Here is a 72089-nt window from a genome sequence, read left to right as displayed (position 1 = left end):
TTTGAAACATACTCTTGTATGTTTGCTTTCATGGCAAGCCAATAGAAATATGTTTTTATCCCTTTTAGGGTAGACTGAATCCCTCTATGCCCCGTATAAGGAGGAGCATGAGATTCATACATTAATTTCTCATGTGGTGAGTTAGTAACACATAGTCTATTGCCATAGAGAAGATAACCATCTTGTAGGGTAAATGGTTCTTCTTTCTTCCCTAGTGCAAAGGCTGAGATCACATCTCTAAAAGTGGGATCAATAGCGTACTCATCTATCATAGAAGATAGATCCTTGTGAGTTGCTATGGAAACCGCATTCACTCTCGGTCGTCTTGAGAGTGCATCGGCTACTTGATTATGCTTGGCAGTAATGTGAGCAATATGACAATGAAATTGCAAAAGGAAATTTGCCCACCTCATTTGTTTGTCGGAGAGCTTGGTCTGCGTCATGAAGTCCTTAAGGCTTTGGTGATCTGTCCGCAAAATGAAAGGAGTCCATAATAAATAGTGCTATCATATCATGTAGAAGTGCTAAGAGTTCCTTCTCATATATGCCTAGATCTTGTTCAACAGGGTCGAGCCATCGTTTTTTGTAGGCTATGGCATGCCCTTCTTGGAGCAAAACATCTTCAAAGTAATCACCGCATAGGCGTCGCATTGGACCTCAAATGGCTTTGAGAGATCGGACAGTGTAAGCAAAGGGTGAGAGATAAGCTTCCCTTTAAGCTTTTCAAAAGCATTGTTCTCCTTGGTGGACCATATATACCTAATGTTTTTCTTTGTTAGGTCATGTAATGGTCCCTCGATTTGTGAGAACTTTTTTATGAAGTGTCTATAGTATGCACACATACTTGTAAAGCTTCTTAGTTCATGTAGATTCCTTGGATTAGGCCATCCTTTTATTACCTCTAGCTTTGATGGATCCATTAGGATGCCATCTTGAGAGATAATGTGACCTAAATATTGAATCTCTTGTAAGAAAAATTCACTTTTCTTTTGATTAATATAAAGTTTATTCTCTCCTAGAACTTGAAATATTACATGGAGGTGTTGCTTGTGTTCGTCTAGTGAGTTAGAGTAGATGATTATATCATCAAAGAACACTCCAGTAAAGGTTCGGTGAGGCCTGAATAGCTTCTCCATCAAGCGGTTAAATGTGGCTGGTGCATTGGTCAAGCCAAAAGGCACGACAATGTACTCGTAAAGACCAAAGGTAGTGTGAAATGCGGTCTTTACAATGTCTTGATCAACTATCCTTGTTTGATGATAACCATTTTTTAGGTCAATCCTACTAAAGTAGGTCGACCCTTGTAGCTTATCAAGTAGGTCTTCTAACCATGGAACGGGAAACCTATTTTTGATAGTGATCCTATTTAGTGCTCTATAGTCAACATACATACGATATGTGCCGTCTTTCTTCTGCACTAATAACATTGGTGAACAAAATGGAGATGAGCTAGGCCTAACCATACCCTTCTCAACTAACTCATGCACTTGCCGCATAATCTCCTCTTGTGAGCTTGAGAAACTCTATAAGGAGGTTTATTAGGCGGTGAACTTCCTGGAAGAAGTTCAATTGCATGGTCATCATTGCCTCATTTAGGCGGTAGTTTACAAGGGATGTCGTCAATAAAAACATCTTGAATCCCTTGAGAAAATTAGATAACTCTAATTCCTTTTGATTGTTTATATTTTATTTTTCTAAAGCATTAATTTCATTTTGAAAATCTTTAACAAAAATCATGTAGACGGAAATAGAGCTCTTTATTGACTTATTGAAAGCTTGCTTATGTACAATGGGTATTGTGTTACCCAACTCCTTAGCATCTATGTATATATCTTTTTCCTTGAATCTAAAGTAGATTTGCCTTTCAGGGAATTAACATTGGCAGCTATGCGATCAGACTATGGTGCCCCTAGGATTACATCCTCATGCTTGAGAGGAGAGATAAAGAAGTCCTCCTTGTCCACATAGCTTTGGACATGGAGCCTCAATTTCCCAATTAAGGGAGTGATTGAGGCTTCTTGCCCCTTGAAAGCACCATCAGCAGGTAGGACATCTCCCACCTCATAGGCTTGGATGCCTAGCTTGGTGGCCAACTCTGTGGATATGAAATTATGAAAAGAATCAGGGTCAAAGAGAATGAAAGCATCATGTTCTCTTACCTTTCCCCAAGCATGGCATAGAGGAGATCCTTTGTGGTGAGCATCCTCTTCGTGGATTTTGACCAAGGTAGCTCTAGGAGGCTCATTTTGTGTATTCTTGTGGGGACAAGCACGATAGGCATGCCCTTGCTCCTCCACTTGAAATAGCGGTTATCTTTATGATAACGCTCTACCTCTTCAGGAGAGAGTTTAATTTTGCCTTTATAAACTCCCTTCTCCTTAGATTTGTTGTTGTTGGTGTTGCCTTTCGGAGACTTTTGGACATTGTCCTTCCCTTTAGGCTCGTTATGGTCCTTGTTTTTCGAGGGCTTAGGATTTCTCTTAGCCCCTTGCTGGAAATTGATTCGTGAAGCCACCATTGTATGGTGTATGACCGCAAATATGGTGCATGGCCTTTGGGAGTTGACATACTCCGCCATATCTTCAGTTAAACCCACACAAAATTATTGTTTTTTCTCTCCAAAATCCATTTGGGTTTGAGATGTAAATCCCAAAACTTGTCTACATATTTGTGAATAGATTTGTAGGGAGAGAGCTTCAAACTTCGCCATTCGGTGAGTACTTTGTCTTTGGCATCGGTAGCCAAAAATTGCTTCATGATGGAAGCTCTTAAAGCTTTCCATGTTTGTGGAGTTTCACCGTTTACCAGCATTGCCTGACAGACTTTTGAAAATGCATAGCTACATGATGTAGCTTCGAGGACTCCGTGAAGTCCTCATCTCCAAACATTGCATCGAATTGTTGGATGAAGGCCAAGAATTTGTCTGTAGCATCAAAGGTGCCATCGTAGGTAAGTAAAGAGATGTTCTTTCCTCCCTCTTTGAACTTTTTGAGCTTGGACAACCTCTTCCACGTGGCATAAGATTTCCTATGGCCTCTTCTTTTAGGTGGTTCAAGAGCTGCACCATCACTTTCTTCAGAAGAGGAAGAATATGAGGAGGATGGAGAAGAGGGTGACCTCTTTCTCGCCTTTTTCTTCCCTTGTTCCTCCTTATCTGTACCATCACTTTCTTCAGAAGAGGAAGAGGATGAAGAAGATGGAGAACAGGGTGACCTCTATCTTGCCTTTTTCTTCTCTTGTTTTCTCTCGTCTCTCTTTGAATTATGGTGTGGAGAAGTATGTGACGGTATTCTATGTTTAGGGGGTGTTGGAGAGCGTTTTGCCCGTCGTCTTCGTGGAGCCATCTCCATCGAGGTGGCAGGAGGCTCACTTCTTTCGCTTTCTTTTGATGGGAGCTCTACCGTTGAAACTCGAGTTCTACTTTGGGAAGGAGATGCATCGTCAAGTAGTAGATTTTTGAGCCCTTCGTATGGATCCTCTTCTTCTTCCCTTATCGAAGAGACACCTCTTTTGGAAGTCTCATGAGGAGGCTTCCTAGGTACTCTCTCTTCTTGGTGGGGAGTTTGGAGAATCCCATGAGTATGTAGCTGTCATTGCACTGCACCTTGGAGGGATGGATTACCCATGGCTTGTTGAATCCTAGAAACAAGGTAATTAACAAGCATAGGGACATCATCAGTAGCCTGTTCATTAGGAAAATCAAAGCTATCAACATTAATTTCACTCTCTTTACTATTATCAGCCATTCTAACAAATTTTAGGTGTAAAATTTTAAAGTGTACTTTGGCACTTCAAGCCCTAGTTGCTACTCCTCTTAACCCTTTAGAAAAGCACTCAAGCGCCTCTACCCGTGGCTCGAATATCATTAATTGCAAGGAATAGAAGAGAGGGTCTTTCACCACCAAAACAACACCGACTCCCGTCAAGCTTCTAATAGCTCAATAGTGGTTAAGCCGTAGGCAAGCCCCATAGGACTCCACTATTAAGACTATAGCTCTTGACGGTGATGCCCCGTTATTGGCACGAAGCAGGCGAACTGCAAGGCTTGAAAATCCCTATTCTACTTACTCAATTGCAATTAATAATACCAACCATTTATAGTCAGCTTGAGGACCTCTCTTCTTGAGAAAGAAAAGAGAAACCTTGTGCTCTGATACCAATGTAACATTTAATGGTCTAGTAACTTGTGTGTAGCGGAAAATAACATAGACACAGTGAGCATTTCATTAAGAATAGATTCCTAATGAGCATAGCAAGAGTGCTTGGATGGAGAGAGCAACAAAAGCATAAGACCTAGTTAGATAGGCATGATAATACTTCAAAAAGAAAGAGAAATTAAGCTATTGACAACAGTTGAGGATCGGATTTACATGGAGCCAGTCCCTCCTCCAAAAGGCTTTGTATTATAGGTTTCCTCCATCAAGGGAGACATTTTCTACAATACAATACTTTGTGTTTCTTCAATAACTTGCTAGTGCAATGAAGATGGAAGCTTCAAGCACCAAGCTTACACTTGAAAAACACAACATCAATTCCCTCATGGTCTCAGACCCAAGACCTCACACACCTTCGAATATGGTGAGAGCTAGCGAGGTATGAGAGTAGACCTAGAGGAAGAAGGAGTATTCTTATGAGAAAGAAGTATTTCTCCTCACATAATCACTCTCAATAGCTTAGCATAGCTTAGTAATTAGCATAGTGGAGGAGATGAGCATGCATTGGATCTTGGCTCTTGGTTGGATTTGCATCACAAAGCCAAGAGTTGTTGGTGTAGGCATCCCTTCTCACAAGCTTGGAGTGCTTTCCGTTAAAGCTTGAGAAGAAGATAGTCTTCTTTACTTCACACATGAGTTTGTGTGAGTGTGTGTGCAATAATGCCTTGCAAAAATCAGCCCCCTCTCTCTCTTGGTCGACCCCTCTTGGTATTTCCTCTTGCTGGCTCCTCATTGGCTCATGCCAAGCTTAGCCAATAGGAAATAAGAGGTTAAATGGAGATCCTTGTGACAAGTGTCCCTCTTTCCCCTTTAGTGAGAACTTAAGGTAATTAAGTACTTCAATTAAACTCTCATTGGACCTCTTAGTCTTCTGGCCAATAAGAATTAGGCAAGCCATTGGGCTGTTGAATGCTCATCGGACCCCTTGGTAGACCGTCCAATAGTCTTTTAGGGAGCTTAACTTTCATTGGTTCTTTTATCAAGTGTTTTTAAATTAATTAGACTAAATTTACTCTAGCCTAATTCTCATTGGTCCACCTTTATGGCCATCCAATAGGATTTGAATGCACTCTGGTGCAACTAGGCTAGGAACCGGACATGTGTCCATTATGCCCTTTGTGTAAAGGAAGCTTGGAAGAGTGAATGTGTGTGTGTGTGTGTGTGTTTCTCTCTCATCCCCTACAAAAATGGCTTGCCCCCCTCCTTGATAGGGATGTGGGAAGACTTTTGAGTCTTTCCACAAGCATCCAAATTTCCCTAAGGCTTGACCATTGAACATTTCATTCAATTTTGGAACTTAAGCTTTTTGGAAGTCTTAATGGGCTGAACCTTAGGGTCTTTGAAGCCCATTGATGCACATTGCTCTTTTGCAGATGGTCCCTCTTTGGATCCTTATTGAGACTGGTCTGCCAACCTTACCAATATTCTAGCTTTTTCTCCCCTGGTACTTTCCCATATTAAATGATCAGTTTCACATGAGAAAATCATTTAGGAGAATTAAATATTAGTTATTATGACACTGTGTGTGCGCGCGCGCTTGTTCTCCTTTCTTGCTTGTCCTCCTCCCATGGATTGCATACGACAACACTCACCATAGCCTCCAAGTCCCAACAGTTAAGCCCCTTAAGGATTTCTCCTTCTTGCACCTTTGCTTTATCTCTTTTAAGAAGAAGCTATAGATATGATTTGGTTCTATGTAACTGAGTTTCCAATAGTGGTTTGGGAATCCACTTTGTTCTAAGTCCATGTGTGTTTGTATTATGCAAGTGCCTTGTAGTACCATTGACTTGATGGACCTTAGGCTTTGGTATCCATATGTGGGTGTTACTATTGTAAAAACCTTGCTTTTGTAGTAGAGGGCAAGAGATCCACTTGGTGGTTGTGTCACCCTTGGTTGTGGTTGGTTGTCTTTACGTGAAACGTGCTACATGATTGTTCTAAGTGGTTCTAGGTTGAGCTACTACTTTAGATAACCATAATTGAGAGTTACCCTTATAGAATCCTTGTGCTTGAAGTAGCTTCGTTGGAACCATCCGTTGTTGTCTTTGAATAACATTGCACCCATTTTCTATACCCCTAGCTGGGATATTCATTTCCATCAGTAGAAGGACCTTAGGCTTTGGTATCCATATGTGGGTGTTACTATTGTAAAAACCTTGCTTTTGTACTAGAGGGCAAGAGATCCACTTGGAGGCTGTGTCACCCTTGGTTGTGGTTGGTTGTCTTTACGTGAAACGTGCTACATGATTGTTCTAAGTGGTTCTGGGTTGAGCTACTACTTTAGATAACCATAATTGAGAGTTACCCTCATAGAATCCTTGTGCTTGAAGTAGCTTCATTGGAAGCTCCTGTTGTTGTCTTTGAATAACATTGCGCCCATTTGCTATACCCCTAGCTGGACTATTCATTTCCATCTTGTTGTTACCACCTCAAACTTTGGAACCCAAATATGCTTACCCTTGTGTTGTTCGTGATGGTGCAGAGCAACATTCTTCTTGGACTTCACATTTGCTTTTGTTTCCTCCTTTTGGTTGTTACTTTCAAAATCCTACAAGATGATAGGGTGTATCCCTTTGTTGATTTTAAGAAAACCTATATGCTTGCATTTCTCTGGAAGTATCCTAGTGCTTGCAATGATTGCCTTGACACATCTATCCTGTCGGTCTATCTTCATTATGTGGTTGACTTGATGGTATCCAAACTAGATCTGCAGCTTGAATATCAACCAAGGGAATTTGAATGATGGATACTTTCGTTGATAGACCGGCCTTTTGCTTTGAACCTATGGACTTATCATAGATTGCATTACATTGGTTGTGGATATGTGTTTAGAAGATTTTGGCAATGTGCTTGTCTCCGTAGGGATGTTTAATAGTGTTGAAACTACAAGTGAAGGTGTCGAATCAACTTTTTCCCTTGGTGGAAAGAATCCTTCATAAATGTTTTCTGGGTCATCAATAGCTACTTCTTTCCACTTTCCAAGTCTTTATCAAAGGTAACTTGTACCCGAGTAGAGGTTCTGAGCGAGCTTTGGAGTGAGGTTTTTTGGATAGTGCTTTACTAACCAAATCTAACAAAAAAGATCTCTTTGAAAGCTTACTCCAAATAAGTATGGAGAGAGCTTAAGCTTGCTCCATACTCTTCTCTCCCTCTTTCTCTCTCTATGTCTTTCTATCCCTCTCTCTCTCTCTCTCTCTCTCTCTCTCTCTCTCTCTCTCTCTCTCTCTCTCTCTCTCTCTCTCTCTCTCTCTCTCTCTCTCTCTCTCTCTCTCTCTCTCTGCACCTAAATCCCTTCTCCCTTCTCACATTGTATCATAGCATAAGCGCCAGACATGTGAACACCCCAAATTCAATAACTACTAGAATTGCTCATTCAGACAATCATATAACTCCCATAACTTCTCATTCAGACAATTGTATTCGACACATACCCTCAATAGTGAGTTGTTGAACATTAAACACAACATACTTACAACGTCTCTCATACTGACTCAGAAACAGACTCGCTCATAATCCAACACACATAAAAAACAAAGAATACACAACATTGCGGAATAAGACACTTCCCGTCATTATCAGGGAATCAATTACTACATCGATTTAGGGCTTCGGGGATTTTATATAAAACTTTGATTTGAACACCTTTTCACATCTCATCACTTCCTAAGGTTCCTTTAGGCTTGCTTTATCTCCTGCTTACAGATGGCACAGCCCGATGGTTGATTTGCCAAAATAAGATTTGAATCCCATAATCCCTGATCAAACTTCACAATGTGTCAAATGCCTTTTTAAAAACTTTTTCTTTAAAAAAAAAAAAAGACAAGTTCAGGTAATTCTACTTATACACACTGAAGTGCCTGGAACTTAATCCAAGTTTCAGAGCTATATAAGCATAATCACCTTTCCCTTCTCCCACATGGTTCTCGTTTACCCATTCCAACCTGTGAGGAAAGGTGATCTTTGCAAGTGGTGCAAGTACATCCTACCTTCCCCCCCCCCCCCCCCCCCCCCCCCCCCCTCTCTCTCTCTCTCTCTCTCTCTCTCTCTCTCTCTCTCTCTCTCTCTCTCTCTCTCTCTCTCTCTCTCTCTGAACAAGCTTTCTTAGCGAGTTATTTTGGTGAAGCCATAGAAAAAATCTCACTCCATGGAAGAAAAAAAAACTCACTCAATAAGCTCAGTAAGCGAGCTATTTTTGTTAAGCCATAGAAAAATCTCGGTCCATGAACAAAAAGGTAACTAAAAAAGCTTGCTATGTACCCATCCCCCAACCTTGAGATTATATGATGCATAGAAATGTAGAGTCCTTCAACTACATCAATGAGGTGAACATTAATATTTACTTAAGTGTTAAGACAATTGTATAATTGGTAACCACTCAAAAAGGTCTATACAGCTTTGGAGCTAATCCAACTTCTCAACTAGTGTTTTTAGTCATGCTCATGTAGGGAAATAAACTAACAATTTGCAGTTGTTATAAGACATGATATCGAGATAGAACTTTGGCCAATAGAATAATGATATAAATGTAGATCAACAAGGAATCATATTGTGTGTGTGTGTGTGTGTGTGTGTGTGTGTGAGAGAGAGAGAGAGAGAGAGAGAGAGAGAGAGAGAGAGAGAGAGAGAGAGAGAGAGAGAGCCAAAGATGAAAATAGGGCTACTCACCATGTTGCTTGCTTGTGAGCCTTTATAGAAGTGTGTGCTTGCTTATGCACACTCTCACAAGTGTGTGTGTGTGTGTGTTAGTGAGCTTTTTGTAAAAAGACAAATAGACATATGGATAGACCCAAAGTGTGGGAATTAGGGTTGGAAGGATGAACACATAGCTTGGAGAAGATGAAGAAGGTCAAGGCACACAAGAGAGAGTATAGTGCTTAGTGCATAAATAAAAAGATAAGATATCTCTAGAGTGATGGCTGCGTATACAATGCACGGGGAAAAGACCTCCTAGTGAGGGAAAAGGTGCCACGATAGTCCTAAGTGTGTTCACACACATCACTACCACACAAATGGTAACAAATACCCTCTCTAGGAGTGATGCAGTAAGCAAGAGTTGGCACATAGTGTATAGGGAAGTGCCATGCTCTAAGGACATAATCAATCCACAAAGGGGAGCAAGCCCAAAGCTTTGTGTTCAAACTTCTCATGAGGCAATGCCTTTGTGAACAGATATGCAAGGTTGTCATGTGTCGGCACAAAAGACGAGTTGATCTCCTGCTGAGAGTCTTTCTCCGACATAGTGATAATGCACCTCAATGTGCTTTGTGTGACTATGAAAAATGGGCTCCTTGCGATTTCCAATGCACTCCAACTATTAATGTAGATGATGTTGGCAATGTCTAGTCCAACACCCAAATAAGCCACAAGGCATCTCAACCATACACATTCAACCATCACTACGAAAATTGCCATATAGTTAGCCTTCACGACTAGAAGTGGTCAGGTTGCTTCTTGCTCAACCACGATATACATGAGCTATTGAGCACGAAACAAAAACCACTTGTGGACACTCGTGTGTCGTAACCACCAACTCAATCCGCGTTTGGAAAATCATGCAAATACGGGGATAGTTATCCCCCCTTGGGATAAAACAACCCAAGAAATAAAGTGTCACTCAATTATCAAAAGATCCTTTTGATAGCCCTCCGATGCTTAGACCCTGGGCTATGCATAAATCTTGTGACCTATGAACTGCAAACCGATAACTGGTCTAGTATTGCATACATAACCAAGGCATACCCAATAGCAGTATAATAATTAGTGCTCATCTGCAAGATCTCCATAATCATGAAGACTCAATTTCAAACCTTTTTCCATTGAAGTAGCAATAGGTTGTAGCCCTCAAGTCTAAATATGGTAATGCCTCTATGTATCTTGCTTGACACAAAGCAATATCTTCATCAAACTGTGTGTGAGGATAAGTGGTGTAGCCATTCCATATTGTTGGGGTAAAGAGCCACCTCGCTATGGACTAACTCCCTACACACTTACCATTAACTCACTTATCCTTCTCATATGAACAATAAAGGAACCAAGCACACATACAATTCATAGTGTGGTTCCACCCCCAAACCAAACCTCTCCTCTCTCTCTCTTATTCCCTCTCTGTACACACACATTTTGCATTGTTGCACTCCAGAATTGGTATCCAAGAGAGCAATAGCCTCCATCTGCTCAGACCCTCAAGGAGTGGCTAAGACTCAACCTTAGTAGGTCCAAGAGCAGGAAATCAAAGATCTACAATAAATCAAGCGATGGACATGGAAAATATTTGTGCAAAAACAACATTAAAGTGAAGCTTAGACAAGCCAACAAGTAGCACAAAATCTTGCAAGGTAGCATTGGAAGCTCAAGAAATTAACGCAAAGTAAATCTTGGCCAAGTAGTGCAGGAAATAAAAAACGCAAGCAAGGTATTTTCTTGACAATAGCATTAAAAAGAGGGGGCAACCAAAGTTTGCAATAGAAAAAGGAAGCAAGGAAGGAGAGATCGCACACTCATGTGATCTTTAGAAAGGGAAGTAATTCTTAAATTTCTTGGATTTTTCTATGTGTGAACATTGCACCATTGCGAACTGATTAGAAAAATTCATTACCATTGAATAGGAAGCATTTGCAACAACCACTAGACCTTGTTCATAACGATGTCTGTGGTCCTCCCGACTAAGCCTCTAGAAGGAGCTAGCTATTTTGTGACCAGTATAAACGATTCCACTAGGAAGGTATGGGTTTATCCTTTGCATCATGAGGATCAAATTTTCTCTACTTTCCAGGAATTCTTAGCATTTGTAGAGAATCAGTCTAGCATGGAGCTAGAATGCTTGAGGACTGATAATGGTGGAAAGTATGTCTCAAAGGAATTTGAGGATTTCAGTAGCAAGAGAGGTATTAAGAGACAACTTACTGCTCCTTATACGCATAATGAGAATGGAGTTTCAATAAGGATGAATCAAATGATTCAGAAGTGAGTCACAACTATGGTTTCTATGGAAAATTTGACTCAAGTGTTTTGGAGAAAGTCAATACTGAAAACATTACATATCATTAACAAGTCACCTAGTATGCCGTTGAACTACTAGATTCCCCAGGATCATTAACATGTCACCTAGTACGCCATTGCATTACTAGATTCCACAGGATATGTGGTCCGAAAAGAAGCCACACTATGATCATTTGTGTGTCTTTGGATGCAAAGCATATGCACATGTGCCAAAGGAGCCTCAAAAGAAGGTAGACCCGAAGTCATAAAAGTGTATTTTCCTTGGTTATGGTGCAGATAAAGAACTAGGATATCATCTTTGGCACCCAAAATCTTGTAAAGTTATTTGTAGTTCACATGTTATCTTCAATGAGTCAAAGATGCACAAGAAGCCTATCCAAGAGGTTTGAGTATACAAAGGTCACATTTGAGGACATTGTCTTAAATTCAATCAAACTCAAAAGACTAGTGATGCACTTTCCACTAGCACTACTCCAACTGATAGGGTAGAGAGCAATAGTCAGCTGTTGAGACAATCTAGTAGAGCACACCAAGCTGCTTAGATTTCTATAGAAAAAGTATTTTCATCATGGTTTTCCTAAGGTGGTCAATTTTGATAGAGATTCACGTTTTTGTAATCACTTTGGATAGCTTTATTTTTTGATTGAGGAAATAAAATGGAACTATATCTGCCTTCCATTTTGAAAATATTTTCAAATTAAAGCCACAAATTGTATAGTTTTGGACCTCTTAAGGTGTTACAAAATTAACAACCAACAAAATTGGGGTGAGGAATTACCTTTATTGTATTTGCTTAAAACAACACTAGGCACTCTACCACTAGAAAATCCCCCTTTTGACATTGTTTATGGCCAGAAATTTTCCACACCTATTTCAAATCTTGGATATAATTTTTTTGAGATTGATAGAATATCTAGCAATCATAGCCAAATCTGCTTTGGCTCGATTTATTCAAAGACATGAAGCTCAATACATGAGAAGCATTAAAAAGAAGCAAAGACCGATGACTTATGAAAAAATCCAATATGTATGGCTTAGAATAAAAAAAGGAACCTTAAAATAGCCCAAGGTTAAGCTTGTCCTTAGATTCAATGTGCCTTTCAATATCATTCAAAAGGTTAAGGACAATGCTTATAGGGTAAATTGTCTCCTCATTGGCATGTACATGATTGTTTCCATATAAATTTACTATGTCTAGTTAGAGGCAATCTTCTTGTTGCAATGATGTGATGTTGTTCAACCATATCATACATATAGCAATATCATAGGTATGATTATCATTTGTTGTTTAGCAATATCACTGCTAATTGGTAAAGTATTAGACCCCTCTTATTAAGGATTCAAGAATTAGTTCTTGCTCATCATTATCCACCGGTCACCAATCTCTATCACTCATATTGGCAAGGGTAAGGTATGTAGGGGAATTATTACGTAGAGCATTGATCAGCACAACATATATGTGTAGAGCACTTATGCTGATTGAGGCAACAATCAGCGTAACATATATGTGTAGAGCACTTACACTGATTGAGGCAACATATATTTGTAATTTTTGGGCGAGTTCAGTTTTTTGTTGGGAGTTCAGGAGAATGGATGCTTAAATTATTCAACTTCACTCACACACACACCCATCAAACCTCTACCCTCCCACAAATCAAACACCAAAGTAGCAAGCATAACAGAATTGTCTATGTCTGTAAGAATTCCTAGATGACCATAATGTCTATAGGACATCTTGCTTTCTAAACATAAGATTGGAGAAGAGAGTTTCCCAAGTTTCAACTTTACATAAAGATGAAGATTGACCATGTGGCCAAATCTTGGGCAGTTTTTGAAGTGAGACTAGTTAAATAATAATTTGTTACGTAAATTTACCTTAGATATGTTGATGGTGAGAAACATGATCTATAGTGTGATATGTTAATTGATAGATGAGTAGATGAATACTATAAAGACTCCTTCACTTTGGGTGGTCTCTACTTCTACAATAAAGAGAATACTTGAACCAAATCTATGTTAATAGGATACTTGTAAGATGGAGGGTCTCACTTGTACATGGGGGTGGATTGGGTGCAATCTATACATACAGTCTTCTTCATGTGCTCATCTTTATTTTTGCATGCCATCTCTACGATTATCCATTTTGTGTCTTCATATCATCCCATGCAACATGTTGAGATGAGCATTCTTGTTTATAAGCTCTACATGAGGGAGATTGGTTGTGGACTCATGTGTATAATGCTTGTAATTCTCTGAATGAGAAGCTATTCTTGCTTCAGGGGAATACAAATGATAGAAAATCATGTGAGTTAGAAAGGAAAATTTGCAAAAATCTTTAGTTTCAACCTTTATTAATCTAACCTTGTAGATACACGTAGATGAATATAAAACTGTATATTGAAGGCCTTAAAACATTTTCTAAGCCATTGGTAAATTCATTTTGATGACATCATTGATGCAAAAAGCTTTATTTACCATCAACATTGTTCAATCATACTTCTAGGCAAGAGGGGTCCACTATTAAGAACCCCCCTATATTTCCTATGTTCACAAGGTGTTTGAAAAAACCCTCTACTAAATGTTGACATGAATATAATGCCCCTCTTTTTGACGAATTAATGATAATTTTCTCAAAATGGATTAATGTTACAAGGTGAGCACCCTTGTGTTGTATGTGGTTGGAATTACCATTGGGATAGTTGGCGTGTAATGGTTAACTACGATGCTGTCTTTTATTCTTATTGATAGTGAAATGATGATGTGTAGATTGAAACTCTGTGAACTGAGCAGAAGCCACCAATTAATATCTCTCGGCCCAAAAAATGTGAAGATACTTCAAAGTCCAAAGAAGGCAAATGAAAGCTAGCCATGTAAACTTACTGAGCACAAAATCCAAAACTCTCCCCACTTAGCATAAATAAAAAAACAAAACCTAGCACCAAGCAATTTGCTACAAGAAATAATTGATATCCTTTGAACCTGCAACCCGCACTTGAATAGCCCCTAGGATCAAATGGGATAAGAAGGAATTGCCCAAACATTGGAGCAGCATAAAACCCTTCTAGTAGATGCGGATGCAAAAACCCATAATGCATGCGTACTCTGGAGGATTCACGTAACATAACATCATAGCTTGGCCTCAACACCATACAACCATGTTGAATTTGCCTCAAAAAGTTTCTGGATCCACTCGGTTTGAAATTCATATTCAACACATAGCACCTGTATTCTTTGCAAAACATGGAAACATGTCCTAAATTAAGAGAAAACATCCAAACCCTGTCGGTAATTGGGAACAAAATTTTTATTTTGGTATGCACACAAGAGCAACTTCTCCCTTCTATTAGCAAACATAAGATCCCTATCACAACAAGGGGAATATAATAGAAATGCCATATCGCACATATCCTCTGAAAAAGACAGCAAGAATACTTTGGAAAATTTGATTGCTTTGTCACCTCGACCAATGATTCGGCTCACTGACTTCACCCCCTCTAGCTTTAAGATTTTGATGCGTGTGCTGGTATTCCATTCCCACATCACCCACTTCAACACATGGAAGTTCAACATTATTCTTTGCATCTGTAAACTTTGGCACATCGCTCACACATATAGACTTGTCTATGCATAAATTCTCTACCTGATCATCTTCAAAAATAAATGTGCCTATTGGAAACCCATCCTCCCTGTGTAAAACCTGTACCCCCTGTAAATAGGCATTCCCATCATAAGAGGTATCACCACATGTTGGACCATATACATGTAAGTCACGTAGGGAAGAATCAATGATGTCTTCCTCATCCTGTTCAACAACATCACCATATGCATGCACTTCCTTGACAATACACATAGGCTCTTGCTTTTGTTCATATGCGATGATACATCCATGGTATCTTGAACAGTTTCCAGATCATGACAAGCTTCTCCTTTCAAAATCAAAGACCCTTCACATACCTGTATATAATCCAAATGCGTAGTGTCGCTCATTGAACAAGAAACATCTTTATTAATAGCTTCACCTAGGTTGCTAATGGCATAACCATAAACTTTAGATAATTGTAAAAAATCTGCATTGCTTTCAATTTTTCCCTTCAATTTGTGCAACATCTCCCAAAGCATCTTGCTCTACAGCTAATTTTGCACATACTTGTTTCCAGAATTCTTCATAATTTGGTGCTTGCTCCATTTACCTTGCCATATGTTCATTACCAACATGCGAAAGAGCTTCCTTCCTTGCGTCATCCGGTTTGCTAATGGCATAGCCATTAGCTTTGGGTTTCTTTGAAAAAATTTCACTCGCTTCAATTTCTGCTATTGATGGCTCTTCATCTTGCTCAATATCCCAAAGTGGATTATCCTTTAAGAAAAAAATTGAAAGACCTAATTTAGCATAATCTGCTTCAACTACATCTTCATCTTTATCATAAATTAGCTGCTCATCTTCTAGTAGGCATGCATCAAACACAGCTTCTGGTTTGGCACTAACAGATATGAGAACACTCGCAACCTTTGTATAAAGAAGAGACTCCTCTAATTGCAAAGCTAAAAAATGTGCACTTACTTAAAAAATAGCCTCCTCAAAAGTCTGCCAACAATCCAACATGCTTTAAACGGCCCATGCATATACTCACAAGATCTGGACGACGTGGAAAGCGCTGGGCTTCTGGCTGTGAGAGAGTTGATAGATATAGATACACCAAGATTGAAATAGAGAGAAAATTGCAACATAGATTCAACCCAACCTTGATTTCATTCAACTTCCCAATATATGTACAAAGTATGGTCAAAATTGACCCTCAATATTCATCAAAATTGTAAAAGAACACCCTAGGTATTGAAAGATCCCGAGCACTAGCATCAAAACGCACTGAATTCTCGTTGCATGGCCCTCCAACCGATCATAAGGTCGATTCTTGCCCGTTGCATGCTCAAGCCGACACTGGCGACATGCACTCGAGCATGTAATGATCACATGCTAGCCCTCTACCAGGCTTTACAGTCCAACCTTTCTGCCCCAATGCTCACCCACAACCCTACCTTGTTAACTTTGTCAAGTTCTCATCCCAAATTTGAGGAAACAAAGTAGATTTCAACCCTTAATTAACGTCTCTTATTCCTTGTCTTTGATCATTCTGCATCTTTGTACTTGAAATTGTTTTCTTGATCCCCTTCTTATTGCCCATAATACTATCCTTCTTTGTGCGCTCCTTCTTGCTCTCCTTATTGCCGAGAGGCTAAACATCATGGCTTGATTATGGGAGTTTAGGCTTGATAGCTATGGTAGATTAGGGAGAGAGAACTGAGGAGATATGGCTATGAAAGATTCTTCATGATGGCAAGGCGAGAGATAGCTTCTGGCCCACAATGGAGTTCCTCCCCTACTTTGCATGCCACCTCTCTCCCAGATCGAGAGAGATTCTCTGCTTCTTGCTCCCTTAAGTCAAGAGAAAGAGAAAACCTTCTTCCCTTGCTTTGCTTGCTTATTCCCCCGTTTGCTCCTCCCTCCTTTGTGCCTCCTCTCTCCAAAGTAGAGAGAGAGAGAGAGAGATGTCGGGTTAAAGGCCTAAATAACCCCTTTCTATATATTTTTATACTTTATCCAGTTCACATTGAACCTGGACACATTTTTTTAAAGTCACTTATAATAAAAGTGGGAAAACCCAAAACTCAATTATTGAGTTTTTCCCAAAAACGTGAGCTCTCCTACTTCTGGCTCCAATCCTGCACTACATCACGACGTGCACCTACCGGTACCTTCTGCTTCACGCTTTCAACTAGTATCAAAGCCCTAGGGTTTCAAAATAGCCCTGTGCATTCTGTTGGACGGCGAGTTAAATTTTCTCTCCCTCGTTCAATTTCGCTTCCATCGGGAAGTCCCTTGCTTACGGGGTCGAAAAGGTCATCAAAGCTGTCAAAACAGTTCAAAACAGACTGTTTTTAGGTCAAAACAGGTGATTTACAGGTTATTCTGGTCAAAACAGCAATATGTAGGTGTACCAAACTTGTGGGATCACATGTATTGATGTTTGTCGTGACAAATTGAGCTAAAAGCTGTGTACAGGTGCTTGAAATTGTTTCGGCTGAAATTTCAGATTTGGACTCTTTCATGTAAAGAAACTATGACTCTTTGTATGCAAAGTCTTGTGGTTGCAACTATTTGCTGAAATTTTCAGCCTATTGCATCTCCCTTGTATACACACTTGTGGTTGAATTAAGACGGCTTCTTCCTCTTCCGCGTCTGACACTAAAAGTTTGATGGAAATCAAACGGTTCGATGCTCAAGGCTTCGATCTTTTCCAAGAACGCATGCAAGGTATCCTTTTTCTTAAAGGATTGTGAAGATGCATTGGAACAGAATAAGCCACCAAGTTTGTCTGACGAAGAGTGGGCCAGGTTAAATAAGAAGGCTATGGCATACATCAAAATGGCTATCAATGATGACATTCTGACGAACATCAAGCGTTTAGACTCTGCTTATGCAATATGGCAAAAGCTAAAGTTCGATTATAAAAACACCATACTTGTGAACCAGATGCATTTGATGCGTAAGTTGGTGAATATGCAGCTTGATGACTTGAAGTTAACTTCTGAGCATTTGAGTGCTTTTACAGGTGTGTTGAGCCATGCAGGATAGTGGGCTTCAGCAATTTGATGATAAGCTAAAAGCTATTTTCTTGCGTATGACATTGCCAGATACTTGGGAAACTTTGGTTGTCTCCTTGAGCAACAATCCCACCTTCACTTATGACGGTGTGAGAGGGTCTATTCTGAATGAAGAGATTAGACGCAAGTCTAGTGGGGAAGGTGGCAATTCTGCCTACAATGCAAGAGGTAGAAATCAAAAGCGAGATGCAGGCAACATGACTCATAATAGAAGTAAGAGCAATCTACAAAAGATAAGGATGTCACTTGTTATCAACGTGGCAAAAAAGGGCCACAAGAAACCTGATTGTTGCAGGTATTTCAAGAAAGAGCAGGAAAGGAAGAAGGAAACACAAGATAAGAAGAAGAAAGATGAGAAGAAAGGGAAAAAATCAGTAGGTGATTCCTCCAGGGATGCTGAGAATGCAAATGTATCCTCTAGTGTGGTTATTGAGAAGTTGTTAGACGTTGAGGAATTCTAGTTGCGACTTCATGCCCCTCAAATTTGGTGATAACTAATGCAGAAGACATGCTTATCTCAAAAAAAGATGTCATTGATGCATTGCTTAGTGCTAATGATGGCCTATCCCAGTCATGGATAGTGGATTCTGGTGCTTCATTCCATGTGACTCCATCTTTTGGAGTGTTTTGCTACACATGCTGCAGGCAATTATGGCAAGGTGTACCTTGGTGATAATTTTGCTTGCAATGTTGAGGGAATGGGTACTATGCGTTTGGCTCTTAACAATGGTCAAGAGCTTGTGTTGAATGATGTCAGGTTTGTACCAGGCATTAAGAAAAGTATGCTATCCGTTGGCCAATTGGATGCACATGGTTATACGACCATTTCTGTTGGGGGTTCATGGAAGTTGCTCAAGGGCTCTATGCTTGTTGCAAAAGGGTCTAAAAGAGGTACTTTGTACTATCTTTGATGCAAAGCTTTTCCTGGCAGGTTTCTTGTTGTTGTTGAAGTTGCTTCACACACGGAATTGTGGCATGAGAGACTTGGCCATATGAGCCAAAAGGGTATTGAGGTGCTTTCCTCTCTGAAGAGGGTTGATGTAAAAGGCAAAAACTTGGATTTTTGTAATGCTTGTCTGTATGGAAAGCAAAAAAAATCTTCTTATTACTTTGGTGTCTCTTGCAAAGCTAATCCTCTTGATCTTATTCACTCCGATGTATGCACTATGCCTGTTAAGTCTTTTGGTGGTGCATTGTATTTTGTTACATTCATTGACGACTGTACTAGGAAAGGATGGGTGCATTTGTTGAAAAGTAAAAATGAGAATTTTGATGCTTTTAAAAAGTTTTATGCTTTTGTCTCGACGTAAAAGAGTACTAAGCTTAAATATCTCAGATCTGTTAATGGAGGAGAGTATGTATCTGCTGAATTTCAGCGTTTTTGTGATGTAAATGGGATTAAAAGTGAGTTGATAGCCCCTTATAATCCGTCTTCTAATGGTGGGGCTGAGAGGTATAATCGTACTTTATGTGAGAGAGTGCATTGCATGCTGTCCACTGCTAATCTTTCCCAAGAGTTTTGGGGGGAGGCATTGAAAACTACAGTTCATATTTGCAATCGCTCTCCTAATAGTACGCTGAAAAATGATATTCCAGAGGAGGTTTGGTATGGCAAACCTGCCTCTTATGATCATTTGAGAGTTTTTGGCTGCGAGGCTTTTGTTCATGTACGCAATGACTTGAGAACGAAGCTTGCTATGAAGTCCATTAAAGGAGTCTTCCTCACTTATGGGAAAAGAGGTGAAATGGGCTATAGAGTGTGGTTACCTTATTTTAGAAAGGTAATACGCAGTAGAGATGTAGTGTTCAATGAGGCAAAATCGCTTAAGAATGCTACACAATTTGATACTGACAAGAAAATAGTCAGATTTCAGCCTTTTGTGCCACCCATTGATGTTGAAAAAGAGCCTCATGATGCATTATCGCAAGCTGAAATTGATAATTAGCCGGTTAACATTGAGCCAGAAGAGGTAGGACATGATTTTGATGCTCCTAATGAAGATGGACAACCACCTGAATTGGCTGAAAATGATTTTCAGCAGCTGATAGAGCTGAAAATGAGTTGCGTCTTATGATGTAGAACCGTTGCCTGAGAATGGAGATCATTGGGTACGCAGGTCAACTCGTTTGAGAAGGCAACCGCAGAGATTTAATCCCTCTTTGCATCATCTAATGTTGACAGATGAGGGTGAACCTCTTACTTATAAAGAGGCTAAGTCATGTGAGTCAAGCAGTAAGTGGGAGCTTGCAATGCAAGAGGAAATGAAATCCTTGTATGCAAATGATACTTGGGATCGTGTGCCATGCCTAAAGGGAGAAAGGCTCTTCCTAACAAATGGGTATACAAGATTAAGATTGTGGATGAAAAACCCAAGTACAAGGCAAGATTGGCTGCAAAAGGATATGCACAGAAAGAAGGAATTGATTTTCAAGAAATCTTTCCTCCTGTTGTAAAGCTTACAACTTTACGTGTCCTTTTTGCTCTCGTTGCGGTGCTTGATTTGGAATTGAATCAAATGGATGTAAAGACAACGTTTTTGCATGGTGACATTGAAGAGGACATATACATGAAACAACCTGAAGGTTTTGTAGTTCCTACACGTGAGGAACTTGTATGCAAACTGAAAAGGGCTCCGTATGGTTTTAGACAATCATCACGCAGTGGTATAAGAATTTTGACACTTTTATGCTGTCTCAAGGCTTTAAACGTAGCCATGCAGATCATTGTTTGTATACAAAAAGGGATGAAGATGGTAGTCCCATCATTCTTGTTCTCTATGTTGATGACATGTTGCTTGTCAGGAAACATAAGACAAGTCTTGATGCTCTGAAACCTAAGCTAAATTTAACATTTGCTATGAAGGATTTGGGTGATACAGAGCATATTTTGGGCATGCGTATTAAAAGAGATAGGAAGCTGAAATTGCTGTTTTTATCTCAAGAAAGGTACATTGCAAAAGTACTTGACAGGTTTAATATGGTTGATGCTAAGCCTCTTGGAGTACCTTTACCTCCATACACTAAGCTTAACAAGGCAGATTGCCCAAAGGATGAGGTGGCATTGAAAGCAATGAAGGGAATCCTTATGCATTAGCTTGTGGTTTACTTATGTATGCTATGGTTGCCACTCGTCCCGACATTGCTTATGTAGTGGGAGTTGTTAGTCGATATACGTCGAATCTTGTCAAAGCGCACTGGGAAGCTGGCAAATGCATTCTAAGATATTTGAAAGGTACACAATCAAAGTGTATTTGTTATACCAAAAGTGACTTAAAGTTGCAGGGATATTGTGATGCCGACATGGCAGGTGACAAGGATACTAGGAAATCTACTAGTGGATATGTATTCGCTATTGCTGGTGGTGTAGTCTCTTGGTGTTCCAGGTTGCAAAAAATTGTGGCATTGAGTACTACTGAGACATTTTAGCCACAGAAGCTTCAAAGGAAGTGATTTGGTTGAGCAGACTTGCAAAAGAACTTGGCATGCATGCTCATACACCCTGTTGGGTTGTGATAGCTAGAGTGCTATCTATTTAGCCAAAAATGCCATGTTTCATGCGTGTACCAAACACATAGATGTGCGGTACCACTTTATACAACAGGTATTGGAGGATGGTCTAGTCACCTTGACTAATATCCATACACAGGATAATCCTATAGATGTTCTCACCAAGAGTCTTGCTAAGGCTCAACATGAGCATTGCATACAGCTGGTGGGAGTTGGTTAACTTAAAGGCGTCATTTATGCCTTTAAGTGGGAGGTTGTTGGGTTAAAGTCTTAAATAAACCCTTTTTGTACATTTTTATACTTTGTTCAGGTTCACATTAAACCTGGACACATTTTTTTAAAGTCACTTATAATAAAAGTGGAAAAACCCAAAACTCAATTATTGAGTTTTCCCCAAAAACGTGAGCTCTCTCTCTCTCTCTCTCTCTCTCTCTCTCTCTCTGCTTCGATCTCTAGCACTAGCTCTCTGCTGCTCTGTGCCTCCTACTTCTTGCCCCAATCCTGCACTACATCACGACGCGTACCTATTAGTACCTTCTGCTTCGCACTTGAGAGAGAGAGAGAGAGAGAGAGAGAGAGAGAGAGAGAGAGAGAGAGAGAGAGAGAGAGAGAGAGAGAGAGAGAGAGAGAGAGAGAGAGAGAGAGACTCCTCTCCTTTGCCTTTGCAAGCTTGATAGGTTTTCCTCGTCCTCGGAGCGAGCTTGGCCCCTTCCCCTTCCTCCCTTCCCTTCTTTTCCTCGCTTCACAACACACTCCTCGAAGCCCTAACACCCCCCCCCCCCCCCCCCCCCCCCCCCTCTTTTGACTTTTGCCCATCAGTCACGTCGCCGTGACTTATGTGGCATATGATTGGGCTCGATGATGTGGTAGCCATGTCTGATAGGGTGGGCCGTTTCCTGTTGCACTGCTCACTGATGATGCCCTTCTTCAACTCCTATTTATATTTAAAAAAATAACCCTTAGTATCTTGTTCAAATGGGCGGCCATAAAGCCCCTCCCCTTGGGCGGCCCTTTACTTTTTGGGGTGGGTGGCCCTCAAAGGGCACCACATTGGGCACACACATCGACCAAGGCATCACTTGGGCACAACTTCCTAACCACCTTTGCGCTGCCATATTGAGCATTCTCCGGAATCAATGCTCTACAAGAGACGACCTTTTTGAAAGCTCATCAGGAACTCGATGTGCTTTTGTAAGGGCACCACATTTGACTTACATAACGACCAAAGCTTTGCCAACCACATTATTTATTATGTATACAAATTCAGGCATTCTAAAGTACCATATTTGGCTTGCATATCGATTAGGACATTGCCCAACATAAATTTTTGGGTACATATCGGTCAAAGCATTGCCAAAGCACCATATTTGGCATGTATATCGACTCAACGAGTGGCGAGCTCAGGTTTAACTGTATGTTGAACTAACATGGTATATTAAGTAATTATACAGTAGACCCCTGGGCTTCTAGATGAAATTACCATTGACATTAACCGTCAAAACTTGCACTACTTTAGGCTCACCACATTTCTCTCATTTTACAATTATTTTAGCTCAATGTATATTACAAATTTCCATAATCTACAACTCAAAATTAGACTCCATTACCAACTAACTTGCCCATGATTGCTAGAGGGACTAACTTCACCCTTTGGTAAGATCATTCTACATTATACTTGTGCTTCCTCTAGCGACTAACTTGCCCATGATTGCTAGAGGGACTAACTTCACCCTTTGGTAAGATCATTCTACATTATACTTGTGCTTCCTCTAGCGAATAACCCCTCTCCCATCAATCCATATTTAACAAAAACTTATCTTCCAACAATTCCCACTCTAATTGCCTTGATCTTCTAAGGTCACCATCCATAATGTATGTATAACACCCTCCCCAACAGAGTCTTTTGACTTACAACTAAGTGTTTTTGAAAAGACCTTAATATGGACCCATGATGATTAAAGGGGTATTTCTTGTTTTTTTATGTGTTTTTGGAAGGGGAAGCGATAGCTGTAAAGATCTCCACCCTACTCACACATCTGCAAAAGTCTCTCTCTCTCTCTCTCTCTCTCTCTCTCATGAACTAGACTTTGCTCACCTTTGTTGCATACTTTGTGAGGTGGTGATCACAAGCTACAACTCCTCAGGATTGCTCATTGTGTCACAACATAAAAAGGTGCTATGATATACAATTATAAGCTTGAGGTAGTGGTTGGTGATGTTAAAGAATCAGGTAGAAGCTTGTTGTCCAACACCAAGGGCTATCATGAACGTCTAAATGAAGGCTCGTAAATAGTTCACCAAACATGCTCCCTTGTTATATTTTTCACCGATTTTGTCGCTAAGGCCCCTGTCAGACTAGGGCACCCGCCCCTCTCTCTTCATGCTCGTGGGCACGCAAATGCAATCACATGAGGATTTTCAGAAAAAGACCGTGCGCAGAAGGCAGCCAGTCAACGCTAGCCAGGTGGTTGGGTATCCGCTTCCTGCGCTTACTGCCAGAGCTCGAGTCCTGTAGTCTTGCTTCCCGCCTCGCCTTTTTGCAGATGGACACCTATACAAAAAGTTGGCCGAGAGGTGTTGCCCGCCCCTTTGACACAAGGTTCTGGCCATCTTTCACTTTTGCTTAGGCAACTGGTTGTGTGCCACCTCAGATTGGCCAACGATTGCCTGCCCCAGTGTGATAGGATAATTTTTAGGCAAATAGAGAAGGGCACTGCTACTTCCGAATGCACACATTGGTCCTTTGAATTTGGGGTCGATAGAGTAAGCTGCCAAGTGCAAGATATAGCCTATGGCTCTGGGCTACGCAAGCTTGCTCTCATCGCCTCCATTGCGGTTGCCGAAATTGGCTGCCACCAAAGAAGCGCGGCCTCTGATTGAGGCCCTACGAATCAAAGTGTTCGAAGCTTCTTCTGACTCTCACCTCCAGGCTGCATGTAACCTCCGCGTCTGCTCATTCAACAACTTCCCACAAACTTACAGAATTGAGGTAAGTGTGAATCCACAGCTCTCATCTTTTGTTCAAGTACCTGCTGTGAAAAAGTTGTCGCATAAAAACAGAGGAAGCTTACTACAATACGGTTATTGGTTGGCTGTACATAATGTCTGTAATTGATCTTTAATCTCTCCGTCATTGCATAGGGACTCACCGCCTATGGGACACAACATGAGGAGATTCACACTGTGGTTTGGAACTGCAATGGCGATCTATGGACACACCTAGAGTGATTAGAGGAGGTGATGAGGAGTTTTGAGACATTGTCCTACTCAGTGAGACATACGAGAGCCTAGGGAGGGACCTATCGAGGATCCATGGATTCTAGTGGGAGTCCACCCACCTAAAGTGTGCCCGAAGGCATCAAATGGGAAACTATAAAACTACATACAACTAACCACAGGGGTGCAGTGTAAAAACTGAATGCGAAGGTAAAAAACCTCTCCTAAAAAGAGTTAAAAGTGTCCTCGCAAGCTAACTGGAGAGAGTATGATAGTAGCCTATGAAAGATAGGCACTTGCTCCATCAGCAAGTGTAGATCAAAAACCCTGAACCACCAAAAGCCACTAGTGGTAAAGAGGACAGGGAGCAACTATAAGAGCTCGGCATTGGGCTTGGGCATATGCCCGTCAACTGGTAAGATTTGATGGCATTAGGCAATGGATATATAGAAGGGAGAGAGCAGGCAATGAAGAAGATGAGGGAGACGAGGCAATTGCCATCAAAAAGAGACCGCAAGGTGGTGCCACGAGATGAGTAGCAAAGCACTGCACTGGAGCTGACAAGAAGCTATCATCCAGGATAGAAACCAATTTGCTTGCTGAAGGTGGCTCTTGAGGACCAGAGTTAGAGAGGGAACTCCAAGAAGGCCGTGAAGGAGGCTCTGATGAGCTTGTGGAAATCGCATGTAGGTCCTACGAACCTGGTAGAGCAAGTAGAGAAGCAGCAAGCCATCAATAGGCAAGCACAAACAACCCAATACGGTGAAACTAGGGATTGAAGAAAGACAAGGAACATGAGAAAGGAATCAAAAAGCATGGAAATACCTTCACAAATGACGAGGGCTATATATACTTTATATGAGTAGGTGACGGGGGAGAGTACAATACTCGGGAGGCTTATCAAACCCTATTACTAAAACCATCGGTGTGAAGCAAGGATGCCCACTCTCCCCTTACTCTCTTCAAAATATCCATTGATGAGATCTCAGATTACATACTACAAGTTGGTGGCAAGGGTATAGACCTTGAAGGTACCCCAATACATATCATGCTTTATGCTGACGACATTGTTTTTGACCTCTAAATCACAAGAGGGCTTACACCGACACCTCAAGGCTTTTGACAACTTGTCATAGATTGGGCTGATAGTGAACCTATAACAAACTTGGACACCCCAAGTTAAGATTCTACCGCGACACAACAGAGATTCACTTAAAACTTATTCACAGATAACAAGAAAGTCGACACGGCCCGGCGCGACGTAGTTCTGTGCCAAGGGATATTGGCCCCAAAGACTGGTGCCTCTTTCGGTATTTATTTTTATATTAATCTTTGAGCAAAGTACAACTGAGCCTGCGGGTGCCCGCTCTTAGATTGTGCGTCCAGATGCTCTGAGATGTGAGCCCCTAAGGCCACTTATAAACATTACAAAGGGTTGCTAAAAGCAGAGCCCCAAAAGCATCTTAAAATTATAAGCCATAATCTCCAAATGCAATTGGTCAAAAGTTGTAAGCGTAATTTGCGAAAAGTCAGTACACTGTTAGCGCAAAAAGCGGATGTCCGTACAGTGCCACGTCAGCCTGTCCGTACACTGCCATGTCAGCAGTCAGCGCGTATCACGAAAATCAGTACAGCCACGTCAACCTGTCAGCGCAAATGGCAGGATTCCGTAGAGCCGGCCAGCCTGCTGGGTGTATGTGGTTGTGTCTGGGTGGCTTTACCACGTCACCAGTTTGTGACATACCCCCCTCTTGAAAGAATTGTTATCGCCCTGGATTACGTCTGCAAAACAGACAGAGATCATAAACTGGCTTAGTAGACACCGACTGTTAGTACCAACGCACTAGACACAACACATCTAGCACTTGTACAAAATGACAGTCACATCATAGGACATCACTCGACATCACATGACAAATCACAGAAAAAATTCATTCCAAATCACAGACCATGACCATCGGCAACGTATTTAGTAATCGCATCTAGATCCATTCCGGACCTCACTGATGCCAGATTAGCTAATCCATGAGACCGAAATGTTGTAGTCATTTCGTCTTTCAGTTCCTGCACTCAAACAAGTCAAGTACAAATCAATCATATTCTTTTCGGGAATTCCGTGTCATAAAGTCTTACAGCAGAATACTAGTCAGCCCATTAGTATCCCTGAAACCCAAAGGGGACATCAATGACCTTATTCAAAAATCGGGGTAATTTGTTGACAAAGGAGCGGAGTGTAAGGCGCAGCGGACGTGAATGTTGAACTTTGCTCGAGATGAGTGCTCCGAACTATGCTCAAGGTTCCTTCTACTCACGGAAGGGAGAGCCTTCCGTTCCTTTAGTGAGAGAGTGCAAATGATCACAAACAAAGTGGATAAACATTGTGAATGAACGTGCTGAGACTGAGAGATAGAGAGAGAAGAATACGACACCAGAAAAGTTGTCAAACCCTCCTCCGAAGGCCCTTCTCTCTATGCCGAGAGCGGTCTACTATTGATTGCACAAATCTCTACAATACGATGGACTTGCCGATTGTAAGAACATGGGTCCTACGTTCAAGGCCACCAACGGTCGGAGAGTGTGTACGCTAGGGGGAAGCTATAAGATTAGCACGGTTGGGTGGAGACTAGCACACGCATTACCACCGCCCTTTCACTGGTATCCGACCTATTTTTGGAAAAGGGGAAAAGCGGGTTGCATGTGTATGCGACGCGTTGCTTCTCTCCCACTACCTGCAGACAACGACGTCTTTGCTGTGCAGCAAAAAGAAGGCAGACACAATTTTCTGTGCGCAGCCCGCGAAGACAGATAGCGACAGCCGACCGCGGCTCCCCCTCCTACGCCCCCCACGACGCACGACTAAGGCGGGCGACCAAGGTGAACTTGACCGGCAACTCGACGGCACCGAGGCTTCCGTTGGTGCCGTTGGCTGCGCGCGTAGGAAGGCCCGCTTAACCCTTGCATGAAGGAGGGTTGAACCCACCCCATGAGGGTACTAGGCTAACACTTTACTATCAAGCTATTGAGCCTTGTTGTGTATAACAAGAAAAGATAGCACACTTGTGTTGAAATGAAAGCTAGAAGGAAAGGGAAAGCTTCAAACTTCAAGGAAGTAGTTTCACCCTTCCTTTTCACTTCTTGGAGGAAGGTAAGTTTTCCTCCAAAAATTACTTTTTCCTCAAGGAGGTAGCTTCAAAGTGAACAAAACCCTTCACAAAAACTCGTTGTTTTTGTGAAGAATCAACAAAGGTGTTCTTACGACGAACGACATGTGAAGCGCTACAATTTCCGCAAGGCGAGGTTCGCATGCAACCCAAATCGCGGAGCATAAAAAACACAAAGACTGCAAGCTTCACAAGGTACAAGTTGACGTTTTTTTTTTCTCTCTTTACATTAGTGTGTGTTTACCATGGCCAGTGAGGATATCCCACCTACACACACTTTTGATTTTGAGCACGTAGATCAAAATCAGGGTACCATGGGTGCTACTGACACTAATATGCATGACGATGATGATCTAGGAGATCATGGCCTTGTAGATATGGTTGCTTTCAAGACTTTGGAAAATCGCCAAAGCGTACTTGAACGCAACCTCTCTGCACTCAATGCAAATGTTACAAATCTTACAGAACTACCTGTGAAATTTATGAATTCATAGATGGCTCAAGAGGCCACAAGTGGCACGGCTCAAGGAAACCAAGCTCGCACGACTCAAGGAGTCCAAGGGACAAGTGCTTTAGAAGATGTAGAAGGTAGCAATGCATTACTTAAGAATATCACCATTCCTGAGTTTCACGCGGAAGAGCGTGATCGCAACAAGGATGTGGTCAATACGTTCTTACACAAATAGAGTGATATTCATAGATTGAGACACACCCCGGATATAAAGACGGCTGTGGAAACAAGTCTATCTCTTAAAGGCAAGGCCTATAAGTGGTGGATGACATTTCCAATAGATGCTCGCCTCCGTCTTGGGCTGCGTTTCAAGCTTCTTTCTCCAAAGAGTTTTTGGACTCCAATGAAGAAGATAAGAATTGGTTAGCATGGGATGCATGCCACATGTCTGGCCTCTCTTGTCACGTGCACATCTAACCCTATGTGTACGTGGACAAGCTACTTCGTGACATGGTTAAAGTCAGAACCCATCAGGAGCATTTACCAGCACATAAACCTATTTTCTCTATTTTTGACATTTTTCACTTATTATTTTTAAGTGACTTTTGTTGGGAAACTGGGTAGGGAAATTTTGACAAGCATGTATATAAGTAAAGCTAGCGCTAGTGTCACAAAGTGATGATGTGGCGGACAGCAAAAACCCTAATTTCTGCCAGAAACCCTAAAATTCCTGCAAACCCTAATTTTTGCCAAAAACCCTAAATTCCGGAAATCGCGGAGGCGGATTATTAAAAAAAAAAAATAATTTTTTTTTTTGGAAAATGATGAGCGACGCGAATTTTGCTTTTGCTTTTTTTTATTAAAAAAAAAAAAGAGAAAAGACTCTCTAAGAGAGAGAGAGAACTGATGCTTTTGATTTTAAAAGCTTTTGGGGCTCTGCTTTTGGGCATCCCTTGTAACCTTTAAATTAGTGGTGAGGGCCTCACTTCTGAGAGCATCTGGACGCAGAGTCTGAGAGTGAAACCCTAACCGCTCTCTTGTACTTTGATGATTGATTAATACAAAAAGAAATACCGAAAGGGGCGCCAGTCTTTGGGGCCAATATCTCTAGGCACGGAACTCCGCCGGGCCAGTGCAAATCTATTGTGATCTGTGAATTGTTTTGAAGTGGTTATTTGGTGCTGTCGCGGTTGATTCTTGACTTGGAGTGTCCAAGTCGGTTACAGCTAGCACTTTCTAGCAGAAGCGGTAGCAGGAACTTCGCGTTCAACAGACACCTTCTCAGCAAGACCATCTTCTCGCAACAGATCTAGCATTTTCAGCCCATCTGAAAGCCTAGCTTTTTTGCATGACGGATTAGCCCTGGCGTTTGCATTGCAGATCAGCCCCAACGACAACAAGATAGCAGATCAGCCCTAGCGTAGCAGATTCCACAACGACACAGCAGATCAGCCCTAGCGTTAGCAGATTGCTCCATGTAAGGTGCAGCGGAATGAATGTTGAACTTTGCTCAAGATAGTACTCCGAACTGTGCTCAAGGTTCCTTTTACTTAGGGAAGGGAGAGCCTTCCGTGCTTTTATGAGAAAGTGCAATGGACACAAACAAAGTGAATGAATGCTGTGAATGAAGGTGCATGAGTCTGAGAGATAGAGAGAGAAGAGAATACGACAGCGGGAAGTTGTCAAACCCTCCTCCAAGGGCCCCACTCTCGATGGCGAGAGCGGTCTACTTATGATTGCACAAATCTCTACAATGCTTGGACTTGCCGACGATGTCGACGACTACGAGGACGATAACAAGACGGCCTGAAATCTGAAAATGCTAAAGGCTGAAATTTGCAAATCTTTATCTGCTGAATTCTGACTCTATGTCTCGATGACGACGATGCGACGACGACGCGCTGAAAACGCAGATGCTGAAATCTGCGTTTTCTGGGCTGAATTTGCAAACTTCGCGGGATCTGACCGTGCGGCGAGGATCTGTTGCGGAAAGCAGAGTTACCTGGGAACGCCCCCTACCCCCGTTCCGGCGTTCCGGGGGGCAGTTCCCTTCCCGAACGATCCGAAACGTCCCGGTCCCGGAACGTCTGACGTTCTGGGTGGCCAGTGCCAACCGGAATGGCTGTTCCGGAACGCCCCCGGAACGTTCCGGAATGCCCCTGGAAAGGCCAACGGCTACAAACAAATTTGGCAAAAATTGAAAAAATTGAAGGTAATATTTGGGCTTCTTTTTGAAGCGTGCAAGGCCTCAAGGAGTCATAAAATGCACCCCCCTCCCCCTTTCTCTCCACAAGCTAATCCTCAAGGCTCAAGCTCTCCCTCTCGCACTCTCAAGATCTCTCCCTCTCAAGACTCACTCTCTCAAGGCTCAAGGCTTCAAGCCTTCAAGCTCTCTTACTCTCCCTCCCACTCTCTCAAATCTCTCCCTCTCCCTCTCCCTCTCACTCTCTCGAGTCTCTCCCTCTCACTCTCTCTCTCTCTCATCATCTGGTCATAGCAAGGTTGAATGGTCTTCAAAACGAGTTTTTTGTGAGTATTAGAGTCAAAGCACTCTAATACTCCTTGTATTTAAACACAAGGAGCTAAAAAATGCACTATTTGTGTGTTTTTTATACCTCCCGTTCCGCGCCGTTCCCGTTCCGGACCCCTAGCCGTTCCCCCGTTCCGCGGGGATCCCGTCGCCATTCCTGTTCCGCGTTCCGGGTAACTATGGCGGAAAGGTGAGATCTGCGAGGTTCGGGGGTTCTACTACGGAGTCTGACTGCTGAAAACTGAAGACGCTAATGCTAATTGAGGTTTTGTCGCGATGAATCTGCAAAACGTTGAGTTGCTTTGCTGATGAAAAAACGCTAGGGCTGATTTCTGCTGCTAGGAAAAATCTACTAAGGCTAGGACTGATCTGCTGTCGTGAAGTGGTTCTGCTGTGTTTGCTAATGCCGAAGCTGCTCTGCAATGCAAAAACGCCAAGGTTGATCTGTCTTGCAAAAAACGCTAGCTTTGATGTTGTGTTGCAAAAACGCTAGGCCATGCTGGGGGGTCCTGTTGAGAAGGTGCCTGTTGAGCAAGGTGCTCCTGCTGCCTCTTCTGCCAGAAAGTGCTAGCTCTGGTTTGCTTGTATATTATCTTGGCAAAATTGCCCTACCTAGTTTCCAACAAAAGTCACTTATAAATAAGTGAAAAATATCAAAAATAGGGAAAATGCACTGGAAAATTCCCCTGATGGATTCTGATGGGAATGCTGATGATCATGCTGTGTGCAACCGGAGGATATGCATCTACTCTACGTGATTGGTCATGCACGGTCTGCGAACACTCACAAAAGTGCCAGTTCACTTCCTACTCTAGACTGACTTGACTGAACCGAACCCTGGTCATGTTGTAGCTTGTCCACGGACACATAGGGTTGGATGTGTCACGTGACATCCCCTCCTTTTCAAAGTGAGGTATTGGTACCGAACTGTATGGCGTCGAGGGAGATCGCCTCAACAACTAGCAACGCATCTTCTTTTTGCCCTGATCACCAGATGTCAGGTGCAACGGAATTAAAATGGTGAAGATCTAGTTTTACACTTCCACAAAATCCTTTCCTTCTTTCCTTGCGTTAGTGAATACTTTGTACTTCAATGAATGTTCCTTTTATGTTCCCCTGAAGAGAGGGGTTGAGAGAATGCAATAGAGATGTGTAGAGGGAGAGAGAAAGAGAGTGAAGAAGAGAGCGACACCCGATGGGGTCCCGACCAACCCTCTCAAGGGCCCCCCACATCGTTACCGATGTGGTATTTGCTTTAGATTGCATAAATGGAATGTATACACAATGCCATACCTCAATGCAGACTCTACCGACTCGATTAGGGAATGTCGCCGCGGTAACTCCTCAAGATGAGGCACCTCCGGGGCTGATTTGATGCACCTTGGATCCTTCTCGATGTGGGAATTGCGGATGACCACCATGGGCTGATTTGCACTTCCGATGTGAGAAGGATGATGGGTTGAAAACGCAGACCTCGACGAGGCCGATGATGGACAGCAATGGAGCACTTGATTTCGGCGAGGGAATTTGCCGAGAGGAGGGATCAATGGCTGCCGAAGTACCGGACCGCATCCGTCAATGGGAATTGCTACGGATCTCTTGCACACCCGGCGAGGGATGGGCTGAAAACTGAAAAACGCAGGGGCTGATTCGTTGCTTCTGCAGCGCTTGGACTGAAAACCAAAACGCTGGCTGGTAGGGCTGAGAAGTGCCGGCGATGGGGCTGAATTTTGGAAACGCTGGCTGCTGGCTGAACTCTGCCAAAACGCTGGATGTTCCTACTGAGAAAACAAGATGCTGGCTGAACTAGGCGCTTCTTCCTTCTTGCTCCAAGTGTTGGCAGATGGTTCCCTTTATAGGTGGGGAATGGGCCTTAAGTAATTATTAAGGCCTAGGTAGTGCAATTGTCCACCAGGATTTCCAACAAATAAATCATAAAAATGATTTATTAAAAATAAGTCTACGGGGTCCAAAACTGGGTGAAACTGTCGCACATTTGCCCATCTGGAAATCCGATCGCCGCGCGGTCTGGCACGTCGGATTCCTCTAACCTAGAACTACATGCTTGACATGCCAGATGCCCACCGTAGTGTAATAACATCTGTCAAAACGCGTATACAAACCATTTATGCAAGAGGGTTCCAAACTGGAAAACCTAATCTAATGGAATTGTCCGGATATGCAGGTCCTGCGAACAGGCTCACAAAAATTCCGATAATAATCCTCCTAAGATTCTAGACATCCTTATCTAGGAAGAAGGGGAAAACTCGCTCTTGAAGTCAATGAAGTATGTCCACGTCGTACACAGAGCCATGTGCACGTGACACTAGAATTGCCAGATGAAGTGCTGCCAGTAGAAGCATTGGGAACAAAAGTTTTGCCACTCGCAGCAGAACCATAAGAAGTGGCTGCATTGCTGCTACCACCCTTTCTTTGAGAAGCAATAAAAGCGTGTTCAACTGTACACTGCGTCACGGGGATGTGGCAGCTGTTAACTATGTCACGAGGACGTGGCAACTGCTAACTTTAGTTGTTGGTTTCTTTCCAAATTCCAATGGCTTTTGTTTTATTTTTGAGACCCTCTTTTTGAAGTAGCAAACGGTCGGACATTGTATGGCCAATGTGAACGGTAGTTTCACCCGCAGACGGGAAGTGGTCGGCACTGGAATTCGTATAGTAAGAGGATGTCTAGGCTCAGAGCAAGATCATATAGGTCCCCCCGTCGCACTTAGCAAGTTGGTGGATACTAAGAAGTGAACTCAATAAAGGCCTAAAGTCAAGGTGTGACTACCAACAGAAATTATCCAACAGTTGGGCCACATTGCACTTTTGGATGCGGTCCCAATGAGGATAAATGGTCAGATGACTAGTGGGAGCCCAACAGAATCCTTTTCTAAAATTTAGGGAACTGCTATTTTGGGCCGTTAAATTTGTTCGCGTCATTACCTCCGGTATGACTAGGGGAACATTTTACAACTCTGCCGCGAAGTCAATTGAGCACCCAATCAGGAGATTTTTAGGCGGCAAACCCGAAATGGGAAAATGCTTGTAAATGCACCAAGTGGCACATTTCTGTGCACTTGCCTCATACATCAAGAAGTGGCGCCGAATTTTAGTTGGGAGGCTCATTTTTGAGTTTCCTGCCACAGGTTAAGATCTATGGAGTGCTTCCTTTCCCTCTATGTATAGTGTGGTGCCACGAGTGATGCCCTGCACGCTACACACTGCTCTCTCTCTCCCTTACGTGCAGTTAGGTGATGCCCCACAAGACGGCTTTTCATTTGACTGATGTACAGTTGTGTGGGTTCATGCGCGATTGCCGAGGCAAGAGCCTGCACAGGTACTGGGTTAGCTAGTGGCTAATCCCCCGTAGGTACAGGTGAATTCAGAGAGGTTTCACGTGAGAAATCTCGTCCGATTCAAAGGGCAAGTAGCCCTACAGGTGCGGGAGCTCGAGATTTTGCTAAAGATGCGACTGGCACACGAAACGGAGCCTAAAACAGGGAATTACAGCCTGCTGTGTATTTTTGCAGGTTTAGGGTTTCGGGACCTAACCGCCAGGAGGTTCGGGGACGCGAGGGGACCGTTGTAGAGGTGATCTGGCGCATTTTTGGGGCAGAAACCAGAGAAGTCAACGTGCTGCAGATTCTCGCCAGGTTTTGCAAAGTGTCCGTATGTATTGTGAAAGTCATCTATTGCGTGGGGATACTGACTGTGAAGCGTCCTAGTACAGTTATGTTGCCAAATCGGGCCAGAACAGGTGTTTCTCAGCCTGAATTATGCGGGGCAGCTTGTAGGAGATCACAGGTTTTATTCCCTCTGTTAAAGAATAAAGAAGGGGCGCCAATTTTGGGTCCTACAGGTTGTTGGCGTCTGCTCGGAGCATTCTAGCTTCCGAGCCGTGTGTGCGCTTAAGTGTTTATTCCCGTCACAGGTTTCCTTTGCACGTTCTCTTTGTGTGTGTTTAAAGTAAAGAATTTCGGGTAAAAGCCAACGCCTACCGCCCGTAGGGCCGGTTGCATGGTTCCATTGCCGGGATATCAATCACTTTTTCCTCAAAGAGTGAGCCTCGGTTGTTTTGGGTAAAGCACCACAGAGTGCAGGAATGCGGGATTACACTATGGACGACAAAGGGAAGGGCATTATCGAAGAGGGTTCCTCTTCGAAGGACAGACAAAAGATCCCTATGGCTTTTGAGATTGGCGAGAGCTCACGGCCACGTCAGTCTGTACCTCCTGTCAATGTGAATGTCCCTCCAGTAGTAGTACAGGGCTTTATGATTGGGCAACTAGAGGATGATGCGTTCAGGACTCAGTTAGTTGCCGCGGTGAATGTCCTTTCGCAGCTGGTGCAGAATCCAAGGTTTATGGAGTTCTTGCAAGCGCCACCAGTGCAACAACAAAATAGGCAACCTACGCCGCATACGGAGCTTGTTGAGGCTCAAGCCCAGGTTCTTCATGCGGCTCAGGAGGAAAGGGAACACTCGCATGTTACGGAGTCAGGGGCTCCAAAATAGGTTCCTCCCGTGCTAGGTGGCTAGAACGCCTATTCCACAGGTTATGCTAGTTCAGCTCGCCATCTTTCAGAGCCAGCATGCTGTCTTGAATGGACAGGGAACTGGATACCAGGCTATGCACCTAGTTTTTCCACCACCCACGGTATATCGTGGGTATTTCGAGGGTGGATCAGTGTTCCAAAGTATGGCTGGTTATGCGCGTGGAAGTCAGCCATACATGCCAGGAACAGTTTTTGGGGGTATGCAAGGCATCATGCCAAACCCCATGTATAGAAGTATCGGCATGCAACAAGGTTTTCACTGCAACCAGGGCCAGTTTAGGGTGCCACAGGGTCATGTTGGCATGGTTGGTTTTTCTGGACAGCAGCTAGATATCGCACCTCTGATGCAAAATGTGAATGGCCAAGATGTGCCGATTATGCCTACTACAATGCCCATGTTGCAGACCATTCCTTATGACAACTTGGGGGCACTGGAGAAGCCAAAAGCTTACAAAGAAGGTGGTGCAGCGGTAAAGTTCAGTACCTTCAGTAGCTTCGTGGATAAGACAAAGGCTCTCACTTTCCTCCAGCAGTTTGATACAACTTATGCAGGAGGGAATTTCACGGAGGCCTCTAAAGTCAGGAAAGCTGCCACTTTCTTAAAGGACAATGCGTTCACATGGTGGACGACATTGTTAATGCAAGGACAGGCACCCGCCACTTGGGTTTACGTCAAGCAAATGTTTGCATCTGCTTGGCTGTCAAATGAATTTGAAGCCAACTTCATGACAGATTGGCACCAGCTTACTTCAGCTTCATCCAAGAGCTTGCTGGAGTACAATAGGAGGTTTTGTAAAGCGTTACTCTCAGTGACCTCCTACAGATTTGTGCCATTGACAGAGCAGATAGAGAAGTATTGGTGTGGGCTGCCCAAAGGGCTTCGTGATTACTGTACCAAGAATAGAGTGGCTACCCTCACTCAGCTTATGGAAGTTGCGAACACTGGTCTTGCCTTGTTGAAAGGAGAGGACAATGGGTTTCCTAGCAATGATAAAGGAGGGCAGCAAAAGAAAAATTCAGCGAAGAAGCCCTTTGTGAAAACGGCTCCTGATGCGCCACAGGGGTCGGAAAAGGCCACCAAAGACAAGGATTCAGCCGGGACTTCTGGAGCGCAAGCAAAGTAACAAAAAAGGAAGCCTTTTGTGCGCAAGTCGCTCGAGGAAAAGAAGGTCCTAATGGTGAAAACAAATGCTTTATATGCGAGCAGCTGGTCACTTTGCTACCAATTGTCCACAAAGGAAAAGACCAGCTGACTCAGAGGATAAAGAAGACCAGAAAGGCCAGAAGCCTAAACCCACGGCAGGTTTAGAGCCAGACACGGTGGATGACAGTCCCAATACAGATGCCAGTGAGTTATGCAGGGCATGGGGTAAAGTTAGGGATCAAACTACACTCATCTTCTTTGATCCAGGTGCCAAAGCCAACTTTATCTCACCAGAGTTAGCTATGAAGCTGGGCATCAGAGCTGAAGAGATGGGGTACACAACAGAGGCAGGGTTGGCATGTCCTGGCAGCTCAGAGTGTGTTACTCCCATCATTGGAAAGCTGCGTCTACATATTCAGTCGTATGTGGACACAGAAGAGTTCTATATCATGCCGCTGGAAGGATGTGACACCTTGTTGGGAATCTCGTGGATGTTCCGAGTGCATGGAGTCTAAGATGCCTACAACAAAAAGATCAGTGTACAGCATAGGGGCAAAACTCACATCTTGGATGTAAAGCTTAAAGGAGAGTCAGTCCCTATTGTATCTGCTTCTGCTATCATTTCTGTAATAAAGAATCATCTTTTTGTGTACTTGATTTTTGCACGTGATGTCTCAAATAGTGATCAGTCAAATTTATCTGTGTTAGATAAACAAAGGTCAGCATTTTTGCAAAAGTTTAGTGACTGTTTTTCTGATTCATTATCGTCGCAATTGCCGCCAGAGAGACTTGAGGACCATCGAATAGATTTGCTGAACGAATGTGAGGAACAATGGTGCGCTTCACAGACAAGGCAATCAATGCATGAACCTGCGCATCCTTTACATCCCAACGAGATTGTTCTGCCGTAGGCAAAACAACTCTAATAGCAACAATCCTTGCACCAAGATCTGCCACATCCTCAACATCGCCTGCATCCTCAGAACCAGGACGCACATCAATACCTTGCACAATATTTCAGACGTTCTTTGACACAAGAACATGTTGTATCATGTAAGCCCACATAGGGTAATTGTTCCTATCCAATCTGTCCTCATTAGCAAACATCTTGAACACATCTGTGTTGTTGTTAGCCATGGTAAATGTTGCACCTGATGTGAAAACCGCCCGAAAAGAAGAGAAACGAAGCGGGAACAACACGTGCTATATAGCACAAACCATAGAAGACTGTAAGGCACCTGTTATGCAGAAAACGGCAGTGATAGTAATTTTGCAAAAAATGACGAAATTGCTTGTGCAGATGCCTGCAGTGAAAACGGAGGTCGAAATGAGCCCGAATCAAAAATCTGAGCAGATTGACCTATGAACGCTCGCCAAAGCTCATAGAAATCAGAGAAAGTACTTCTATGGGGTGAGTTTCATACCTGACATCCCCTGAAGCGAGGGGACGACCATCAATGACTTCTACAGTTGCTGGATTAGACTTCTCCACAAGTGGTATGCCTTGTTCTTTTGCAAATTCTTTGTCCATGAAGCACGCCATTGTGCCTGAATCTAGTAATGCTTCACAATCCATGTGCCTACCCGGCATATGGATCTTGACTGGTAGCATAAAACTTGAAGTGGAATCAGCGGGAAGAAAGGGACCTTCTTTTGCTTGTCTTTTGTCCAACCGGTCGGTCTCTATTGGGGTTGGACGTCCATGTTTTCCAAATACGTTGAGGCCATTGCACCATGAACCTTCATCCTTCTCTTCCTTGGACACTGTTGAGCTATGTGCCCCTGCTCTCCACACTACATACATAAGCCATTAATGCGTCGCCTTTGCTTCTCCTAGGCTGAGAGAGGTTGAAACCGTGCTGAATCAATTTGCATGGGTTCAATGCTTGATTCATGGCCCTGTTGAGGTGTATAGCCATTATGTGTCACTTCTGTTTGGGGTCGCAATGGTGCCCCAAGACGCCTCTCTTGTCTCCTCTCAAATAGTCGATTATCACATTCTATTGCTTGAGAGATGAACTCGCTTAGTGTGTGACCTTTGGCATAGTCAATAAAAGATCTTTTACGTCATCTTTTAATCCCCACCGGAATTGGCTAATGAAATATTCCTCATGCCAAGTCAGATCACAAGTGAGTTGTTGAAATTCGGATGCATAGACGGATGCAGGTCTTGATCCTTGGCGGAGATTTCTAAGTTTGGTTTCGGCAACCCTTGCTCTATCAGTATCCCCAAAGGTTGCAGAGAACTCCCGCACAAAAGCTTCAAAGTCATGAAGAAGAGGAGATTCTTTTTCCAGTAAGGGAGCAAACGAGGAGAGCCGTACCCGAGAGGAGGGTCCCAATAAGGCCTACTTAAGAGGCATCATCTGGATAACGCTCTCGTTGCATTCGAATGAAGAGACGCACTTGTTGGAGAAAACCTCTAAACTTTGATCTAGCCCCATCAAATTTTTCAGGCATGCTGACCTTCGACTCCTTCTTATGTTGTTGAGAATAGCTAGATCTTGCAGCTTGTGCTTGATGTGTGCTTGTCTCTTGAAGCTCTTGAATTTGACGTTGAAGATTTTGCAACGCCGGTCCCAAGATTAGGGGTTGTCATGCTTGAAGTTGAGCGTTACTCTTGCGAAGTTCTTGTAACTGAGCTTGGATGCTTTGCAATGCGTTGATGACACCTTCCATCGTCGGCTCCACGATGGCTTGAGAAGATTAAGAGATGGTAGTCTTGCCAAACTGTTATGAGCGCGTATAGAGCTAGAAGAGAGCAAGAGGAGGCGCTCACAATGTACAAGAACTTGGATTTGATGATAAGCTTAATATTGATTACAAGACTTAATGCTTTATTAAGAGAGCTAGATACAAGACTTGGATTACATGACTTGAGTACAAGACAAGGCTTGATTGCAAGGACAAGACTTGAACATAAGAACTAGAAGAGGGATTTCCTCATAGGAGGCTCACAACTGGTGTTGGCAAGACTGAGGGGCTTGTGGCCCAAGACCCCTATTTATACTAGTGCTTGAGGAGGTTACTTGAGGAGGTTAGGACTTTCTAGGTTCTTCTTGAGGAGGTTAGAATCTTCTAGAACCTTCTTGATCCTTCTTGTTCTTCTAGAACCTTCTGGATCCTTCTTCAACTTTCTAGACCTTTCCAGAAACTTCTAGATTCTTCTGGAATCTTCTCCATGCTTCTGGAATCTCCTTGATACTTCTAGAATCTTCTAGATCCTTCTCGATTCTTCTACAGCCTTCTAGCGATGATGTAGGCGATGTCATAGGCGATGATGCAGGTAGCGATTGACTCTCAAGCATCCATGACATTGTGTTGGGGAGCGTATGTTAGTATCTAGTTCTACTTCCACTATTGGGCACTGAGGACGTTAGTGGGGATGTCGTGGTATTTAGTCAATTGTCACAAATTGTTGACATGTCAAGCCATTGAAGAATGGAGCCAACCTGCAGATCCCGGCCGAGAAGCCGATACCCTAAGTGAAGAAGCACGACCAACACACACACACACAGATTTGCGTAGCAGCTGATGACGTGGCAGCAGTACGGACGCTACGTAAATTGCGTTGACATGCTGACGTGGCAATATGTACTGATATTTCCACGATTTGCGTTGCTGACGTGGCAGGTGTACGGATTCCCTAAAATTACGCCGGCTGATTTTCAGCATATGCTTTTGGACCAGGTGATTTGAGTTTGAGGCTTTTCATGTAAACTGGTTTTCATAGGCCAAGGGCCTTTAAATATGAGCCAAGGGCTCATTCTCTGGCATGCTCCGCGTGAGGTGCAGAGAATGGAGTATCGGCGATGTATTGAGTTCAAGCAATATAAAGAAATACCGAAAGGGGCGCCAAGGTTTGGGGCCAGTGCTCTCTGGGGTGAAATTTGGCCACTCCCCGTCTTGTGTGTCGACTATCTCTTTCACTTCAGGTTTTGTTGAAGTGCTAAAAATTTGTTTAGTCTTTTCTTTTCCGTTGGCCCGTGGTGCCCGTCCCTTGAGAGTGGCATCAGAGCTTCAGGAGTATGCTTTCCAAAGGAGTATGCTTTTTGGAAAGCATACGGGTCCTACCAAAGAGCAGACAGAGCAAACCGGCTCTTCTAAAGTCTATTGGAAATTGTATTGAAGAATCTTCGTGTCCTGACCCCGGACTTATTAGCCACTTCACCCTTACTTCATCGCATATCGGACACGCTCTCATCTTCATCGCTGTGTCTTACAGGGCATAAGCCATAAACATCACTTGCAAGAGAAGGATCCAAGATTTGTTTCGAGGAGTTGTTTTTTTCCCAGAGGCAGTGCCATGCAGTGGTGGAAGTCTATAGCTACCAAAGCACTCAAAGGACTTGGCAAGATTTCAAGAAAAGTTGTCACCCAAAGATATATACCTTCGGACATTTTTCTTCGGAGTGCAGCTTCTGGTAGAGTAGGGCATCCTAAAATGCTTGTGACGGAAACCTTTGCAGATTAAAACTTGAAATTTCTTGACATCTCTCAACAGGTGTCTCTTCTCGAGCTGATAACCGTGGAGGTCCAGTGTGATTGCTAGGTTTTGGACTACTATCACCGCTACAGGAACACTGTTTGTCCAAGAGCTTATGGACCATGGTGCAGTCGACTACAACCTTATGGAAGAAATTTATGCCTAATCTTGGTGCAGGTTTCAGGATGGAAGGCCAATCGTCTTTTCGAGCTCGATTGATGTCAAGATTGCTTTTTAAGTTTGAGTTCTATTTGAGAACTTGTTTGGTGATCCTGTTTGGAATTTGTTTGAAATGGATGGTATCTATTTCAACTTGTCCTGGTGCCGATTTGAATTGTTTGACTTTGGTTTTAATACTGGTTTCAATGATTGGTGATTTTACTCCCGGGTAGAGTATTGAGAAATGATGTTTGAGAAATGCTTGTTCATTCTCATTGCCCTGACCCTTGTGGTTATTTGCAGGAGGAGTATTTAATGTTTGAAAAGTGCTATTTTTTACTCATGGCCCGGACCCTTGTGGCTATTTATGGGGGGAGTATTCTTGTGTTACTCATGGCCCGGATTTGGATGGTTATTAATGGGAGAGTATTAAGAAGTCTGAGCAGTGGTTACTCTCAGCACCTCCAAACGACACAAGCTGCGGTCTGGGGGGCGTTTGGTTGTAAAAGGCCTCTATATCTCATGGCCCGGACCTTTCTAGGTTATTTGCGGGAGGAGTGACGAGGGAGTCGTTGATTAACTCATGGCCCGGACCAAGAAGGTTATTTGCGGGGAGGAGGGGGTGTGTGTGTGTGTTCATCGGCGGCTTTATGTTTCTGTCTTGTAACATGCATATGTGAGCATTTGTGTTGCATTGTGATGTGCCAACAATTGAATATTCCTTATTGGATGAGATATTTTTGGGAAGTCAACGACCCAAGATATCAAGAGTTTCGATCTGGAATGAGAGTCCTTATTGGATGAGATTCTTTTGGAAAGCCAACGACCCAGGAAAGCAAGAGCTCCGATTTGGAATGAGAAAACTGATTGTCCCTCGGATTATCCCTCGGAATGACCCTCGAAAATTTTTGAGCTAACTTGAGTTGTTTTGCAGATATGCTGTAATCATGGACGATTACTTTCTTTCAAGAAGGGGGGATGTCACAAATTGCTGATGTGTCAAACCACTAAAGAACGGAGCCAACCTGCAGATCCCGGCCGAGAAGCCGAAACCCTAAGTGAAGAAGTAGGACCAACACACACACACACACACAGAGTTTTGCGTAGTAGTTGATGACGTGGCAGTAGTACGGTCGCTTTGCAAATTGTGCTGACATGCTGACGTCGCAGTCTGTACGGATTCCGCGATTTGCGCTGCTAACGTGGCAGGTGTACGGATTCCCTAAAATTATGCTGGCTGATTTTCAGCATATGCTTTTGGACCAGATGATTTTGAGTTTGAGGCTTTTCATGTAAATTGCTTTTCATAGGCCAAGAGCCTTTAAATATGAGCCAAGGGCTCATTCTCGGGCATGCTCCGCGTGAGGTGTAGAGGATGGAGTACCGGCGATGTACTGAGTTCAAGCAATATAAAGAAATACCGAAAGGGGCGCCAAGGTTTGGGGCTAGTGCTCTCCAGGGTGAAATTCCGCCACTCCCCGTCTTGTGTGTCGTCTATCTCTTTCAGTTCAGTTGTTGTTTTAAGTGCTAAAAGTCTGTTCAGTCTGTTTTTTCCGTTGGCACGTGGTACCCGTCCCATGACATCAATACTATGCATGATGGAGCTGATGGTTATATTGTCTTGTGGGTGACTACCATGAGTCTACCTTGCACGTTCCTCTAAGGGTGAATCTGGGCTTATCCTGGATTCATCTAGATAAGTTTTTTAGTTTTTGATAGACAACAGCTCTTTAAAGGTTTTATGCCTTCAAGCAGCCTTGTATTTTACCTTCGGGCGGTTGTATCAGCTTACTTTCTTGTAGGTTGGCACCTTTTGGGTGCCTACAGGGGTCCAAAGTAATAGAGAATGAGCAATGTGCTTCTTTCACGAGAGAGAGAGAGAGAGAGAGAGAGAGAGAGAGAGAGAGAGAGAGAGAGAGGGAGTTTCATTGAACCAACACACTAGGCAATGAATTAGATGATTCTTGCAATGGGGGATTGAGCCCGATCCAATTATCATGTCAAATAAGTAAGAAATACCTGAAAATGACAAAATAAATAAAGAGGATCACATTGGGCATTAACTGGAGATTCATGACTTTGACAGCACCAACATCCAATGTCACATGCGCACTTCACTTGCACCACGTTGACAAGCTTGTGCTACAGTCTAGCGTCAGTCTCAGCTTAGGACCTAGCTTGGCACTCTTGTGAGCCTCTAGTAGGACGTGCATATCCAGGTCGGTCATAGTTGCATACCCTCTCTTGCACAGTACAACATTTCAGCATATAGGCATTTACCGCGTGTGAACCGTCTCTTAGCATTGCAGTGTTAGTGAATAACCTTTCATATTCCAAATCGTGGGGTTGAGCCAGAGGGCTGCCGGACCCAGCTTTTTGCACCTATAAGAGCATGCCCTTGGGCTTCAGTAGAGAGCAGAGTAGTAGTGACAGAGCCTCTCCAGAGGCACCAACAGGACCAGCATTTTGGCACTTGCAAGGCCAGCGTTTTTCCCATCAGCCATCAGCGTTTTCAGCATCCAGCCCATAACCTCGTCGCGATTGCAGTCATCGTCGCAGTACCCTCATCGTTTTCAGTTTTCAGCCCATAGCCTCTTCAGCGATTTCAGTTTTCAGCCCCTCGCCGTCCCCGACAATAGCAGATCAGCCCACATCCTCGTCGTCGGAGTACCAAGTATCTCAAGCAGTACCCATTAGCAGCAGAGAGGGCCCGTGGGAGTTGTAACTTTGCTCAAGCATTAATATAAAACAAAATACCGAAAGGGGTGCCAAATTTTGGGGCCAATACCTCTGGCACGGAACTACGTCGGGCAGTGTCGACTCTATTTTAAAAGTGTGATAAAGTGGTGAAGTATTTTAAGTGATTCTCTTGTGTGTCGTGCCAGATTTCCGACTTAGGGTGATAAATCTGCTACAGTTGGGACCCGACATGCGATGTCGTCTCTCTTTCCCTCTCTGCATCTCTCTCGTTCATTGTGTTCAGTTCAATTTCTCTTTTCAAGTAAAGTAACCTAACCTTGTGTTTGTGTGGAGTACTAGATCCAAGCTAAATCCCTAAACACTTCCGCTGCACGACATCCAATGGCTAAGGGAGGCAAATCGCTTAGGAGTTCAGCTTCTTGGCACTACATTTCACTTCCTGATTAGAGGACCGTTATCGCTAGATGTATCTGTTTTGGGATTTTTGTCCATGATCTTATTATATGTCTTTCAGGGGATTTCACATATCTCTTGTAATTGGACCTATGGTTGATTTTATGTAATGCAAAGGGTTAAAAGCCCCACTTTTTGCTCCAAAAAAAAGGGGCAGAAAACAGCTTGCACGCATTTGCGTGCACACACGTGCACACATGCATAGAGACAGGCACAGCACATAGCACCCACATTCTAACATAGAAAGAAAAAAACCCTGTAGAAAAGTAAAAATAAATAAATCAAAAGCCAAAAACAGGGGCTGACAGCCGTTTTAAGTGAATAGCAGGGCACGCAGGAGGGGGTATGCACTCACATGAGCAGTGACAGAAAAACAGGATGGTGTGTTAGTTTGGAGGGGGGGCCGTGGCGGTGCAAGGGCATAGACTTAAGGCAGGACAGCATTACTGTCTTCTTCCTTTCCCTTTCAACTCCTCCCACGCTATCTAGGTATCGATTTCATTAAGGTAAAGAAACATTCTCTAACTAGCAGGAACCAACTAAAGAGAAAGGACTATGTTTGTGTGATATGAGATCTTTGTCACATCGTTCATCCGTGATTCCGTTGCAAGTGACGTGCATTTATAGCTGGTACTTCGCTCCACTCTTCTGGTGATTAGCTTTAGCCTTTTCTATCATTCGCTTGATAGGAGTATTTTCTGTAGTTAAAAAATTGTAGTAGAGTTCTTACAATAATGTTTTAGCTACTCTAGAAAGTCATTTTCTTTGTTCTTGGCATCCTTTTGCTGTGTACTTAATGCTAAATGTCCTAAATTAACTGTGGTTGTGATCTCAAGTTTTGTTAGGAACACCAGCAATACTTGTCAGCAATTGAACTTGAAGCATTGAAGGAGAAAGTTGAGGGTAAAAGACCCGGGTTTGGCAAAGTCACCTGTGTTGTAGCTACGGTGTCTTCAAGATTTGCAGATATCGACCAAAAGATAGCTTTATTATGTAAGGTAGGAGTATATCCCCCTCTCCTCCCCCCAACCTTTGTCCACTTTTTCCACTTGTAATGGTAGAGGTGGGTGCTCACTTAATACAGCTCTGACATGGATGCAAGTTAACTGGAATCGCCGATGGAGTAGTTGAGGACCAGGTGGTAGTAGGCTCTCTGGATCTCAACAGAACGCCAAGATTACCAGATGAGATGTGTGGAAGCCATCCCCAGGTATGATGCATGTTTTCTTGTAGAATGTATTTTTGACAGCTCAATGTGTGCACATTGATTCTTTTTAAGGAACAGTTCATAAATGGATTCGTAGTTTTTTGGATCAGACAATTCAACATGCTTTTTTATTTTTTTTCAACTGAGAGTTTAAGATTGATTGAAAAAATTTAAAAGAAATTATTTCAGGTGATATTACATGGTTGACTCTCTGCAAAGGGAGACTCATAATGGGCGGATGGTTTTGTGGGGCTAATCTTTGTTGAAGTCATGCAAGATGGTCTTTTCAAAAGAGAGTTTTTGGGTGATAGGCGATTGAGGGGAGATTAAATTATTCCATGAAGAAGAAGATTACATGGTGAACACTTTGAGAAGGAAGAACATGATTTTGTGGGGCTTTCTTGGTGTACAAAAGAATGTTTGGAAGTGATGCAGGATCGTTTTTTCATATAGCCCTTCAAAGATAAGTGCCTTATGGGTGCATCTGTTTCTAGGTGAATGTTTTTTGAAGTCATGCAGGATCATCTTTTCATATAGCCCTTCAAAGATAAGTTCCTATGGGTGCATTGTTTTCTAGGTAAGCAATAATAAAAAATATACCATCGGTTCATGAAACATCGTGAAAGACAAGACATCTGCCCGGTCTATATCCCGGTGAAGTAAGCACGAAGACTGGATCTGTCGGCAACCCTTGGAAAAAGGAGTGTGACCCTGGAAATTGCAAAAGCCATGCAACTCCCCTCCCCCCCCAATGTCGCAAACCCATCATGCATGCCCACTCTAATGAACAAACAACAAACTGCCCTCCACACTGGCTGAGCAAATGAAATCCAGAAATAGTGCCTCAAAGACTCAGGCTGTAAAGTACATCTCTGATAAGTCAAATCATGACCAGCCCGAGTGCCAACAGGCAATCCTGCATGCACTGTCATCCAGGTATGAAAACATATCCTGCAGATGTTCCCGAGGGTCCAGATGCATGACCAAAACTGCTGCTGAAAAGCAGGGGAAAGGCTGATCCTGCCATACCTCTGATTGACATGGACGGTGAGGTGGATGTGATGTCTGCAAGATAAGCCTACTCCCAAGAGAGATGTACTACTAAAAACTGAAGCCTTCAAAGAAGGCCACTGCCATGCACCTTATCCACAACCTCCAAAGCAGTGCCTCCTCTGTAGTGAAAAACAAGGCTAACACGAACGCCTCTCTATAGAGCCCACCACTCTAACAGGCTGCCAATGAGAGCACCCAGCTGCTCATCAGGAGGTCTCTCTCTCTCTCTCTCTCTCTCTCTCTCTCTCGTCACCACACCAGATTATCTTTTTCAGAGATTTGGAGTTGGACCACCCATTTGGTGCTGAATATAAGGTGTTGGACCTCAGTGGCATCCTAGTTTGCATGGCATGGTTGTATGGCCACAATGGCCGTGCATATGCATTTTTTCACTTTTGATAACTCATACTATCCAAAGATTCTGCAATGGATCTAAAATAGGAGGGTTGGGTGTCTGTATTTATCAATCTTGTACTAGGCTAGTTCCTCTCTTTACATTTTTTGTCCATTTTGTCCATTTTTTTGTCCATTTTGTCCATTTTTTCACTTTTGATAACTCATACTATCCAAAGATTCTGCAATGGATCTAAAATAGGAGGGTTGGGTGTCTGTATTTATCAATCTTGTACTAGGCTAGTTCCTCTCTTTACATTCTTGTTTATTTCCCCTGGAATCAAGAACTTAAGTAGACATTTGATTTTTAGTTATAGATTGTGTGGGGATTGTTTCAGAAAGGTGTGTGTGGAGATTGTTCACAAAGTTATGTGCAAAAATAAGATTATGTGTTCACAACCAAGGATTCACCAGGCTCAAACTTGATGTAAAGTAATGGAGTAGACTCATGTCAGTAATTGTGGAGGAATGTTCTGTTATGTGATGAAGTTCACACTTTAGTGAAGTGAACTTTGAAATGACAGGGTGTGGAAGGACAGTATCGAAGGGGCTATTTGAGCAACGTGTGTGTTGCAAAAGCTTTTCAGAGAAATGGTGTTGGCACAAGATTAATCAAGTATGCACGGATGCTTGCTTTAAAACAAGGTAATCTAAGCTGCTCAAAGATCTTTTGTGTAGTTTCATTTTGAATGAATGATGCCACTGTATATTTTTCGTTACTTCTCCCATTTTTCATGTATATTGGCCTATGGACAAATTTGATCTAATGCCAAGGGTACACCCACCTTTAGAGAGAGAGAGAGAGAGAGAGAGAGAGAGAGAGAGAGAGAGAGAGAGAGAGAGAGAATTAGTTGATGTTTCTAGGTATCAGTGACCTGTACACACATGTAGCAGTAGACAATGAGAGCGCAAAGAGGCTGTACATAAGGAGTGGTTTTGTGCTAGAGAAAGAAGAAAGAGCATCAGAGGCAAGATTAATGGGACGGCCTGCACGTCTCTTGTTGTGGACGGGCCTATCAAACTGCTGAGAAAAAAACGAGCTCCAAGATTTATATTTCGGTGTTTGTATATTTGCCTCGCAAAGTGTGGCTACTTTTGTGACATATATCGATATCTTTACTATGCACAAGCTCACCAATTTTTTTGAAGTTTTTGTTTTGTTTCATTTTTTGCTTAGTGAGAAAGATATAGGTGTCAGTTTTCATAACATGGATTCTGTATGATAGTGCCCAGGTCCTTCTATTCTTTTTGGCATTGTAAAATCCCCCAGCACACGTGCATGTGCGCGCACACATGGCAGAGAGGAAGATGTTAACTCATAGTCATGTTTTTTGCCACGACCCATGAACCTGTGAGTTCACTGTCCACTGTAAGCATTTAATCCATTTTAAGCATGTGAATTAGCTGTCCTTTTTTTAAACATCCAGCAGGTTGCCTATTGGACATCCTCTCTGTCTATTCTTGAGAGGGAGCTGAGTAAATGGGCAGAGAGAAAGGGCATACGAGCATCAGGGCAAGCAGGATTCAGGAGAGGCTTCTCCACTCTCAACCAGATTCTGACACTCAGAGCTATGATTGAGGAGGGTAGACACCATGGCAGGAGGATCTACAGACTACTGTAGCTTTGTGGATTTCCGCAAAGCTTTTGACATAGTGCCGAGAGCCAGACTTATACGTAGACTATAGGACATTGGTGTGCCCGTAGAGATAATTTGGGGGTTCTTGGCTTTATACAGGAAAGTGGTAGGGCGGGTAGACACTACTGAGGGTATGTCTGACATGGTCTACTTTAATATTGGGGTGAAGCAGGGATGCCCTCTATCTCTGACTTTTTTTGGTATGTATGTGGATGAGTTTTCAGACTATGTAGAACGAGAGGGAGACAGAGGTGCTCAACTAGCAGGGACATGGATTCCGATGCTGCTATACGCTGATGATATAGTGTTGATTTCTGACTCTCCGGAGGGGATATGCAACACCATTTGGATGCTTTACACACATTTGCTCATGATAGTGGATTGTCTGTCAACCTTGGGAAAACCAAGGTTATGGTGTTCAACACCACATCACATTTGGTCAGGAGGTCAGCACCCACATTTATGTATGACCAGGAGACAGTGGAGTACACAGATGCATACACTTATCTTGGGGTAGTCTTCAGTGGACCGATGTTTTCATTTAGGAGAGTAGCAGAGACTAGACTGGCGAGAGCTTATGCCGCCTTGGGAGGATTGGAGAGGATGTGTTCGCAGATTCAGTTTCAGGAACCGCGAACAAAGCTCTGCCTTTTTGACACTCTAGTGGCTTCAGCTGTGCTTTACGGAGTTCAGATATGGGGTCCCTCAGTAGACCACCATGGCAGATCTGGCAGCACGGATGGATGGAGATGTATGGAGAGGCCTTTGATCTCTATGATTTTTCGGATGTTTCGGGCTAAGTCCTCAGTGCCACATGAGATTATCGTAACCGAGCTAGCCGCCCCACCCCTCGTGGTGGAGGCATTGACTAGATCTGTATCCTTTATACACAGTGTATGAAGACTCCCCAGAGACAGATACGCTCGGCTAGCCTGCAGGGTGACACAGCATGTTGGTATGGGCAGATGACATCATGGTTTTAGTCACATGGTTTCAGCATGGATAGATTGCCTGTGTTGCAGTACTCCTTGGATGCACCCTCCCTATCTCTCACACGGACAGAGATCTCCAGACTCATACGTCAGGATCTGATTTAGCTAGATACCAAGAGCACATGGATACAGTTGGCGCAGGAGTTGGCCACGAAGATGGCTTTCTATAGAGAGCATCTTCTCCAACTCACGGAGGATGGTTTGGTGACTAGGCTTGCATACATGGATACACACTTATCTTATGGGATACGATGTGCTATTGGGCAGATACGCACATCCTTACACCAGCTTCAGATTGAGACTCTGGCCGATTTCAAGGGGTACCAGCAGAGGCTAGGATATGTCATTTATGTCGCCTAGAGCCAGAGACAGAGCTGCACTACACATTTCACTACCCGGTATACTATGAGATACGAGGCCACTTCCACTGTCTGTTTAGAGAGGGTTTTGGACCATACTCTAGAGTCATGAGATACGAAGATCAGAGATGTCTTGGATTGTTTCTACTAGAGCTGCGTAGACATAGAGAGAGCTAGCTGAGGACATCACGGGAGAGCCAGTCTCAGAGACAGATCCCAGACTTCTTCACACGAGCCAGGGGACAGCAGAGGAACAATCATCACAGCAGATCTTAGATCCCACCCACACCAAAGGTACGCGGATCGATTGAGCCATTGAGCTAGGCAGATCCAGGCGCCCGTGACTTGGGGGGGGGGGGGCGCTCACATCATCTACGAAGGTGAGAGTAGAGGATCCTGGCCATCCTAGCTCAATATGCGAGACGACTAGTCAGAGTATTGACCATGGAGGATATTGATGAGATTCGGCAGTGACCTATGAGGGATCTCATCTGATGATTTGTATCTCATTTGATCCATCTTTGTTTCAGCTAACCCATTATATCAGCACTCACCCATCACCCCTCCCCACCTATTTCGTCTCAGTTTCAATTTTTCAGTTCTTTGTGCTTTTTGTACTCAAACACTATCAGATTCACCAATTGTAACTTTTGGTCTCATAGGTCACCTTGGCCTCTTGAAGACATTAATATAACATTTCATCCCCCCCCCCGCCCCTTTTCCCGATGTGAGCCATCTCTGGATTCTGATACACAACCACCATTTTGTATCTGTTCTCTGAGATACACACCCCCTTTTGTATATGTACCCCTCAGGCTCGTGATACCCACCTATCACAACTCTAGTAGTGTTTCTGTTTAGTTAGTCTTTTTATCCAGACCTTGTATCAGATTCACCATGATGTAATTCTTTGGTCTCATAGGTCATTTCTCATCTCTTCTTGGATCCTCAGTTCTGTCCTGTATCGGACTTATTGAAAGTAAAAATCCTTTCTCACTACTGCTTTACTAATCGGGTGTAGTTAACTTGATTAAGTAGCTTCATAGATATGGATCTTCAGTGCTCCTCACCTTTGTATCCCACCCCGTGCTTGCTTTTACCGCAGCCGTATATGCCATGTACTCGATGTCAAATCGAACACAGTAGGATCAAATAATTTGCTGCAGTACCCAAAAAATTATGGTGCGGAAGGGTCCTTCAAAGATTCATATTTTAGTCTGGTCGAATTTCTTGAGCTCAAGTAGTGCAACATAAACTGCATCGGGTTGGTTGTGGTCCAAAGTTAAGATAAAAGTAAATGCTCTTGGTGCTTTTCTGTATGACCGTTACTACTTCATATCGGCTATGCTATGGAATTCTACACATATCTTGCATGCAAAATTGAGTTCCGTCAAGATAAGGGGTCCCCGTCTATCTAGTGTACTTTCTGAATAGGAATCTTTCCCATGCTCGGGTGCCACCCGAAAAAATAGAAACCTCAAGCCAATCATTGGCTTTGAAATTAGTGCAGCCAAGTGATCAGGCTTGGACAGCGTGGGAGACTCGGTAGAGTCTCAGCCTGAGAGACTGAGCACCTGCCAGATGGGTGTCTGAAGATTGGCCCCCCTCTCCCCTGACCATCACGGTCGCTGGGGCACTGATTCCGCCTCAGCCACCGGCTGCAGCAGGTCTACCACCGCTTGGAATTTCTCGCTGCTGACGTGTCATCAATTACAAGGTCTCGTAATTCTCGCTGCTGACTTGTCAGAAGGGCAGCGACGCGTGATGGCCGGGAATGTGCTCTGGTCAGCCCATTCCACAGCACACTCCCGGCTCCCGCCGGTCGCGTGACCTGTGGAATGGGCCTCCCAGAGCCCATTCCCTACTCCTTCATGGCCAGGTAAGGCCACTAAGGGTCCTTTCCCTACACCGTCACGGGTGGGGGTTGAGGGGCAGGCAATCTCAGCCACCCGTTTACTGTCTTTTCTTTGCAAGAATCTCCTGCAGCAGCTCACCGATGATCAGCACGTTAGCAGACGGAATGTTAGGGTTCACTGGCAGTTTGTAAGCGAAACAAGTGCTGACAGATCAGCAAACGGAATCCTTCTTTCATGCTGCAGGTAACACCTCAACACGTAGAAATAAGGTCACATGGCCTCCGATTCTTGCTGCTGAGGTGGCAAGAATTGTATGGCCCCTCTCCCCCCAGCCGTGACGGCCAGGAAAGGATGGCTAGTGTCCTTTCCCTACAATCAGCTCTTCCCCATGGCTTCCGGCCTCCACTGGTCGCCATATGGGGTCGCCCCAATTACAGGGAAAGGACACCTACCCCTTATATTTTTCCTTGTCACTGTAAGTGTATCTATAAAGTATTTGAAAGCTAATGGTGGGAGGATGGACATAATTGTGCCATCTCAACTTTTTGCCTACGTTATTTGCTTAAACACATTGGATCTTCATTTCTAGTCACATAGTAACATATGGGATCATTTCTAGCCACATAGTAACACATTGGATCTTCATTTCTAGCCACATAGTAACATATGGGATCATTTTGTAGCTCTCTTAGTGTCTAGTTATAGATTTCTCTAGCAATTGCATACTCTTTTTGGGGGGGGGGGGGGCATTGGAGTCTATCCACAAGGTTTATATTTGAGTGGTTCTGTGCAATTTTTGGTTAGCCTTGTACAAGGTCCATGTCCACTAATCCTTGCTTGGTGCAATGTGGTAGCACACTTTACTTTTCCATCTCAGATTCAAACTTTAGTAGTGGGTCTAGTAGAGTTGGGGATCTTCACCTTCTCATAGATATGCCAAGGTTTCCTTAAGAATTATTTGGCCACAGTTTCAAACTTTTTCTCCCACCTTAAGCATGCCTTTGGATTAAGCTTTGAGCGAATGTGGGAAATGGAAGTGGGTGGCGAGACCCAAGGACCAAGGTGGCGTCGGTATCCTGCAGCTGGCGATGCACATAGAAGCCATGTGTGCAAAATTGGTAGTCTCCTAAATGAATCAAAGGTAGGATTGGGCAGTCATGGTCTGGGATATTGTTGAAAAAGTGATACTCTTCTCACAAGGAGGCCCTTGACAGGAGGCTAAAGTGCAAGACAAAATTCTAGCTCCAAGCTGGGCTTTTCTAAAGCTCGGAGGTTGCACGGGGGAGTTGCTAAGAAAGTGCAATAAAGCAACATTGTCTTTGGAATGGAGCGAGATCTTTAGATACTTCGAGTGCTCCATCGTACATTGGTTCCCTTGGCTACCCAAGTTAAGAGGAGGATCTCTGATACCTTTCGGAGGGAAGTTGCTAGAATAGTAAATAACAAAGGAAACTTCAAGTTGGCTCATGTCTAGGACTACGACAACTGTTGCTGTTGCTGGAAGGATGTAGACCTATTGGTGGTGCAACATGGGTTGAATCTAAATGAAAGGATTTTGATCAGCAGTCTTAGAACTTGTGTGCAATAGTCCAATGCTTGCGGTTGGGTGAGAACTCGATTGGAAAGCTTGGCATTTGCCCAAAGACAAATTTTTTGCTCTTTGGAAACTTATAGCAAGTTGATGTATAAAGCGGATTGGTTCAATCCGCTCATCAAATTGTGGAAGGTAGATTGGTTTGAAAAGAAATGGGAGAAGAGTGTAAACAAGATTTGGAAGGTAAACTGGCCAAGCTCAATGAAGATATTCGCTTGGAAGGTATTGTGGAGGGACTATCCCAACTCGAAACAAGATCCTTACTAGAGAGCTTGGCACAGATTCTTGCTATGGAATAGAAAGCAGCTTTGGAAGATCCCTTGCGTTTATTTAAAGATTTGTCCTTCCTTGCGAGGTCTGACCGCCAAAATTTGCAGATGGGTGCAGAGGACTTGGAAGGTGCTCTTCTTTAAAAATGACAGGTTTTAGAACAAAGAAATTTTGGTATGCACACAAATTACCAAAGAATGTTTTATGAAGCAAATTTGAAAATCAAGGAACATTCCGATTTTTGAGAGAAACTTTGTAATAGACCAATCCAAGGATATCGTGCATGAAAGCATGAAGCTTTTATTTATAATAGGGTCAAGAGTCGGGTCTATTGCGCAAGGCGAAGAATGGACACATGCACTAAGTTGTATGACTGGCTCGAGCTGATGAGTTGTACACCCCCTTTTGTGGAAAGGTTGTTCCTTCAAGGCACATGTAGTGCTTGAGGTTCATTGTATATCATCTTCACCCACAATTGTATTGGAAGAAAAGAGATTTGAGCCCATTTTTGTTGATATTTAATTGAGAGATATGATATTGGTGAGTCATTAAGTATGGGTTCATGGTGGGCCGTGACAATTGTATCCGACATCCCTATTTAGTGTGGTGATAAGTAGTAGTGTTGACAAGGTGGTGGCCACTTCTTGCTACACGCCCTTAGGGAGGATATTCTTTTTTGTCATATTGTACTTGGGTTTTAGCTTTGTTTGCTAAGGTGCATTGTAAATCCCTAAGAGCCGGGTTTCACAAGTCTACTTTCAATGACTTTTTTAGCATGTACCATTTGTTAGATGAGACCAATCAACAAGTTATTCCTACTCAAGCATTTCATCTTGTGAAGGCATCAACTCTGATATGTGAGAACATGGTGCACACCAAAGGCCGCTATTGGGTGCAATCATTTAATGAGCAACTAACGAGCAGCCAAAAGCGAGCGATGGGAAAAGCTCTAGTTGAATTGTGCTAGTGTAGAGTCAACTATTAACACATTAACCGTATGCTTTAGATCTAAAACCGCAGAAAAGGTTCCTTTTAACATTTACATGTATATTTTGTGATTGTGCATAAGCATTTCATAAATACTTTCTAATGCAAGATTTGATCACCCAATTTGATACCCATATATCCCATTGTCCTGCTACCCTCCTATAAATTGTAATAATTATGTCTTGTTAAGAGGGTGACTCTATGACATTTCATATGAATGTGCCTCCTCCATGTTGGGTTTTTTCCCTTTTTGAGTATCTATTTACATATGTGTGCTCATCCTAAAAGTCAATTTTGATGAATTTTCTTCAAAGAAATTGGTCTTTGTATGAACTTTCATGTTGTTGCATGACTTTCATTTTGTCGATTACACCATTAGAATCTTCTTTTAAACATCCATCCAATTCCAATGAACCTCATATTATAAAGGATAACCATACAAAGTATTGATCTGTGTGTGTGTGTGTGTGTGTGTGTGTGTGTGTGTGTGTGTGTGTGTGTGTGTACAAAGCAGCATGCGATGTCCGCAATCGACACGGTAGCAGGTTGGGGAGGGCCGTGCAGGCTTGAGAGGATGAGTGCTCTATGTGTGTGTGTGTGTGTGTGTGAGTGATAGAATGGCGAGGTGCTCTCTAGCAACGCGGAATGCGTGGCTGAGGTGAGGGATGAGAGAGTGAGTGAAGAAGTTGGAGGGAGGAGACAGGCGCAAGGGGGGGCAAAGGGAGGAGGTGCACGTAGAAGTGTACGCTTCTCTCTCTCTCTCTCTCTCTCTCTCTCTCTCTCATGTGGAGTTCCTCCAGCGTTGTGATGTGCAAACAAGAGGTCATGGAAGGGAAGGGAGTAGTTGGTAGGCATGGCGAGGCGGGGTGCGAGGGAGGGCGACCGAGCCGTGCGAGTAGAGGGGGCTAAGGAGACAAGTGGGGGAGGGGGGCATTTTGCGTGGATTTTTAATTAGGGGGTTCGGGGAGAGAATTCCTTTATTAGGGGGTTGGGGGAGAGAATGCGTGGATTTGTGAGATAGACCATTGGATGTGGACAAGATGCCTTAACAACCCATTCTTCCACTTGAACCTTTTCAAAAAGTGGGGCCTTGACTTTGTGAGACCTGTCAAGCCAATTGCAAGATTCATAGGAAATCATTACATTTTAGTTGCAACTGACTATTGCACTAAATGGGTGGAAGCACAAGCAATGAAGGACAACAAAGTAGAAAGTGTGGAAAAGTTCTTGTATAAGGATAACTAGATTTGGGTGTCTAGTGGAGTTGGTATCTGATTAGGAAGTTCATTTTATCAATAAGGTGATCAAGAAGTTGATTGAATATCACTTGATTGTACACAAGAAGTCTACAGTCTATTACCCTCAAGCAAATGGCCAAGCAGAATCCACTAATAAAACCTTGATTAGAATATTGAAGAGAATGGTGTCAGAAAATAGGAAAGATTGGGATACTAAGTTGGATTCAACATTGTGGGCATTCAAGACAACTTTTAAAGTAAGTACAGGGATGGCACCATTTAAGATGGTGTATGGACTAGAAGCTATTATGCCAATGGAATTTGTGGTACCAAGTTTGAGAATTGCAATGAAGCATAAATTGTCAGGAGAAGATGCTTTAGTCCTTGACAGAAGCAACTCTTGAAATTGGAGGAAATCAGAATTTAGACAACTTAAAGCAATCCAAAGGAGGAGGCAAGCATGGGTTGAGAGAAAATTGAAGCACAAAATCTTTAATGAGGGTGATTAGGTGCTTATGTATAACAATAGATTGGGGAAAATTGAAGCTGAGATATTTGGGGCCTTTTCAGGTTGCAGAAGAGGTTGGACTATCAACTTATTTGTTGGCAAACATCCAGGGAAGAATTTTCCTAAAGGCAATCAATAGCTTCAAATTAAAACCCTTTGTTAATGAAGGAACTCGTTTTGAGGGAAGCGAGACAGATTCCCTAAATCAAGGAGAATATGTTGGGGGGATATACACAATAAGTGGGCACACATTAAATCCCTTACATCCCCAATTTGAAGTTCAAAATCGAGTTAGCACTCTTATTGCATTATTCCCTCAGAATCTCACTCGTGTGTCTGTACTACGCTAATCTCTGCGTTTTATCTCTCTTGCACCTTATGTCTAAGTGTGTAATCACTGTCGAAGTGGATGACGCTTTGTCACCATCTTGCAAAGCTGAGGGAGCCAACACCATGGTCACGCGAAGGTCAATGCGCAAAGCAAAAGCAACAACTCAGGCCGCTTCTGCATCACCTGAGATATTAATCGATGAAGAGATGTCAACACCACTTGAGGAGTTCCCACTGGTCATGGTGGCTAGGCTAGTAGGTTACACCTTTGTGGACATGAAGCAAGAACTAGATTTCCATATGCTAATACATAGGTAATGGCTGTAGACGATCAGGCTATTGGACTATGCCATGCTTCCATGGAAGCATTGGAGGAATAACACTTCAGTGGAGGCTATTCTGACCCACATGCAAGACACCAAGGGTAATATTTTTGGCAACTTTTGGCTCATTCCTGAGTTGATTGGAAAAGTTTTTAATCTGCATGTAGAGGAGGATAATCAAGTTGAAAAAGCTTCAAATGAGCTAATTGGAGAAAGAGTTTGGACAACCTCAGGGAAACAAAGCATATTATCCAATTAGTAAAATGCAAAATCCGTTAAGATTTCAACAGATTAAATGGTATATGGAGAGAGTATGTGTGTTGGTTAGGTTGGAGTACATCTTCAAGGACAACCTTGCAATTCTACATCCTGCTGAAAGTGGAAGGAAAATTGGATGGGCTAATCTTCTCTTCGGGAGGCTTGATACTTAAATTTATCACAAGAAGAAAAGAAGAGACAGAACTACAAAGATTGCTACATTCCTAACTGCTTTACAAATTCATGCTATGAGTATGACAACCCTGATGCCCCCCCCCCCCCCACAAGCAAGTTGGACTTGCAAACATTAATCAACAAACCTCCTTCAAAGACAGAAAATCAGAGTGTTTACATTAGAGATACATACACAATTTAGGTACAGAAGGAAATCAAGAAGAAGGGTAGGAAAGATAGGAGAGAGGAGCATCAAAATTCCTCTACAAGTTGTCAGGATCAAGATGATATTTGGAGGTCTTTGGGGGTGGAGTTTGAGGCAAACATGGATACTTTGTTGCAAACCCCAAAAATGACTCCAAAACAGGGTGTTGCTAATGTTTTTTCAACAAAGTCATCTTTAAAGCTGAAGAGAAAGAAGATCGACCTTCAAGAAGTGGAAGAGAAGAAGGATACCACTTCAGAATCCACAAAAGGAGAGCAAATGTTTGATAGGTTGGACAACCAAATCACCATTGTAGATGTCTACAAGACCCTTGACTTAGTGAAAAACTTTGTAGGACAAAGTCAGCTTAATTATTTAGCTTTACAAAGGGAGAAATTCCAGCTGCAGGCACAAATTTTTGAATTGCAGAATGTAAGAAAAAGGAGTGATAAGGATGCTAAATTGATTCAAGACCAGCAGGATGCCATTCAAGACTTAACATTGGAATTGAAGAAGGTTAAGAATTCAACTTCATTCTATAGATCTCAGATAAGTAGGAGAGAAATCACTAAAGTAAGAATTCAGGAATGGATGGAGCAGTGGACTTGAGCTCTAAATGATCAACTTGAAATGCTGCAATCGGATTATTCAAAATTACAATATGAAAATAGCATCCTGTTAAGCAGAGTTCAAGCTTGCAAGGAATTGGAGAGTAAACTAAGGGGTATGACTAATGAAGAGCTAGATCTTGAAGCGTGGTACATGTTGCCACATGATGAAGTGCTTAAACAAGAGGTCAAAAGCAGGGGGAGCATGTGTGGATGGAACTAAGGAAGAAAATGGTTGCTTTTGTAAACATTCCATATCAAGACTTTTGCCAAGGAAGAACAAAATGTAGAATACTTGTTACTTCAAAAGCAATTTGAGGATTTGCAGGTGGAATTCAGTGAATTCATAGCAAAGGTAGCTGTAGAAGCAGGGGATATGTACCTCTTCAAATCAGGATACATGGTTATCCTTGGCATTGTAATGTTTTGACAGACATGAATGGAAGAAGGAGAAGAGGTTTTACCCTTGTGTAATGGTGTTCATGTTGTTTCTTCTGTTTCAGAATTCAACCGCGATGCCGATTCTTGAATATATTCTGAATTCTGTTTCTTTACTAATAATCATCTGAACACAAGCTTAATGACATAAATGCTCCTAACTTTGGATTATTTGGTGTTTGTGAGTTGCCAAAAACCCTAATAACGTATGGGGCAAAGGTGTGGTCCTCTCTGAAATATATGACAGAGACCACAATGTCAATATGGAAGGCGGCAAGACAAGCACGAAAGTAACGATCTTGCTACTTTGCGCGATGCGCATGCTGCACATATGGATACACAGTGGACCTAAAAGCATGCATGAAGAGGGACGTGGCTCACTAAGATGTAAGATGCAACCTAGGAGATGTGCCACCTTGAAGCCCTATGTATGTCTCGTAGTCATACTGCTGCCATGTAACTGTCGTACCCGCATCACCATTGTCCATGACATGTGTAAGTCGTGAAAGATCCCCACATTTGGCACACTTGCCCTCCACACATAACATTTGATGGTAGGAGGCCCCATCTACATGCTTGCACAACAAAGACTGGATGAAGTCACGTGGTCCCATTGGGACCTCTCTAGGACGCCCCGAACGAGCGCGGAACACATCATATAGCATCTGAAACTGCACATGATATCTGTAACAACATGCCTCTCTCTCGCGCATGAATCGCACGTACCAAGACATGCAGGCCTTAAAGTAGCGCTGACCAATCTAATCTCTGGTTGGGCATCCTAGAATGCATGAAAGATCTGACTCTGTGTAATCTCTAGAATCATAGCACCATGCTCTATGTATTGCTTGCGTCCATTCCTATGTCGAATTGCCTTTTTGAAGTCCAGCAAGGCGCGGCAATTCTCGTCCCAAAACTATCCTATGAGCTCTCTCATGCATGAATCTAGAATGTGTGAGCATTGTGGAGCAAGCCCATTGCTCATCCAAAGCTCCTTACTATGTCCCAAATCAAGTCGCTGTCTCTTGAGGCGTCCGATATGCAAGGTGGACAGACGAATACACAACACATGAGAAGTCACCACATAAATATTTGTGACGGATGTAGTTGCCACCGATACGATGAGTGCTTGTGTTTGCGAGCTTTTCATCGATTTTGTTCCCCAAGAGCAATCGCCTCCGCATCTTAAACTTTGTGGATGGGATCTTTGTGATGTCTATCGTGCTTTCGACACCTTAGTGACTGTGAACCCATGCTTAGTTAGGAAAATGAGTGTTAGAATAGTTAGTGATTGAATCAAAGAGGCATAAAGGCTCCAAAACTCACTTTCCCTTAAACTCTTAAATGAAGTGAACTAAAAAAAGAGGGTTTATATACATTTGCTCCCTAATGTAATCTAAAAAGGGGTAAATCTTGATAAGGTCACACCAATCAAATTAATTTATATAAACTTTTAATTATCTTTTGAGTTAGATAACTTATGTTAAGCGAGAATGTTTTATTGAAAAAAATAATAATGCTTAAGTTCTCATCCAATAATAATTTAAATAAATAGAAATTTAATAATGATAATAATATTATGAAATAACAAAATAAATAATAATAAAAAATTAATTTATTTTGAGTGGCACTTTAATATTATGCTATATTATCTATATATCTTAGTCATTTGAAATAAATTATTAAAGTTATAATTAAATGACATGGCTCTTGAGGTGGCTATACATGGATGACATGGTCATCTATGTGGCGGGGTGATGTGGATGATTGATGACATGGACTGTAAAGGTGGCAAGATGACGTGGTGATCGGGATCCTCCTCATCTACCATGTCATTATGTGACATGAAATGGCATGTTTAGGTGACGAAAAGGAAGAATATGTCTCCTACCCATGGCAATAAAAAAATAAATAAAAAATGACCTCTCTAGCTAGCTGGAGATAATAAGCACGATTATTATTTGTTGTCTTAAGAAAGCATCATTCTACACTTATGACGATTCCCACTAGTCAACAGTGTATTCAAATAACTCTAAATTAGCTTTGAGTAGGTTTGGGAAAGTTCTGTATAGTTTCCTAGGGGTTTTAGTCTCTGGTAGTTATTTAAGCAGTTCAAGTAGCTCTTTAAGTAAATTTTTTTCCAAATCACTTGAAATTTGACACATGTGCTCTATTACTACCCTTGATCATATCCCCTTCAAGCATTTTTCAAAAAGTTAAATTTTCAAGGTAGAGGAGAATAAGCACACTTCTTATCTCTTAGTTTGAAATGTAGGTTTTTTTCTACTTTCTACATTTACACTAGATGACACACTATAAACAAGTCACTCATGTAGTTTGGATCAATTTTCAAGTTTTTAAGCCAATTTTTGCATCACTATCGGACTTGGGTGAAATTATGTATAACTGACAATTTATAACTCTAGTTGACTTCAAACTTGAGTCATTGGCTCAAGGCACTATGTTCTAGCCTGTGGAATAGCCACAAATGATGAAGACTTTACATTTCTAGGTTGGAAGATGATAAGCACACTTATTATCTTAGTGTCCACATTCGCAAGTTTTTCAACCCTTCGCAACTCACACAATGAGTACAAAGTATTTTAAGACCAATCAAGAGGTTTCAACCAATTTGGAACAATATTGGGTATACTTACCTTCATTTACCTGTTGATCAGAGGTGGAAGAAGATCTAACTCAAGATTTGCACACGAATGGATTCAAAGCTCCTAGAGTCAAGTCTTTATACTCCACCTTGACAAGATGTTCCTTGAGCTAAAAGTCCAATTTCAAGCCTAAAAAAGAATCAAATATTATCTACATGCCTGAAATTGCACTTTTTTAAAATTTTGATGTCATTCATAGTAGATTGCAAGTACTTTTGGCAATAAATAAATAAATTTGCATGCATTATTCATAGAAGAGATAATAATCTCTTGTTTTTGTCAAACATTGAAAATTCTTTTCAAAAGCTAGTTTTGACTTAACACTGAGGTTTCACAACTTTTCAGAGACCTATTATTGGCCAGAAATGTTGTTTGGTGGTCTTTCACGCTTACCTTAAAAGTTCGGAACTTACAAAATTTGAAATTTTATGTAACAACTCACTGAAGACAATTTATAGAGTGAGATAGATAAAAAATCAACCTTGGTATCTTCTTGACCTACTCCTAGTCAAATCAGCGAGAAGATAGTAGAAAGTGTTCACAAACATTGGTTTTTCTTGTTTTTCTTATGAAATGAGTGTCAAATATTAGACTCTAACATAGCTTAATATGTTAACCACTCAAAAACAATCTAATATATGTCTAAAAGGTCCTTGACAAGTATAACTACTCCATAGATACCTCTCTACAACTAAAGACGACACTCCTCAACCCTGTGGTTTCTCAAAGATGGTGTTTTTCTCTAGATGAAGTTATAGGAAGTGTTGGACACTAATATCCCAATGTTGAGGTTTTCTTTAATTTACATCACCTTGTCCTAGCAACAGTGCCAAGTGTAAGTTTGAGGATTGTCAAGCCTTACTCTATCTTATTGTAGAAATAGAAATAACAACCACGTATATGAATGTCATATTGTGGAATGGAGTTAACTCGACTAGTGCATGGAGTCTACCAAAGTTAACAATCTCTTGGAAAGCACACTCAATCCTTATCTACTCAATTCACACTCAATTGTAGGTCAAACAACAAAAACTAATCGTAACATTTGCAAGAAAACCTTGAAAATTCACCAACAAGCAAACAAAGTCCAATCATTATCAAACTTATAGGTCAGGTAGAGAGAGTCTAAACACACATGCTTAGGGTCTCAAATCCACATTTCTACCTTTTGATATAAATTTTACTATTATTATCTACAAGGCTATTTTGACCTAGTCTATTTCGGCTCAAAATGCACTCAACAGCTTAGCAATGTTTCCCTAATACCTCACCTATGCTTGAAATGCAATTTGGATGCTTAAATTTGAAGTTATGAATAGATTAAGAAGAAGCTTAGCTACAACAAACTCATGGAATCAAGAGAAACTTATAATGTCACATAGAGCTTTCACTTGCAAACATAATGGAATAAATGATGCTCCGACAACAAACTCATGGAATCGTCAAGAGAAACTTATAATGTCACATAGAGCTTTCACCTGCAAACATAATGGAATAAATGATGCTCCAACAGACAATCTGCGAGGGAGTTAGGAGCATGAGAAGAGAAAGGGAGAGTACATAGAGCTCGGAGACTAAACATACACTTATTATCCAAAAACTTCATCCTGGGTTATTACAGAAATTGGATTTCATACATTGGCCAAGGTTTAAGAAATGTAAAATAGGCTCAAATGTGCCTAGAGGACTAAAGATAACATATGGGTAACTACAAGTTGGAAGATCATTGCCCCGACTACTGACTTTACATTTTTGTAAAAATAATTGAAATTATAAATTTGGACATGATAGGTTTTTATATAAAAAATGAATGGAGTTACATATTGAGCTAAAAAATAGGACCGCTTTGTTAGCTTCCTACTAACAATAAGGGTCATAACTATGTCAATACACAATCTCCCATGCTCAACACTTTCATGTGTATGCATGTGTGACATATGCCAATTACTCAAATGAGTTGAGTCGTTTTTCAACAAATCACACATGCCTTCCACTATTAACTTCCCTTCAAATACACACAAATAATTTCTATCAACGACCTCCTAAAGAAATTGTCAAAATAAAGGCTCGCCAACAAGTGAGTGATTGGGCTGCTAAACCCCACATAGTTATAAAAGAAAACGGTTCTACTATGTTGTGCATTGACTTCAGGGTCGAGAACACTTAACCATGGAACACAACATGATGTTATGACCTCCTAGACCTAGCTTATAGATTCCACATCTGTCACCTTCTTAGACCTGGCTTTCAAGATATTGGCAGATTCTGCTTGATACTTGGGACACTCACAAACCACAAGACAAATCTTGAAATGCTTTAAGGCTTTCCTATACTAGTGCAATCCCATTCCATTTGGTCTCTTAGATGCTAGCAACATAATTCATGTGTACCTGACAGTGTTCTCCATGATGGAGTTCAAGAGAAGGTATTGGTTTTATAATTCAAAGGCATCCTGATTTACACTTGCATAATTATTAAAGGACATTCTTAGTCGCATTTAAAAGTACAACTTTAAATTACAACTTCAAAATGCAATTGGGGGTTAACAAAACTCCAATGTCTAGGGTGGATCGTCTTTGAGGGAGGTGTTCAAGTCGACCTCGCATAGGTGCAGGCAATGCAAGCTTTCCCCACACCTATAAACATTAGCCCTAGAAACTTTCTCGGCATGCGATGTAGCCTCCTTGCTTACACTTCAATATAATCATTGCCACATCACTAGAGTTATAGACCCACTCCTAAGAACAAAAGCTACTAATAATTTTTGACATACTACTATAGAAAAGTTCTTCTTAATAAAGTATGGTTCAACCATCTTGAAATATCCTTTATCTAATATTGCACCAAAGACATACTAACATTGGAAAAAATGATATATATGTTGATAATATAATGCATGGAATTACATAATAAGAGGAGTAGACCACAATGGCAAGGTCTTTTGTCAATCCTTGTGAGAGAAATATTCCTTTAAGTATTTTTGAATATGAGAATTGTGAAGACTTAAATTTCTCCATAAATAGATTTTGAGACCTCACAAATACCATGCACTTATTGAACATAATTACGAATATGTTACACAATGGGAGACTTATCCACAATGGTAGAAGATTTGCTCTGAATATACAACCTCGAGCCTTGAGGGGTTGTTGGTTACATACACTTACTATTGTGAGTTTGGCAAAAAAGAAAAAGATTTTCACTAAATATAACAAATACTTTAAGAAAACTAATGACACAAAAGATTAGGCTTTGTTTGGATACTCATAGTCAAACAAAAATTGAACCAAAATTGTTGCTCAAGTTATGGAAACAATAGACGTTGAAAGAAAGTTACATTCTTTTTTGTAGCAAATCGCACACATCCCATGCGAATCGATATGAACACCCTTATGAGCGCACAGGGTTGCTTGGCCGCCTTTGAACCCATGACTTTGGTCACAAAAGAACAAAGACTCAACCAACCAAGCTAGCTCCTTTGGACCAGAACGTTTCATTCTTAAATTTTCTATTTTGAATTTGAAACACTCTTATAAAGAAAATCTAGACAAATATTTTCTATACTTAAAGAGCTTGGTGCTCTAAGTTTCTTTGTACTATTTTTGCTTGCTTGAATAAACAAGTGAAAGGGTCATGATGTCTTTCTAAAACAATAAGAAAGTGATAAAATCATTAGGTTGAGCTCAATTGGAATCAATATTAAGGAAAGGATTGCCTCAGCTTAGTCGTGAGCCAGTTGAAAATCAAAACTAGCTGGTTGTAAACGATGGTAAAGGGAAGAAAAACTAGTGAAATATGTGAGAAAATAGTTTAAAAGTCATGCTAATTTAAAATTTTTGTTAGTATTTCCGGTTTGTTACTTTGGCCGACGACCGTTTAACAAAAGAGACTTTCCCCAATATTGATTAGAATTAATTTATAAAATGCAATCAAGAATGTGAGATTGTGAAATGAAATGTGAAATTAGAAAAAAGATCATCAATAAATAAATAGATAAACAAACAAACAAACAAACAAATAAATAAATATATATACGTGTATGTGTGTGTGTTTGTATCTATAGAATTTATTAGAATGATGCAAGGTTAATGCAAGAGAAGTCAAGACATGTCACAAGACATGTCACATGTGAAATGAAAGGTGAAATAAAAATATCAATTTACTATTTTAGAACTGAAGATAAGTCTCCATCATGACACTGAAAACATTTAAGATAAGTCTCCATCATCACACTTAAAATAACTTTTTAAGATAAGTCCCCATCATGGCACTCAAAACATTGAAAGTATGCCTAACCCAACTCAACACTAAGGCTTCTTTTAGAAAGCCAAAAATTGTTTCAATGTGTGCGCCTAAAAATCAATGTGGACATAATGATTTTGCAAATGTGTTACTTGATTTGTGTTGTGTTCATGCCCAATTAGAGACTTGTGTGTTCCATTTCCAATTTCGACATGATTAACACTTGTGTGTGTGCACCAAAAAATTGGTAAAAACTGTCATAAAAGTTGATTAATGTGCATGATTCGATCAATGTTTGATTGTGAATTTGATCTATGTAATGGTTAATTTTTGTGTTTTTTTAAAGCTCGAAATAGTGATTTATATACTCCAAATGCAATAATTTTTGACATAATTTTGTTGGTTTAATTGTATAATTTTGAATTTTAGTGGTAAAATTAATTGGCAATTGAATTGATGTGCTAATTGTGATTTGATTTGGCCGCACCATTTCACTGTGTGGAGAATGTTTTTTTTGTAAATTTTTTTAATTTTTGCATTAATTTCCAATTAATTTTGTAAAAAATTATGAAATTGTGATCTTGATGAGCTGATTTGTGTGCATATTTACAACATGTGTTGGAGCGCTTTTCTGCTCTTATTGGCCAAGCTTTGTGCGTCTCACTATTTCTGAGGGTTAGTTCAATGATTTTGTTGTAATCGGTATTTTTTTAAAAAGCTATTTTTTGGCCTGCTTGTGCATGTCAAAAGTGCTCAAATGCAATTGCCAATGATTTTCTAAGATTTATGATTTTTGGATTTTATGAAGTTTCCAAGTGATTTGGTTGCAAACCTTCTTGTCCAAAGATCTCAAACTATAAGACTCCCTTTGGGCTTTCTAAAAGAAGCCTTAGACAAGAACACAGTTACAGGAACATTTATCACTTCAATTATTCCTTACATTGATTGTATCTACCTTTTCATAGACATTTTTATATTTTATTGTTTACTTACTTTGATTGACCTACCTTTTCATGCAAATAATTGAGTTGCTCTCCTGTGTTCTAGTGTGTAAATGGGCCTTTTAGCATTACATGATTCGAATTCTCTTTCCTCATTCTTTTAGAATTCCAACATGAGCTATATGTATAAAAAATGTGCCTATCTATAGCAAAGCCCACAACCAACACATCATACCATTTGTTGGCAAGTATTTAAGTATAGAATTTTCACTTCTTTTATTGGCATGCTAAAGGCTTTAGTATCCATATGGGTGAATGCCGTTCAAATTCTAGTTGTTTGACATGTGTCCCTCAAGAAAGCTTTAAGAGTCTTGAAGTGAAAGGGTATAGTGGCTTTCTAAAAAATAAAGAAAAGATAAAATCATTACATTGAGTTTAATTGGAATCAATGTTTGGGAAAGGATTGCCTCGGCTTATCCTTGAGTCGGTTGAAATCAAGACTAGCCAGTTGCAAACCATGGTAAAGGGATGAAAAATCAGTGAAATATGTGAGAAAATAGTTCAAAAATTCTATAAATTTCAAACATTTTGCTATTATTTTCGGTTTGCTATTTTCTGAGGAGAAAACTCGACCGGTGGCCGCTTAATAAAAGACATTTTTTCAAACACTGAGTAGAATTAAGCTATAGAATACAAGAAAAGTCAAGCCATGTGAGGCTGTAAAATGAAAGGTGAAATAAAAGAACTTCTTTATATATATATATATGTGTGTGTGTGTGTGTGTGTGCGCGCGCATAGAATTTAGAATTATGCAAGGTGAAGCTTCACTTTAGCATTCTAAAACAATAGAATGCAAGAAAAGTCAAGACACGTAAGGATGTGAATTGAAAGGTGAAATAAAAAAATCCATTTAATATTTTATTATCAAAATAATATTTAAAACAAGTCTCAATCATCAATGAAAACATTGAAAGTATGTTTAGCTCAACTCTCCTCTAAGGCTTATTTAGAAAGCCAATATTTTAAAATCAAAATAATATTTAAAGCAAGTGTCAATTATCATCATTGGAAACATTGATAGTATTAACTCAACTCTCTTCTGAGGCTTCTTCTAAAAAGCCAAAAAATCATGTCTTCTATTTCTCAAAGCTGCATTCATGGCATGCTAAAAAAGCTTTAGAGAACAAAGATTAAAAAGTATCCATAGGAATTTGATCCTTGATGTGAAGTATTGATTCAACACACACACACACACACACACACACACACACACACACATATATATATATATGTATGTATGTATGTATGTATATATGTATATATATATATATATACATATATGTATATATATACATATATGTATACATATATATATATATTATGTATATATATAAATATAAATATAAATATAAATATAAATATAAATATAAATATAAATATAAATATATACATATATATATATATTATGTATATCTATATATGTATATATATATATATATATATATATATATATATATATATATATATATATATATATATATATATATATATATATATATATATATATATATATATATATATGTATATATATATATATATTGATTTGTAAAAAGTCCTTCCATTTAAGGACTTCACAAAGATTTAGTTCATCAAATTGTTTGATAATTTTCTATGATTATTAAATCTATTTTTTTAATGAATGCATTAAGATATTCTTTTGTTTTTCAACGTGCTTTGCATTTTATTATTATTTTTCAAATGATAATGTGTAATGTGCAATTTTCATTTTATTATTTAAGTGAGGCCTTTTCTAATATGTAAACCATTTATGATTATGTATGTATAATGGATAATATAATTTTGTATTAAAACACAACAAAATTTTCATGTGATTGTAGGCACTAATTTAAACATATGAAAGAGACTTTAGAGCAAAAAGAATTAAAGAGTGCATTTATTCATAGAGATTTGATCCCATGACGTGAAATATTGGCTCAATGAACTTTTTTTGGCCAAGAACGCCATAGGAGAGTGGTGGAGAAAACCTGCAAAACTTTTACCATCCAATTGTCACCATCACATTAACTTTAATTTTTTGACATTTCAAGGCAATTGTGACCTTCATATTTCATAAAGATGTTCACAAAAAAAGAAAATTAAAAGGTATTCATAATGGCTTCAAAAAAATTAAAAGGTATTCCTAATTCAAAGATTCCCCTCAACAACAAGAAAAACGATGCATTAGTCTATAGCACGTGACAACAAGCAATGACGAAGCAAATATATTTGTAACAATATTAGCTGGGAAGGATGGATACAACATTGAGTGTGTGTGTGTGTGTGTGTGAGAGAGAGAGAGAGAGAGAGAGAGAGAGAGAGAGAGGAAAACACTAAAGATAGAGAAGAAAACGCTAAAGGAAAAATGAAGAAGAAGAGAAACACCTATTTATATGGACACAAAAGGTATTTTGATTTTTCACCTTCATTTGTCTTTTGACTTTCCACCTTCATTCGTCTTTTCATTTCCTAAACTCACCCTTCACTTATGCACTTAATATGTTTTGAAATAATTTTTATTTTTTTGAGATTGGGGAGACCTAATCACCATCACATTAACTTGAATCACATTAAATTTTCATTTCCTAAACTCACCCTTCACTTATGCACTTAATATGTTTTGAATTTTTTTTTTTTTTTTTGAAGATTGGGGAGACCTAATCACCATCACATTAACTTGAATCACATTAACTTTAAAAGTTTAACTTTTCAAGGTATTTCAAACAAAACTCACACCCTACATACTCGCTCCATTCACTCACTATTAGGTGGAGTCCATGTCGATTCTATCTTAGTGAAGTGGTTTTTCTCGCATTCAACACCGCATTTTGAGCTGAAGACATTGACATTCAGATCATACGCTACGTCCTCGTAATCAAGTTTGTTGTCAACCCTACGGTGACCTGCATGCAATCCCATGAGAGTAATAAAATATGCTTGTATGCCCCTATTCCCTTGCGTGACCTCTCTTTACTAGTTTCCCACCCGCTCATCCATGCATTTAACTACCTTGTCTACCTGTAAGCCACATCGCAACACAAAATCATAGGTACACTTTGACTTTTTACTTTCCTTTTCCATTGGAATCTGCATCTTGGTAGATTCTTTAGAAACCAAATGGTGCAAAATCGTACACCCATACTCACACCATATAAATTTTTAATTTTTTTATATTTGCAATACTCACCAATATGTGACTTGAAATTGAAGTAAACACCAAAAAATTTACAAACAAAAGTCTCATGCACAACATGTGCCATGATAGCCCACCATACCAAAGATAGTTACATCTGACAAATTGTTCAACAGAGCGAGGATTTTACAGGGACCCAATACTCATACAAATAAAAAATGACCCAATAAAAGACCACAAAGGCCTGCTAGAACATGGCATGCTAGCAGAGGACATCGACCCAGAGAGAGTGTCCAAGGTTGCAACCAAGAAGTTTTCCGTGGTGCCATAAATAGCTACATGACCCAAAAGAACCTCCATAAGGCATAAACACACCATTGTACCAACCGGAGTAAACTAGAACCAAAGTTTCTACATAGATCCACAGAAAGGGGAAGCATTTAGCTCCATCACCTCAAACAAACCACCAATTTCAATCTTTTTTGACGAACAGCACACCATCACACTAGTAGAAGATGAAAGCAACCACCACCCGAAACTCAATCTGCAAGGGGAGCCTACCCACCATAGAGAGACCTCCGGTGCCACCATGCAAGGATAATCTTGCCACAACTTTCCTTGCATGCCGAAAGGACTCCAATGAACATGCCTCAGACCCCAACTGGGCGAACAAAGAAGCCAAGGAGGGAGCCGCCAACCCCACCAACAAAACATACGCCATTTGAAGCACCACCAAACACCCAGGGCGAGGGGAGGAGTAGCTGGGTGCTTCCCTTCCAGAGCAACCCCTTCCCCCAAAGCCCATTCGGTCTATCCCTTTCTTGTGGAAGCAGATTTGGGTCCAGGATGCACTCATTACGTGCAACATCCCCCTGACCCATAGACGACTCTTGCTATGGCCCCTCCAAGCCTTTGAGCAGGCTGCAACCGACAAAAAGCCACCATGCGCAAGGATTTGATTTTTCACATAATGGCTTGCTTAATAGAATATGAAGAATATTTATTTGAATTGCTGGTATACAATGTTAAACTCTATTTCTCATGTAAATATAAATATAAATATAATACACACTGTGACACACACACACACTCACATATATATGTATGAGAAAGAACCTTACAAATGTGTTGGCAATCTTGACCCTTTAAGTTTTCCTTATAATGAAGCCTTACTATACTCATTTCAACATTTTCATTACGAAAGTGAGTGAGTGAGTGAGTGTGTGCGTGTGTGTGTGCACGTCTCTCTCTCTCTCTCATCTTCACAATTTAATGCATAAAAAAGAGCCTCTCTATCTTTCTAGCTATAACTTCATAAAAAGAGCATCTCTATCTCTCTAGCTATAACTTCTCTCTCTCTCTCTCTCTCTCTCTCTCTCTCTCTCTCTCTCTCCCTCCATATCAAATGTGTTCTAATAATCACTCAATTTATTACAACAAAAAACGTTTCCTTCTTGAGGCCATCGTAAAGTCTTCACCTTATTTTTAAATATTTAAATTTGCAAAGAGTTCCTTCATTTAAGGAATTTATACTGACTCAATGAACTTTCTTTTAATATTTTAAATTACAAAGAGTCCCTTCATACAGAAGTTTATAAAAATTATTTCCTATGCATAAATTAAGTCTATCTATTTTATGACAACAATAAAATATTTTTTTCTTTTAGTTTATCAATTTGTCTCTTTATTGTATTGTTTTAAATTTTTTTAATTTTAATTTTATTTTTCTATGAAATGCTAATGTGCGGAGGAGAGAAATTGCAAGAAGGATTACCAATAGAGGTCTTCAATGGTTGAGCCACTTATGGGATAGAAATAACAAGAGTTGGAAATCCTCTGACCATGTGGCAACCGCCCAATTTCAACTCAATGGCACATAGAAACTGCTTGTCAATAGGGTGTAGCAAGCCTGGACAAATGTTTGATGCCAATATGTGAAGCTACTTTTGAGTGGAAGCTTGGAAATGGCCCACAAGTAGCCGAGTTTATAAGCCCCAACATCTTCAAAGTGTTAATTCATGAAGCTGATTGGTTAGCCCCTCTAAACAAGTAGTGGAAGAAGCAATGGTCGGAGGCTCAATGGGTGGAGGTCACGAAGAACATTTGGAATCCATAGTGGGCTCAATTTATGAATATTGTTTTGTGAAAGGTGCTTTGGGGGGGCCTTGCGAACAAGCGTCAAGATTCAAGCACGTGGTATCGGGCCCGAAAAATGTTCATGGTGCACATTGGTTCGTGAAGACCTCGGACACCTTTTCATGGAATGTCCGTCTATCAGAGTCTTTGCAGGAAAAATGTGCAAATGGATTCAAAGAACGTGAAAGATTGGGGTTTTCAAGCAGGATTTGTGCCTTGGTGGCAAATAGTCCCGAAGTTTTGC

At 41.5% G+C, this 72089-nt stretch overlaps 1 protein-coding gene across 1 annotated transcript; it reads left to right on the top strand.

Annotated features, from left to right (window-relative positions):
• The first annotated feature begins 24109 nt into the window (after positions 1-24109).
• On the top strand, positions 24110-48015 carry LOC147453646 (Acyl-CoA N-acyltransferases (NAT) superfamily protein). Its single transcript, XM_086515765.1, has 5 exons — positions 24110-24372; positions 45086-45238; positions 45343-45450; positions 47418-47538; positions 47758-48015. Exons 1-5 carry the CDS (start codon positions 24175-24177, stop codon positions 47919-47921), a joined length of 744 nt encoding a protein of 247 aa, XP_086371891.1. The 5' UTR covers positions 24110-24174; the 3' UTR covers positions 47922-48015.
• The last annotated feature ends 24074 nt before the right edge of the window (positions 48016-72089 follow it).

The sequence above is a fragment of the Adiantum capillus-veneris genome, chromosome 7, assembly GCF_014529385.1.
Source record: "Adiantum capillus-veneris isolate H3 chromosome 7, ASM1452938v2, whole genome shotgun sequence".
In the NCBI taxonomy this organism is placed as follows: domain Eukaryota; kingdom Viridiplantae; phylum Streptophyta; class Polypodiopsida; order Polypodiales; family Pteridaceae; genus Adiantum; species Adiantum capillus-veneris.
This window is presented reverse-complemented; position numbering and strand designations above follow the sequence as displayed.

Excerpts from the sequence above, each read along its gene's own strand:
- LOC147453646 (XM_086515765.1), top strand. The coding sequence starts at position 24,175 with ATGGCTCTGGGCTACGCAAGCTTGCTCTCATCGCCTCCATTGCGGTTG. Across the intron at positions 24,373-45,085 it reads CACAAACTTACAGAATTGAG|GAACACCAGCAATACTTGTC; the intron begins GTAAGTGTGAAT and ends AAGTTTTGTTAG. Across the intron at positions 47,539-47,757 it reads GATGCTTGCTTTAAAACAAG|GTATCAGTGACCTGTACACA; the intron begins GTAATCTAAGCT and ends TGATGTTTCTAG.